The sequence below is a fragment of the Bos indicus x Bos taurus genome, chromosome 15 (assembly GCF_003369695.1).
Source record: "Bos indicus x Bos taurus breed Angus x Brahman F1 hybrid chromosome 15, Bos_hybrid_MaternalHap_v2.0, whole genome shotgun sequence".
Classification (NCBI taxonomy): domain Eukaryota; kingdom Metazoa; phylum Chordata; class Mammalia; order Artiodactyla; family Bovidae; genus Bos; species Bos indicus x Bos taurus.
In genome coordinates, this window is record NC_040090.1 from 33,872,192 (window position 1) to 33,944,280 (window position 72,089).

The 72,089-nt window shown below is 39.6% G+C and overlaps 4 protein-coding genes and 1 pseudogene across 4 annotated transcripts; 3 read left to right on the forward strand and 2 right to left on the reverse strand.

Moving 5' to 3' along the window:
* Positions 1 to 16,988: 16,988 nt before the first annotated feature.
* Positions 16,989 to 17,954, reverse strand: LOC113904909 (olfactory receptor 52R1-like). Its single transcript, XM_027561977.1, has one exon. It carries the CDS (start codon positions 17,943 to 17,945, stop codon positions 16,989 to 16,991), a length of 957 nt encoding a protein of 318 aa, XP_027417778.1. The 5' UTR covers positions 17,946 to 17,954.
* Positions 17,955 to 20,395: 2,441 nt separating this feature from the next.
* Positions 20,396 to 20,701, forward strand: LOC113904755 (annotated as a pseudogene).
* Positions 20,702 to 46,290: 25,589 nt separating this feature from the next.
* On the forward strand, positions 46,291 to 47,271 carry LOC113904756 (olfactory receptor 51F2-like). Its single transcript, XM_027561848.1, is given in 1 exon segment — positions 46,291 to 47,271. A coding segment is annotated over 1 exon segment (951 nt). The 5' UTR covers positions 46,291 to 46,320.
* Positions 47,272 to 57,800: 10,529 nt separating this feature from the next.
* Positions 57,801 to 58,751, forward strand: LOC113904910 (olfactory receptor 51A7-like). Its single transcript, XM_027561978.1, has one exon. It carries the CDS (start codon positions 57,801 to 57,803, stop codon positions 58,749 to 58,751), a length of 951 nt encoding a protein of 316 aa, XP_027417779.1.
* Positions 58,752 to 64,955: 6,204 nt separating this feature from the next.
* Positions 64,956 to 65,924, reverse strand: LOC113905181 (olfactory receptor 51S1-like). The gene has a single exon (XM_027562157.1). It carries the CDS (start codon positions 65,922 to 65,924, stop codon positions 64,956 to 64,958), a length of 969 nt encoding a protein of 322 aa, XP_027417958.1.
* Between the last annotated feature and the right edge of the window lie 6,165 nt (positions 65,925 to 72,089).

Genomic DNA, 72,089 nt, shown 5'->3' on the forward strand with positions numbered 1-72,089 from the left:
TGCGGGCAGGAATCCCTCGGAAGAAATGGAGTGGCCATCATGGTCAACAAAAGAGTCAGAAATGCAGTACTTGGATGCAATCTCAAAAACGACAGAATGGTCTCTGTTCGTTTCCAAGGCAAACCAGTCAATATCACAATAATCCAAGTCTATGCCCCAACCAGTAACGCTGAAGAAGCTGAAGTTGAATGGTTCTATGAAGACCTACAAGACCTTTTAGAACACCCAAAAAAGATGTCCTTTTCACTATAGGGGACTGGAATGCAAAAGTAGGAAGTCAAGAAACACCTGGAATAACAGGCAAATTTGGCCTTGGAATACAGAATGAAGCAGGACAAAGACTAATAGAGTTTTGCCAAGAAAATGCACTGGTCATAACAAACACCCTCTTCCATCAACACAAGAGAAGACTCTATACATGGACACCACCAGATGGTCAACACACCGAAATCAGACTGATTATGTTCTTTGCAGCCAAAGATGGAGAAGCTCTATACAGTCAGCAAAAACAAGACCAGGAGCTGACTGTGGCTCAGACCATGAACTCCTTATTGCCAAATTCAGACTTAAATTGAAGAAAGTAGGGAAAACCACTGGACCTTTCAAGTATGACCTAAATCAAATCCCTTATGATTATACAGTGGAAGTGAGAAATAGATTTAAGGGCCTAGATCTGATAGATAGAGTGACTGATGAGCTATGGAATGAAGTTCATGACATTGTACAGGAGACAGGGATCAAGACCATCCCCATGGAAAAGAAATGCAAAAAAGCAAAATGGCTGTCTGGGGAGGCCTTACAAATAGCTGTGAAAAGAAGAGAAGCCAAAAGCAAAGGAGAAAAGGAAAGATAAAAACATCTGAATGCAGATTTCCAAAGAATAGCAAGAAGAGATAAGAAAGCGTTCCTCAGCAGTCAATGCAAAGAAATAGAGGAAAACAACAGAATAGGAAAGACTAGAGATCTCTTCAAGAAAATCAGAGATACCAAAGGAACATTTCATGCAAAGACGGGCTCGATAAAGGAAAGAAATGGTATGGACCTAACAGAAGCAGAAGATATTAAGAAGAGATGGCAAGAATACACAGAAGAACGGTATAAAAAAATCTTCACGACCCAGATAATCATGATGGTGTGATCACTGACCTAGAGCCAGACATCCTGGAATGTGAAGTCAAGTGGGCCTTAGAAAGGATCACTACGAACAAAGCTAGTGGAGGGGATGGAATTCCAGTTGAGCTATTCCAAATCCTAAAAGATGATGCTGTGGAAGTGCTACACTCAATATGCCAGCAAATTTGGAAAACTCAGCAGTGGCCACAGGACTGGAAAAGGCCATTTTTCATTCCAATCCCAAAGAAAGGCAATGCCAAAGAATGCTCAAAGTACCATACAATTGCACTCATCTCACACGCTAGTAATGCTCAAAATTCTCCAAGCCAGGCTTCAGCAATATGTGAACCGTGAACTTCCTGATGTTCAAGCTGGTTTTTGAAAAGGCAGAGGAACCAGAGATCAAATTGCCAACATCCGCTGGATCATGGAAAAAGCAAGAGAGTTCCAGAAAAACATCTATTTCTGCTTTATTGACTATGCCAAAGCCTTTGACTGTGTGGATCACAATAAACTGTGGAAAATTCTGAAAGAGGTGGGAATACCAGACTACCTGATCTGCCTCTTGAGAAATTTGTATGCAGATCAGGAAGCAACAGTTAGAACTGGACATGGAATAACAGACTGGTTCCAAATAGGAATAGGAGTACATCAAGGCTGTGTATTGTCACCCTGCTTATTTAACTTATATGCAGAGTACATCATGAGAAACGCTAGACTGGAAGAAACACAAGCTGGAATCAAGATTGCCGGGAGAATTGTCAATAACCTCAGATATGCAGATGATACCACCTTTATGGCAGAAAGTGAAGAGGAACTCAAAAGCCTCTTGATGAAAATGAAAGCGGAGAGTGAAAAAGTTGGCTAAAAGCTCAACATTTAGAAGACGAAGATCATGGCATCCAGTCCCATCACTTCATGGGAAATAGATGGGGAAACAGTGGAAACAGTGTCAGACTTTATTTTTCTGGGCTCCAAAATCACTACAGATGGTGACTGCAGCCATGAAATTAAAAGACGCTTGCTCCTTGGAAGGAAAGTTATGACCAACCTAGACAGCATATTGAAAAGCAGAGACATGACTTTGCCAACAAAGGTTAGTCTAGTCAAGGCTATGGTTTTTCCTGTGGTCATGTATGGATGTGAGAGTTGGACTGTGAAGAATGCTGAGCGCTGAAGAATTGATGCTTTTGAACTGTGGTGTTGGAGAAGACTCTTGAGAGTCCCTTGGACTGCAAGGAGATCCAACCAGTCCATTCTGAAGGAGATCAGCCCTGGGATTTCTTTGGCGGGAATGATGCTAAAGCTGAAACTCCAGTATTTTGGCCACCTCATGTGAAGAGTTGACTCATTGGAAAAGACTCTGATTCTGGTAGGGATTGGGGGCAGGAGGAGAAGGGGCCGACAGAGGATGAGATGGCTGGATGGCAATACTGACTCAATGGACATGAGTCTGAGTGAACTTGGGTAGTTGGTGATGGACAGGGAGGCCTGGCGTGCTGCGATTCATGGGGTTGCAAAGAGTTGGACGCAACTGAGCGACTGATCTGATCTGATCTGATCTGCCCCCATTAATGGCACCCCACTGCAGTACTGTTGCCTAGAAAATCCCATCGATGGAGGAGCCTGGTAGGCTGCAGTCTATGGGGTCTCGAAGGGTTGGACAGGACTGAGTGACTTCACTTTCACTTTTCACTTTCATGCATTGGAGAAGGAAATGGCAACCCACTCCAGTGTTCTTGCCTGGAGAATCCCAGGGACAGAGGAGCCTGGTGGGCTGCTGTCTCTGGGGTCGCACAGAGTTGGGCATGACTAAAGTGACTTAGCAGCAGCATCAGCAGCCCCTATTAAGTAAACAAGGAATTCATTGTGTGCATGTTGCTAAGTCTCTTTGCAACCCCATGGACTGCTAGGCTCCTCTGTTCATGGATTTCCCAGGCAAGAATACTGGAGTTGGGGGTCATTCCTTCTCTAGGGGATCTTCCCGACCTACAGATTGAACCCATGTCTCCTGCTTGGCAGGCGGATTCTTTACCACTGTGCCATCTGGGAAGCCCAAGGATTCAATACTGTGAGCAATTGTTGACTGACTGGATGATTGAATAGAGACAGGAGACCAGACCACAGCTATGTGCTTTTAACTGTGTCTCTGTATTTGCTCTGGTCTTACCTAATGCATGAGTTGGCCATCAAGCTGCAAGGCAGAGATTTATTTCTTGCTGTGATTTAAAAATACTTTTCTATTAGTGCATCTGTGGAAGTAAAGGGCTTTTCTGAATTCCTGTGAAACAGTTATTGGGTCAGAAGTCTGATAAAGAACAATGCCTGCTAGTGTGAATGAGGGAAATGTGATGTTGAATGTATATAACGGAGAAGAAATATTATGCATCTGTGGGCCTTTCTGAAAAGTTTCTGATCAGGATTTTAGATTCATGAATGCATGTATATTTCTGAAGCCTTCTCTCTTGCTTTATATTACATTAGGATGAATTTGCAAAAAAGACTAATTCTCTAATTTTCCTATCTGGGAAATAATGTTTTTCTGAGTGTCTGCTAGTATATTCTTTTTTTTCTGCTAGTATGTTCTTAAAATAAGTATCTCTGAAAAAATGCTAATATCAAATTTTAACTATTTTTGAAATCCTTGGATCCAGAATTGAGTTATACATGCTAGATTATCATAGATTTTATCAGTATACAATTTTACTTTTTAAATGGAAACAACTTTCCTTTGAAAGTAAAGTGTATTTTTTTTTAAGGCAAATACACACTGGATATATTCATATTGATCAGTATAAATAATATTTATTAAGTATCTACTGTGGACCAGACAGATTTGTAGCTACACTCAATGTAGAGAAACATTTAAGAAGGTTATATGTATAGCATAACAATCAACTTATCATATTTAAATGTTTAAAGAATCTAACTGGGTATTTAAATAGATGGGTACACACGTATTAAAATTAAAGTGTATCTCTATATTTAAGAAGGAATCAATCGTATTATAGTAATTAAATGTATAATAGTAACTGCATTAGAGTAATTATGGTAGCTAAAGCAAAGGAAGAAGTAGAATCCCTGAGACATACAGCAACAGGATGACATGAGTATTAGGGGCACAGGCCACATGCCTTGGGCAGGGCTTCTCCAATGAGTAGCTAAAGAATAGCCTGGACTATCATAACATATGGTGTTTTAATGACATATATATCAAATTCAATCACAGAGAAGATCATAGATATGGTCTGGCATCAGCATACATCAGTTTCAGCATAGCCACATGCTTACAGTAGGTCTAAGGGATGATTTGGTTGAGGACAATCAGGAGAACATGGAGCAAAGGGGGTTCACTCCTACAATGCTTTTGTTATTACAGCTGTTCTCAGCTTGACTGCCAATTACTGGAATACGATGAAATGGTGGGGTAGGAAGCATATGGAGACATTCAGTACCAGATGGCATATGGCCAACACTGACTGACAGAGTATGGATAAAGCAGACTTGGTGGAGCAGAAGCAGTTACAGTAGTTGATTTTATGGACAGCATCTCAGATCAAGTGAGAGTAAGAGGGTCTCCACCATGAAAGCTAGTAGGGTCAAGAAGAAATACATGTTTCAAAAATACGATGAACAAATTGAGAAATAAAAACCATATGATTATCTCAATAGATGCAGAGAAAGCCTTTGACAAAATTCAACATCCATTTATGATAAAAACTATCCAGAAAGCAGGAATAGAAGGAACATACCTCAACATAATAAAAGCTATATATGACAAACCCACAGCAAACATTATCCTCAATGGTAAAAATTGAAAGCATTTCCTCTAAAGTCAGGAACAAGACAAGGGTGCCCACTTTCACCATTACTATTCAACATAGTTTTGGAAGTTTTAGCCACAGCAATCAGAACAGAAAAAGAAATAAAAGGAATCCAAATTGGAAAAGAAGAAGTAAAACTCTCACTATTTACAGATGATATGATCCTCTACATAGAAAACCCTAAAGAGTCCACCAGAAAATTACTAGAAATAATCAATGACTATAGTAAAGTTGCAGGATATAAAATCAACACACAGAAATCCCTTGCATTCCTATACACTAATAATGAGAAAACAGAAAGAGAAATTAAGGAAACAATTCCATTCACCATTGCAACGGAAAGAATAAAATACTTAGGAATATATCTACCTAAAGAAACTAAAGACCTATATATAGAAAACTATAAAACACTGGTGAAAGAAATCAAAGAGGACACTAATAGATGGAGAAATATACCATGTTCATGGATTGGAAGAATCAATATAGTGAAAATGAGTATACTCCCCAAAGCAATTTATAGATTCAACGCAATCCCTATCAAGCTACCAACAGTATTCTTCACAGAGCTAGAACAAATAATTTCACAATTTGTATGGAAATACAAAAAACCTCGAATAGCCAAAGCGATCTTGAGAAAGAAGAATGGAACTGGAGGAATCAACCTACCTGACTTCAGGCTCTACTACAAAGCCACAGTTATCAAGACAGTATGGTACTGGCACAAAGACAGAAATATAGATCAATGGAATAAAATAGAAAGCCCAGAGATAAATCCACGCACATATGGACACCTTATCTTTGACAAAGGAGGCAAGAATATACAATGGATTAAAGATGATCTCTTTAACAAGTGGTGCTGGGAAATCTGGTCAACCACTTGTAAAAGAATGAAACTGGACCACTTTCTAACACCATACACAAAAATAAACTCAAAATGGATTAAAGATCTAAACGTAAGACCAGAAACTATAAAACTCCTAGAGGAGAACATAGGCAAAACACTCTCCGACATACATCACAGCAGGATCCTCTATGACCCACCTCCCAGAATATTGGAAATAAAATCAAAAATAAACAAATGGGACCTAATTAACCTTAAAAGCTTCTGCACATCAAAGGAAACTATTAGCAAGGTGAAAAGACAGCCTTCAGAATGGGAGAAAATAATAGCAAATGAAGCAACTGACAAACAACTAATCTCAAAAATATACAAGCAACTCCTACAGCTCAACTCCAGAAAAATAAATGACCCAATCAAAAAATGGGCCAAAGAACTAAATAGACATTTCTCCAAAGAAGACATACAGATGGCTAACAAACACATGAAAAGATGCTCAACATCACTCATTATCAGAGAAATGCAAATCAAAACCACTGTGAGGTACCATTTCACACCAGTCAGAATGGCTGCGATCCAAAAGTCTACAAATAATAAATGCTGGAGAGGGTGTGGAGAAAAGGGAACCCTCTTACACTGTTGGTGGGAATGCAAACTAGTACAGCCACTATGGAGAACAGTGTGGAGATTCCTTAAAAAACTGGAAATAGAACTGCCTTATGATCCAGCAACCCCACTGCTGGGCATACACACTGAGGAAACCAGAAGGGAAAGAGACATGTGTACCCCAATGTTCATCGCAGCACTGTTTATAATAGCCAGGACATGGAAGCAACCTAGATGTCCATCAGCAGATGAATGGATAAGAAAGCCATGGTACATATACACAATGGAGTATTACTCAGCCATTGAAAAGAATACATTTGAATCAGTTCTAATGAGGTGGATGAAACTGGAGCCTATTATACAGAGTGAAGTAAGCCAGAAGGAAAAACATAAATACAGTATACTAACGCATATATATGGAATTTAGAAAGATGGTAACAATAACCTGGTGTACGAGACAGCAAAAGAGACACTGATGTATAGAACAGTCTTATGGACTCTGTGGGAGAGGGAAAGGGTGGGAAGATTTGAGAGAATGACATTGAAACATGTAAAATATCATGTAAGAAACGAGTTGCCAGTCCAGGTTCGATACACGATACTGGATGCTTGGGGCTGGTGCACTGGGACGACCCAGAGGGATGGTATGGGGAGGGAGGAGGGAGGAGGGTTCAGGATGGGGAACACATGTATACCTGTGGGGGATTCATTTTGATATTTGGCAAAACTAATACAATTATGTAAAGTTTAAAAATAAAATAAAATTTAAAAAAAAGATATTAAAAAAAAGAAGAAGAAATACATGTTTCATAGAAGTAGTCAGTGCAGGACACATCAGAGAGGGGGCTGATTTTCACAACAGCCGTTGTGTAGCATATACAGGACAGGAAACAGATCCAGATTGGGGAGCCTCCCACCTTGAAAAGACACAAGGAGTTGGTCGAGGGCTGGTCGACAATGGTGGCATCAGAGGATGACTACTGTTGGATGAGGAGCCTACCTTCCAAAGAGACTAATTGAGTCACAAGCACATTCTTTTTGAGAAGTCTTGGAATTATGAGAGCTGAGTAGTAGAAAATGGTCTGAACTGGAAATCGCTTATCATATGTTAATAAATACACATATTTTTCCTAAATTAAACCTTAAAATGAACTATATTTTCTCCTGATGGTATGTTTATAAATCACAAGCCCAAATTTATGGAATGAAGAATAAACATTTTAAACTTTGTTTCCAAATGGAAATGAGTCACAGTAAACGTTACATCAACCCTGTCCTTTTTTTCCACATAAAAGTCAATTTTGTCTAAAGAAACAAATTATTTTTTCATTATTCCTATGGGTGTATTTTTGTTGTTCTGTCGCTATGTCATGCTCAACTCTTTGAAATCCCATGGACTGAAGCATGCCAGACTTCCCTTGTCCTTCACTGTCTTCCAGAGTTTGCTCAAGCTCATGTCCATTGAATCGATGATGCCATCCAACCATCTCTGTCATCCCTGTCTCCTCCCACTCTCAATCTTTCCAGCATCAGGGTCTTTTTCAATGAGTCAGCTCTTCACATGGGTGTATCTAACCACTCTTTTATACACATTAGATTAAAATAAATTAGAAAAATCATGAAAATGGGAAAGAGAGAGAAAGAGAAATGCCTAACTCAACCATCATCTTACCATTCTATCCTTGTGCTCTGTGTAATTCTTTATAGCCTGCTGAGGATGTTTTCATGCTTTTGCCTTCATCTGGGGCCAGCGTTACCTGTTAGGGCTTCCGTTTTTCCCTCAAATCCCAGTTTGTCTAGGAGCCCCAAATTCCCACCCTGAATTTGCTTAGGATCTTTGGTTAAACACAGAGATCTCTTGGAGGATCTCTGTCCTGCAAGCTAAAAACCTGAAGTCCTAGATAAGATCGAGCCTGTATTTGACTCTGCAGCCTTGTTTCAGCCTTGTTTGCTGCTGCTCCTATATCTTTCATTCCAAAGGTTTTTCACCTTTAAAAATGCTGATTCCTCGACTTTGACTTTCCTTCCCATTTGTAGCCCTTTGATGTATTAAAACTACCCAATTAAAGCCACAGATTAATCATCACTTCCTTTGTGATATCTCTTCTGATGCTTTTCCTGCTCTCAAGTCTCCCTACCAATGGGAGAATTCATAAATACACAAACTCCCTTGTGTATTTATATTTCCATAAATACAAACTTGTTTCTTTGGAAGTAGGCAGGTCTAATGGCAACCCACTCCGGTATTCTTGCCTGGAGAATTATGAACAGGGGAGCCTGGCGGGCTACAGTCTATGGAGTCACAAACAGTTGGACATGACTAAGTGACTAAGCAACAACAAATTAGTGATTGTTGTTTTATTCAGAGAGCTGAGAAGAAGGTCATTGAAGAACTGGTCCCTGAAAGAGTAGAGATGTACCAAATCATACCCTAGGACCAGATCTGAGCTGAACTGGTTTTCGGGTCTCCTGACTCTGTGTAGTGGTTCTCCCATTCTTTTGCTACTTTTAGGGAAATCTTGGGCCTAATTTCTGGGAACCTGGGGGAAAAGGATGAAGCCTCAGGGCTAGCATCTTCCATAATTTCTGCTTAAAGTATCATTATTAACAGTGAATCAATAAACCAATAATTCAGTTCAGATTCATATGCTTTTGTGCTTTATGAATGTGAGAGATCACAGAAAACCCATACAATGGACTGCTTGTTTTCTTTCAATTCCAAATGAGATATTTTTAGGATATACTATTAATCATTCACTTATCTGTTTCTTTAAGCACTTACTCTATTCCAGGCTGCTAAGTGTTGGGCATGCACCAATGAGAATGGTCTGGTGGCTGCCCTCAAAAATTCTCAGTCAAAAGACCACAAAAAGCATGGCTGTTGAGGATTATTAGTAAGACAGAAGACACATGGAAGAGTAATTATTGAAAAATCACTGAATGAATGAGTGTATAAATGACTCCCTTTCCTATGTGGATTAAAGAATACCAGCTTCAAAAATAATTGAATCATTTTGTTGATAATTCAAATCATCACTCCCATTGGCCCAGAGACAATATCACTACACTGTAGACTTCACTATTCCTTTTCCAGAGCAACATTTACTCTTCTCTCAATTCATCTCCTCTTCCTGGCTCCATGCTCACACACCTTCCTGCTATAATGGATCTGACAAGTATCACTGCTCTGTTTCCAGAAATAAGAGAAACAGCAGCCTGAAGATGCTGAAGATCTGGATAACAGCATTCACTGAGACCTTTCTATTCCATTCCAGGAGACAATTAAAACAGGAGACCTTCTGGGGAAGTATCCTGCCCCTGTTTTATTGTTCAGTCACTGAGTTGTGTCTGACTCTGTGACCCCGTGGACTGCAGCACAGCAGGCTTCCCTGTCCTTCACCATCTCCTGGAGATTACTCAAACTCATGTCCATTGAAACAGTGATGCCATCAAACCATCTCATCCTCTGTTGTCTGCTTCTCCTCTTGCCTTCAATCTTTCCCAGCATCAGGGTCTTTTCTAATGAGTGAGTTCTTTGCATCAGGTGGCCAAAGTATTGGAGCTTCAGTTTCAGCATCAGTCCTTCCAATGAATACTCAGGGTTGATTTCTTTTAGGATTGTCTGGTTTGATCTCTTTGCAGTCCAAGGAACTCTCGGGAGTCTTCTCCAACACCCCATTGGCCTTGAACATCTTTTAAAATATGAAGTTTACAAAAAAGAAATTGGCACACATTCCTTTTCAAAACTCTTCCAAAGGAGCCATGTTGCATGACTCCAGGGGCATCATTAATACAAATTATCATGTGAATGTCTCCTCAGAGTTGTAAACATGTAGTGGATTTCTTAGAAAGGATCAATTCCTACCTAGTAGATCTGCCTTTTGTTTATTTTCATCCACTCCCTTTCTGCCTCTGCTGTACATTCTGACTCAGAAATATACCCAAGGATCTTACTTAGATTGTTCCGTTTCTGTTTTCTCATCTACAAAATGTAACTGGATAGACACTTGTAGATACGCACGTGCAGTGATACAAATGTCTGTAATAAATACTGGAGCTGGCATCTGGAGGGCTTCCAGAAATGAGAGATCCTAAATCTTTTCCCTGAGGGGCCACACCTAAGATAGACCCATGGAGAACTGAAACCCAGAGACTGAGACTCTACGTTGATCTTGGATGAGGTTGGGGTGGAGGCTGTGGTCTGTGAAGTCAGGCTCAAACCTCCTTGGGCCTTTCTCTCCCTCCTTCTCTGGCCCTGGGAGTCCAAGGCTCAGAAGACAGACTAGGATTAGTCAGTGACTTCAGGGTTAGCTGACTGAGAGTCAACATTAAAATGCACAATCAGATCACTAAGGTGTTTAGGAGTAAGTAAGTGTGATGACAGCAGTTTTACCAGTTGCTGTTAGAATACACACATGCATGCTAAGTCACTTCAGTTGTGTTCGACTCTTTGTGACCCTATGGACTGTAGCCCACCAGGATCCTCTGTCCATGTGCCCTCCTCCAGTAGGCCTTCCCTACCCAGGGATTGAACCCACATCTCTTAAGTCTCCTGCTTTAGCAGGCAGATTCTTGACCACCAGCGCCACCTGGGAAGCTGTGAGAGCACAGTAAGTGTTAGTCACTCCTCTGTCTATGGGGATTCTCCAGGCAAGAATCCTGGAGTGGGTTGCCATTCTCTTGTCCAGGAGATCTTCTTGACCCAGGGATTGAGCCCAGGTCTCCTGTATTGCAGGCAGATTCTTTACCATCTGAGCCACCAGGGAAGCCTGTGAGAACACAGAGGAGTAGTTTTTAGGATGAGCTATGAACTATTGATCTCTATAACCGCAACACCAAGTGCAGCTCTGACATATAAGTGAGAAAGAAATGCTTGTTGAATATGAAATGCCATCATACCGATAACCCTGTGTCTGGCTCCACATAGAGTAGACAACACTGATGAAGATTCAGCTTTCGAAATTACTCTAGAATGGAATTCTGAGAGCTTGGCTTGGCTCTTAGCAATGTTTAAAAACCTGGAGAAGCTGACTTTCCGGGGCTGCATTTGTTAAGCTCTGTCTGGTCTCTCTCGGTCACTTGTGTCATGTTAGAGATGTGTGTTACTTGAGAGAAGAGAGGGGCAGTGATGACTCTGCCTGTCTTACAAAGGGGAAATTGAATTCCTCAATCACAGTACTCATTTGATACTTTTTACAAATTGGCTACAGAGAAGCTTGAATTTAGTTACAAATTTGAACCCATTGGCTCTTGTATGATGAAAGCAATCATCTATTTTCATCAATTCGGAACAGCTAAGGATACTTCTAATCAGGATGGACTTAGGAGATCACGCAGTGGTAGAGAATCTGCCAGCCAATGCAGGAGACACAGGAGTTGTGGGTTCAATCCCTGGATTGGAAACATCCCCTTGAGGATGAAATGGCAATTTACTCCAGTATTCTTGCCTTGAGAATCCCATGGACAGAGAAGCCTGGCAGACTACAGTCCACGGGGTCACAAAGAGTCAGACACAACTGAGTGCAGGAGAAAACTGCATAGCTCAAGTACTAACTTTTTATACTGGAGCTGGAATTGTAGGTATTCAGGATGTTTATTTTGAGTCTCTCCTACTATTTAAATGCTCTGATGGACAGTTTCTCTTGTTCGCCACTCTATTCCCATCCTCTTACAGAATGTTTGGTGCAGACAATTGTTCAATAAATCATTTCTTGAACAGAAATTTTAAAATGTTTCAAATATTTTACATTTGTTAATTAAAAAGAAGAGAATGAGGGAAATTGTTATTTATATAATGAACTTATCTCATTTGACCAACAGAAATCTTTAAAAATTCCATGGGGATAAATGAAAGGGGCCTTTAGGACTGAGATCCAGTTTTGGAAGGAAGAGGGGATAACATACGTGGAAATGCCATCTTGTGGTTCATAGTGAAATTGTTAGGACAAAGGTATCACACAGGCAAAAATTCATTCATTCACTCAGTGAGGTTTTTTTTTTTTTAATTTTAATTAATTTTATTTTATTTTCAAACTCCACATAATTGTATTAGCTTTGCCAAACATCAAAATGAATCCACCACAGGTATACATGTGTTCCCCATCCTGAACCCTCCTCCCTCCTCCCTCCCCATACCATCCCTCTGGGTCGTCCCAGTGCACTAGCCCCAAGCATCCAGTATCGTGTATCGAACCTGGACTGGCATCTTGTTTCATACATGATATTTTACCTGTTTCAATGCCATTCTCCCAATTCTTCCCACCCTCTCCCTCTCCCACAAAGTCCATAAGACTGTTTTATACGTCAGTGTCTCTTTTGCTGTCTCGTATACAGGGTTATCGTTACCATCTTTCTAAATTCCATATATATGCGTTAGTATACTGTATTGGTGTTTTTCCTTCTGGCTTACTTCACTCTGTATAATAGGCTCCAGTTTCATCCACCTCATTAGAACTGATTCAAATGTATTCTTTTTAATGGCTGAGTAATACTCCATTGTGTATATGTACCACAGCTTTCTTATCCATTCATCTGATGATGGACATCTAGGTTGCTTCCATGACCTGGCTATTATAAACAGTGCTGCGATGAACATTGGGGTACACGTGTCTCTTTCCCTTCTGGTTTCCTCAGTGTGTATGCCCAGCAGTGGGATTGCTGGATCATAAGGCAGTTCTATTTCCAGTTTTTTAAGGAATCTCCACACTGTTCTCCATAGTGGCTGTACTAGTTTGCATTCCCACCAACAGTGTAAGAGGGTTCCCTTTTCTCCACACCCTCTCCAGCATTTATTATTTGTAGACTTTTGGATCGCAGCCATTCTGACTGGTGTGAAATGGTACCTCATAGTGGTTTTGTTTTGCATTTCTCTGATAATGAGTGATGTTGAGCATCTTTTCATGTGTTTGTTAGCCATCTGTATGTCTTCTTTGGAGAAATGTCTATTTAGTTCTTTGGCCCATTTTTTGATTGGGTCATTTATTTTTCTGGAGTTGAGCTGTAGGAGTTGCTTGTATATTTTTGAGATTAGTTGTTTGTCGGTTGCTTCATTTGCTATTATTTTCTCCCATTCTGAAGGCTGTCTTTTCACCTTGCTAATGTGTGTGTGTGTGTGTGAGTGTGTGAGCTAGTTTTGGGTAGAATAGTCAGCAATTATTTTATGCTTTCATGAATTTATATTCAAGTCAGAGGAATAAATAACAAATAAGTATTTTAAATAATTACACTTTGGGCTAAGTTACATAGAAAACAAAATGTGTTGAAAGAAAATAATAAGGGGAAGAATCTAGTTAAGATACACAGGTTAAAAAATAATTCACTGATCAGGTGGTATTAGTTGAACTACAGAGTGATGAGAAGTAGAAAGTTCTAGAAGCAAACCATGTGGAAAATTGGTATGATTAAAAGCAAAGCCTTAAGAGCAGTAAGAAGTGGATATGTGTGGAAGTAAAAGACTAGAATGGTAGAAGGTGAAGCAAGAGAGAAAGATGTAGAAAAAAATTATACTCCTGAGAAAGAATAGGAAATGAATCATTCATTAATGCAACAGTATGAATGAATCTGAAAAGCTTTATACTGAGTGGGACACCAAAGTAAAGTTTTAGTGAGAGGAAAAAAATAACTAAACTCAAGTTTTAGTGAGAGAAAGAACTCAGATCAGGATTTACCTGCTTGGGAAGAGGGGAGTGTTTAACTAAAAGACACAGCAAAAATCTTTATGAAGTGATGGGGATTTTCTATATCCTAATTGGGCAGGTCGCCACACAGACATTTACATGTGTCAGAACTCATTAAACTATGTATTAAGATATTCCCATTTTACTGTCTCAAGTTATATAGCCAAAAATTGATTTTTAAAAGAAAAAGGAAGAGACTCAACTATTAACTGATTTCCTGATAGAGGGATCAAAATTCTAGGCAACTCTAAAATTTGGGAATTTTTACAATGGTCCTTCAGAACACCCAGGCTACCCTGGTGGCTCAGACGGTAAAGCATCTGCCTGCAATGCGGGCGACCGCGGTTCGATTCCTGGGTGGAGAAGATTACCTGGAGAAGGAAATGGCAATCTACTTCAGCACTCTTGCCTGGAAAATCCCACGGACGAAGGAGCCTGATAGGTTACAGTCCATGGGGTTGCAAAGAGTCGGACACGACTGAACGACTTCGCTTTTACTTTCAGAATACCTATTTATTTCTGGAGGCACTTTTAGGCTCCAATAGCTGTTTTCTTCTCGGAAACGCAAACATACTCCTGATTTCTCTTTAAACGCCTTCATCTGATGTTGATTTTTTTTTTTTTTTAAACATTGGCTTTAAAAACATGAGCGCCTGAATTTTAGAATCTTCTTCACCACTGATTGTGACAAGAAAGAGATGAGTAAGAATACAAATATAAATGTGATACATCCTTATATTACCTTGACTGTGGTGATGGTATCATGGATGTATGCATATGCCCAAATTCATCAAAATGTAAGCATTAAATATGTGATTAATTAAATGAAATTAATCAAATAAAATTAAATTTTATTAAAATGAAAATTCGAAAAGGGAAGTGTTCATTCCAATCCCTAAGAAAGGCAATGCCAAAGGATGTTCAAACTACCTCACAATTGCACTCATAGTACTACTGCTGCTGCTGCTGCTAAGTCGCTTCAGTCATGTCCGACTCTTAGCGACCCCATGGACTGCAGCCTTCCAGGCTCCTCCGTCCATGGGATTTTCCAGGCAAGAGTACTGAAGTGGGTTGCCATTGCCTTCTCCAGCACTCATCTTACATGCTCGCAAAGTAATGCTCAAAATTCTCCGAGCCAGGCTTCAACAGTATGTGAACTGTGAATTTCCAGATGTTCAAGCTGGATTTAGAAAAGGCAGAGAAATCAGAGATCAAGTTGCCAACATCTGTTGGATCATTGAAAAAGCAAGAGAGTTCCAGAAAAACATCTACTTCTGCTTCATCAACTACACCAAAGCATTTGACTGTGACTGTGTGGATCACAACAAACTGTGGAAAATTCTTAGAGAGATGGGAATATCAGACCACCTGACCTGCCTTCTAAGAAATCTGTATGCAGGTCAAGAAGCAACAATTAGAACTGGACATGGAACAACAGACTGGTTCCAAATTGGGTAAGGAGTACATCAAGGCTGTATACTGTCACCCTGCTTATTTAACTTATATGTAGAGTGAAAGAAAGTGAAAGTGAAGTCGTTTGTCCTGTCCGACTCCTTGCGACCCCATGGACTGTAGCCTACCAGGCTCCTCCCTCCATGGGATTCTCCAGGCAACAGTACTGGAGTGGGTTGCCATTTCCTTCTCCAGGGGACCTTCTCAACCCAGGGATTGAACCCGGGTCTCCTGAATTCCAGGCAGACACTTTAACCTCTGAGCCTATATGCAGAGTACATCAAGCAAAATGCTAGGCTAGATGAAGCACAAGCTGGAATCAAGATTGCTGGGAGAACTATCAATAACTTCAGATATGCAGATGCCACCACCCTTATGGCAGAAAGCAAAGAAGAACTAAAGAGCCTCTTGATGAAAGTGAAAGAGGAGAGTGAAAAAGTTGGCTTAAAACTCAACATTCAGAAAACTAAGATCATAACATCCAGTCCCATCACTTCATGGGAAATAGATGGGGAAACAATGGAAACAGTGAGAGACTTTATTTTGGGGGGGCTCCAAAATCACTGCAGATGTTGACTGCAGCCATGAGATTAAAAGATTCTTACTCCTTGGAAGAAAAGCTATGACCAACCTAGACAGCATATTAAAAAGCAGAGACATTACTTTACCAACAAACGTCCATCTAGTCAAAGCTATGGTTTTTCCAGTAGGCAGGTATGGATGTGAGAGTTGGACTCTAAAGAAAGCTGAGTGCTGAAGAATTGATGCTTTTGAACTGTGGTGTTGGAGAAGACTCTTGAGAGTCCCTTGGACAGCAAGGAGATCCAACCAGTCCATCCTAAAGGAAATCAGTCCTGAATCTTCACTAAAAGGACTGGTGTTGAGGCTGAAGGTCCAATTCTTTGGCCACCTGATGTGAAAAACTGACTCATTGGAAAAGACCCTGATGCTAGGAAAGATTGAAGGCAGGAGAAAGGCAGACAGAGGATGAGATGGTTTGATGACATCACTGACTAGATGGACATGAGTTTGAGTAAGCTCTGGGAATTGGTGATAGACAGGAAAGCCTGGTGTGCTGCAGTCCGTGGGGTCACAAAGAGTTGGACACTGAGTGAGTGAACTGAACTGAAATATGTGCAACTATTTTTCTGTTACATATACTTCAATACAGACTTCCTGGTGGTTCAGATGGTAAAGAGTCTGCTTACAGTATAGGAGACCTGGGTTCAATCTCTGGATCAGGAAGATCCCCTGGAAAAGGAAATGGCAACCCACTCTAGTATTCTTGACTGGAGAATTCCATGGACAGAGGAGCCTGGCAGGCTATAGCCCATGGAGTTGCAAAGATGTGGACACGACTGAATGAGTTTAACTTCACTATAACTCAGTAAATTTGAAAAAAAAAATTGTGACATCCTGGCAAACGTTATGCATTTATATCATCAATGCCTGTTAAGGGACCTTGGGGTGGTAAAAACCCTATGCTTTGAGTTGGGAGTCTTTTCTAGAACATCCTTGAATAACCCTGTCCCTGATCTGTTTGGTTCTAATTCCATAGATGATGGGGTTGAACATGGGAGGTACCAGGAGATAGAGAATAGCAAACATGACATGTACTACTCGGGGCACATGATGTCCAAAGCGATGGGTGAGAAAAGTAAAGAGGGCTGGGATATAAAGAGCCAAGATGACACAGATATGGGAGGCACATGTGCCAAAAGCCTTGAGCCGGGCTTCACCTGAGGGTAACCCCAGAACAGTTCTCAAAATTATTACATAGGATACACTGATGACGATAATGTCAAAGCCAACTACAGAGAAGGCCACAAAAAGTCCATATGCACGATTTACTCTAGTGTCAGCACACACCAACTTCAGCACAGCCATGTGCTCACAGTATGACTGGGGGATTATCCGACTGGGGCAGAAGGGCATCCTGGACACCAAGAAGCAGAAAGGACTCACCCACAGCAGCCCTCTCATCATCACACCTCCCCCCAGTTTACCTACAACAGATGGGGTCAGGATACTAGAGTGATGCAGTGGGGAGCAGATAGCCACGTAACGGTCCACGGCCATAGCCATGAGCAATCCGGACTCCACCGAAGAAAAGGCATGGATGAAGAACAACTGGATGAGGCAGGCATGATATTCAATCTCATGATCGTGAAACCAGAATATGGCCAGCATTTTAGGTTGTGTGGAAGTGGAGAGGACCAGGTCAGTGGTAGCCAGCATGGCCAGAAAGAGGTACATGGGCTCATGCAAGGTGGGATCGGTTCGGATTACATGAAGGAGAGTGATATTGCCGACTAGAGCCACAACATACATGGCACAGAATGGAAAGGCAACCCAAAACTGGGAATTCTCCAATCCTGGGATCCCAAGCAGGATGAAGGACACAGGATGAGAAGAGCTATTCCGTGAAGTCAACATCACAGGATGGTTAATGTTTCTCCACTGGAAAGGTGATCTAGTCTCTGCAGGTGATAGCATTAAAGTAAATTATTATTATTATTTATAATCCTTTGGATGGAAGAATTGGGCTTAATGGTAAGCTACAATGAATTCAGCTATTTTAATAAATAAAATTTTGCAATATAATACATTGCTAACCTTCATTTTAATTCATATTTATGTCCTTGAAAATAGGGTCAGAACATGCTTGTTCCAAGTACAATATTTTATAAATTTTGAAAGTAGAATCTGCTGAAGGAAAACTACCTTGGAAAATAATGTCATAGTAATTCTTTCCCTCTGTTCGATTTATAACCAACAACCAATTCACTTAACCTTTCTCATAGATCCCTCCATCACACTTGGGAAGCCCTGCCTCAGGGAAGCAGTTGATTCACTACACCACACCAATGAACCCATTCCTGGGGACCCAGGCTCTGTGGATGTGGGGAGTAGTGATCTGCCCTTGCTCTTCCTACTGGAAAAGGGCTCCTGCTTCTTCAAGGGGGACAAGTATGCAGGCGATGACTATGCGGAGGACCCCACCATCTCCCTGCTGTTAGGTTTTAGACTCCCAAAGCTAAGGACCCCAGCATCTCCTTAGGCCCCAGGAGGGAGGTTGGCCTGTACTTCCCCTCTGACCTCTCCCAGGACAGGGCTGGTCTCTGGGAGATGGAGCAAGCACACTAGCCAAGGGCACCAGGCTGGTTAGAGGCTGTGCCCTGTCTTTCTCTAGACTTCATACACACTTGGACTGACCAGTGTTGTGGGTATTCAGAGTCAGTGTATTTGTATTTTACATGAGAATCTCCTTTTCTTCTTCTGCAGAAATATTCAGATATACACTCAGGCAGACATCCAGATGATACAGGCAGAGTTCTATTAAAAACAAACAAACAAACAACAAAAAAAAACAGGCTCCATGCTGTAGCCTCCTACATCAGAATTCAAAGAATAGCAACAATACAACACTTGGGCCAATTTTCGGGGTAGGAAGTCAGTTTGGAAAACTCTTTGGCTTAAAGCCCCTAAGCAGTTTATTTAGTGACACTGAGTTAGTTTTGACTCTAAAACAATTACTATGAGGATTTGACTCAAAGGTATCTGATTGACCAATTATGTACGGTTTGTGTAAGGAATTTAGTGTATCGCTCTTCCTAGTTGTAGGATCATCAAACTTTTTCTGTAAAAGGTCAGATCATCAATATTGTAGGCTTTGTGGGCCATACCATTTCTGTTACAACTAATCAGCTTAGCTGAGTAGCATGAAAGCAGTCATAGTTGATATATAACCTGTGAGTGTGGCTGTGCTCCAACAAAACTTTATGCACAAAACCATGATGCAAAGTGGAGCTGGTGCAGGCTGTAGTTTTCCAATTCCTGTCCTAAGTGTTAAATTTCATGAAGTCATCCCTGAGTCGTGCTCTATTCCTAGAACCTGTGCTTTGTGAAGAAAAGGACTTTAATCAATGCTGACTGAAGAAACTAACAAATAAAGGTCAGTATTCAGTAGCAATGGAGTCATTAACCAATCAACCATTTCTTAAAATGTCCTGACAGAACACCCCTCTTGAACACCACGGGCATAAGACAGTTATGTCCATTTCTCACACTGTGCTTGCTCTGCTGGCCAGGGGAGGACTTTGTGAACATCATTCTCTACTAATATTTGCTAGCATTATATGGGGGTAATCTTACTGTTTCATCCCACATGTGAACACTACCTAACTCAGAGTAAGTGACACAAAAACTCACCTGGTTCTTACCCACCACACTCACACTATTTACTCTCAGTTGACCTATCCTTTGTTTGAAAGAATTAGCTCTTACCTCCTTCATAACAGAAGTATATAGACAAGAAGAGTATCTTTTCAAACTCCCTTTAACGAATCAACTCTGGGTATGGACAAATGTTTCATTCCAGATCCAGTAGTTAAAAAAAAAAAAAGAAAGAAAGAAAGAAAAGATTTCTGGAAGATCTAAAATAATTATGATCTTCTCTAGATTTTTAATATTATTAAAGAAGTGGGGCTCAGACCTTATCTTTCTCTAAACTTGAAAACGTTACCATCCTTCATAGATAATAGCTATTGTTGTTTAGTTGCTAAGTCATGTACAACTTTTTTGGGACCCCATAGAATGTAACCTGCCAGGCTCCTCTGTCCATGGGATTTTCCAGGCAAGAATACTGGAATGGGTTACTATTTCCTTCTCCAGGAGATCTTACTGATTCAGGTATCAAACTTATCTCTTGCACTGGCAGGTGGAGTCTTTACCACTGAGCCACCTGGAAAGCCTGATAATTGTTATAGATTCGCTCAAAACAAACACTCCTATCTATGATAGGGTGACAATAGAGAGACTTAGAAGGATGTTCTGCTTGTGAGCAGAAACCTCTTGGTCACATGAGGAGACAGAACAACTTAAATATGGGTGATGTTGAGAAGAACAAGATTTTTCTTCGGAAGTGTGCCCAGTGCCATACTGAGAAGGGAGGCAAGCATAAGACTAGGCCAAATCTCCATGATCTGCTTGGGTGAAAGACAATTCAGCCTGTTGCGTTATCTTACACAGATGCCAACAAGAACAAAGGCATCACCTGGGGAGAGATGCTGATGGAGTACTTGGTGAATTCCAAGAAATACATCCCTGGAACAAAAATGATCTCTGCTGGCATTATGAAGGGAGAAAGGGAAAACAGGATAGCTCATCTGAAAAAAGATACTAATGAGTAAATCAGACAGGCTTGTGGCTGAATGAATATGATCAGATTTTCAAATTTTGATAGTAATTCTGGTTCAGCAAGTATTATCACTGTTTCCCCCTTCTAAAGAGATGATTGAACTTGATTAAAGAATGCTAAGCTTTTCAGGGAAATGATGAATGCTATCTCAAACCCTATGGGAGATTGACTTTGACTTTATGTTCAGATTTCTATAATTGGCTATATTAATATAAATATTGAGAAGATCCCTTCACTGTCTCATAGAACAGAGTAAGCTTCACCTGATTTCAAGTTCTGCTCATTAGCCTGTCAAGGCAAGGGCTGAAGATACACTGACAATGTTCACTTTATCTTTTTGTTTTTTTAAATTGTGCCAATTTAAGGGCTTCCCAGGTGGCTCAGTTGGAGAAGACAATGGCACCCCACTCCAGTACTTTTGCCTGGAAAATCCCATGGACAGAGGAGCCTGGTAGGCTGCAGTCCATGGGGTCATGAAGAGTCGGACACAACTGAGCAACTTCACTTTCATGTATTGGAGAAGGAAATGGCAACCACTCCAGTGTTCTTGCCTGGAGAATCCCAGGGATGCTGGTGCCTGGTGGGCTGCCACCTATGGGGTTGCGCAGAGTCAGACATGACTGAAGTGACTTAGCAGCAGCAGCAGCAAGTGGCTCAGTGGTAAAAAATCCTCTGCCAATGCAGGAGATGCAGGAGACATGGGGTTCAATCCGTGGGTTGGGAAAATACTCTGGAATAGGAAATGGCAACCCACTCCAGTATTTTGCCTGAGAAATCCCATAGATAGAGGAGACAGGTGGGCTGCAGTCCATGGGGTCTCAAAGAGTCCAACATGCCTAAGCAGCAGAGTGCACACACATGCCAATTTAATTAAAATTTTCTATGTAAAATTTTCCTTTTACTTAGCGAAAGACATTTTAGTGTGGTTTATATTTAGCATCAAATAAAGAGCATTTAACACTACTGACATTTTATAGATGATCTTTAAGATCAGAAGCTTTTAAATTCACTGAGACAAAATATGTTACAAACTTTGCTTGTGAATTCTTTATAAGGTCTAATCTGACTGTTATAACTCGGGATTATCTTTCAAACAAGGACGCTGTTCAGTAACACAACTGTTGAACCACTGTATACATGTGATTGATAAAGGTGCTTTTGACTATTCATTAGAAGGGTTCAACTAGAAGTGATATATAATTACCCAAAATCTGTAAATTATCTACTCATAGCTTAGGTTTAAGAACAAAATCACAGATCACTAAAAAAGAAAGAAAATTTAGAAATACATACACATTATCTGGGCACTTAGGTTTTGTTTTATCCCCATCTTCCTGGCCTGACCTTCCCAAACAGGCATATATTCTCTTTGAGCTAGAGGCTCCCTCCTTCCCTTCTGTTTACCGCTTGTGTGTCACCCTCCACTTGTATGGACATAGTCACTGACACTGAAGGTCACCTGGAGAAGAATGCTCGAGCCATCGCACTCTCGCACTGGTCACTGGCGAAGATGCTGACTAAAAATGCAGTTTTTCAAAGTGAGTATTAATTGCTTTGATTAATTGTAGAAGGCATTGCTATTTTTTGTAGATATAACGCTATACGCTTTTGCACTTTATTATTTTTCTCACACACAGTTTGCATCTCTATTTACAATAAGAAAAATAGAGCTCAGGGTAGTTACATGATTTATCAAAGACTACACAATAATTCCGTGCCAAATGCATATCTCACAACCAATGATCTTGGTGGTTCACACCACTGCCTCTGTAGGTAGTGATTGATTGGAGAAACTACTCTGGTAGGGTACAGCAGAGATTGTTGGCCTGTCATGAAAAAGTCAGATACAAAGGGAACCTGTGAAATTGTATGTGCTGTGCAGTGCTTAGTCACTAAGTCGTGTCTGACTCTTTGCAACCCCATGGACTGTAGCCTGCCAGGCTCCTTTGTCCTTAGAGATTCTCCAGGCAAGAATACTGGAGTGGGTTGCCATGCCCTCCTCCAGGGGATCTTCCCAACCCAAGGATCAAACCCAGGTCTTCTGCATTGCAGGCAGATTCTTTACCATCTGAGCCACCAGGTGAAATTGTATACAGTTGTCTACAATTCTGAATTACAGAAAGATCTGTATTTGAAACCAGAAATCCTGCTATATCATTGGATTGGTTGCCTTTAGAACAGGTTTCTGATCAATTGTCTGGCATCTCTGGGTATAAGCTGCATTCTCTAGGATGGCATCTTTACTGACTTCTGCCCATGATCCTTAACAGATAACTCACCTGTTGCACAACTCATTTAGGGATGGTGACTCTCTTCTCAGCCAAGGTTCAGCTACTCATATACTGTAGCCACTTTGAAAAGCCAGTTTTTATCCTCTGATTCATCTATTTCCCAGACTCTCCAATGACCTTTTCACAGATCAAATTTCCCTCATAAGCGATGCCTCTCAGCTTCCTCATGTGATTCTATTGGCTCTGACTTCTCACTGTCAGATTTTGTTTCTTGGGTGAACACTGTAGGAACAGAACCGACCTGTGACCCAAGTCTGAGGTGACAAATGGGAGCCCTTGAGAGGCACTTCTCTTTCCTCTCTGCACTTTCTGCTCCATTCCTAATGAACCTGATACTTTCACTATCATTAACTTGGAAAAGTATCAGTTGAATCCATGTTGTTCAAACCTGAATGGATAGACTAAAATGAGTTGAGAACTTGCTAAGGAATAGCTTCAGAAAAATTTACACTCTGCTTTCCTACATTGGGGTATTTAAACTAAGACCGACCAAGGACAATAAAGCTGGAGCGGTATGGGGTTCAGATCCAATCTCCTTCCTGGAGGGACTGTGTTCGGAGGAAGTCTTCCTACTTTTCTAGAGTGTCCCTGGAGGACGCAGAACAAGCAGCAAGTCTTCTTCCCATATCAGGCTGGAGATAAGCAGTCATGGTCTGTGGATCTGGAGCCCCCAGTGAGTTCAGCCATTCTGCACAGTGCACACCGTGCCTCTAGCTCCTTTTAGCCTCTGTGAGTCCTGCTGCTCCCAGGGATGGACAGAGATGAATGGGGCTCTGGGCACTGAGATCCACTTTGGTACTCATCAACTCCAATGTGACCAGAGTAGCTCTAAATGGCTTCTGGAAATCAGCTTTTAACAGAGACCACCTGCTAGAGCCTATTTAAAAACCTATGAAAGTGTAGCCTTTTCCTTCCCCTAGACACTAATTCTCTGAACCCATCCTGGGTCCCACTGCCTCTTACCCACACTGGCTTCCTCTGAGACTGGAGACTAAAGCTGAAAGCATTAACCCCTAATTCTCCTTTCTCCCATGTACACACAAATCCAAAGACATGGGATTTGAATGCACATAAAAGAATGTGTGTTGAGATTACATGAGTGTAAATTTATCTGTATTACTGTAATTTATTATTAGCCAGATTATGTATGGGCTTCCCAGATGGCATAGTGGTATAGAAACTGCCTGGCATTGCAGAAGACACAAGAGACATAGGTTCAATCCCTGGGTTGAGTAGATCCCCTGGAGTAGGAAATGGCAACCCACTCTAGTATTTTTCCCTGTAAAATTCCATGTATGGAGGAGACTGGAGGGCCACAGTCTATAGGGTCACAAAGAGTCAGACATGACTGAGGACGTGTGCAGGCAGAGTATATATATATTTAGACCTGAAGGGATATTTTGTGCAATGTGAAAGTATGCTTATTCATTTTGTATGTTGATGTGTATATCTGAGAGATAGAAATAAATACACATGTAAAGGAGTGGAGTTGCTTACTAATTTATGTGTGTATAATCTTGTATGCAGCTATGAATAATCATTTGGAGAAGTATCCATGTTTAGTGTGATAGTAGGGCTTTGTGAAGTCAAGGTAACTGACACCTGTGGATAAAAAATGTCCCCTGTCATATCAGTAAGCAAAAAATGCAGCCTGACATTAAGCCATGATGCCATCAGCCAGTGCAGTCCCCTATTCTCTCCACGTGCCGTGAGGGGAATTCAAGAGAGAGAAAAACCAAATATTGGTCCTAGATAGTTAAGATACATTGTCAAAGTAATCAATTTAATGATTCCAGACTCTTGGAAAGGCACCAAAATCATTAACTTGAGATGTCTCAGTTTTGTATGCTAGCAATAATCTTGTGATGCTCAAGTACATGTTTGTTTTTCCTTCAGCAAAAGTCCTATATATCCCGTCTCCTCTCATCTCTTTGGAACAGTTTTTCAGAGCTGAGAGGCAATATCCAAGCTACAGTACTCATTAGTACCTTCCATGACCCTGTGGAGCTCCTGGGCATAAAAAACTTTCTGTGACCAGAAAGGTTTGGGAACTACAGACCCAAGCTGCCCACCCTGGCCAGGCCTGATAGTAACCACCTGCATGAGTCATCTCACAACAGGAGGTCCTGGTAAAGAACTCAGAACTAACAATCTACCACCAAGCAAAAGAACTTGAGAAAAGTCAAAAGAAGAGATGAGACACCAGACTATATGTCATAGCATCCTCCCAGAATCCTTTTCCCTGGAATCCATCTCGGCTGAGCAGTGAATGCTTTACGAGGAAGGGGCATGGTGGTGCTCTGTCCCTGAGTCAGAATGATTTGCCAGGGACAAGCCAGAAACTAACTCTATTACCATAAAACCTGAGTGTGCAAGCCATGTGACAGAGCAGTTCTTCTGGGTTCACCATGCTGCTGCTCTCCACCCAGGCACCAGTTCCCAGTGAAGTCTTTTGCTTTGTCAGCACATTTGTCTCCTTAGATAATTCATTTCTTTTTTTTTTTTTTTCCTCTTCCACTAATATTTATTTATTTTTTTAAATTTTATTTTATTTTTAAACTTTACATAATTGTATTAGTCTTGCCAAATATCAAAATGAATCCACCACAGGTATACATGTGTTCCCCATCCTGAACCCTCCTCCCTCCTCCCTCCCCATACCATCCCTCTGGGTCGTCCCAGTGCACTACCCCCAAGCATCCAGTATCGTGCAAGGAACTCGTTTCTTACATGATATTTTACATGTTTCAATGTCATTCTCCCAAATCTTCCCACCCTCTCCCTCTCCCACAGAGTCCATAAGACTGTTCTATACATCAGTGTCTCTTTTGCTGTCTCGTGCACAGGGTTATTGTTACCATCTTTCTAAATTCCATGTATATGCGTTAGTATACTGTATTGGTGTTTTTCCTTCTGGCTTACTTCACTCTGTATAATAGGCTCCAGTTTCATCCACCTCATTAGAATTGATTCAAATGTATTCTTTTTAATGGCTGAGTAATACTCCATTGTGTATTTGTACCAGTGTTAGACAAGAGCCCACTCTTGGGCCCTGGAAAGGGTTCCTCCTTCTTGCACCATCACATCTTGGTTACAGGAAATAGGCTTCATTCAGCCTCCTTGACCTTGTCTGAGTTCTAGTGAATAGGTATACATACATACATATATATGTAACAATATGTTTGAGCTGTTTTACAGATACTGAAACTCCTACCAGGTTGGAGAAATTAATGGTATGCTGCTCACAAACACAGAGACCCCAGACCTGTTGGAACCTGAAGCATGGTGATTCTGACTCCCACTTACCACATCACCAACCAATCAGAAGAATGTCCACAAGCTGATCATGACCTCTTTGAACCATCACTATAATCATTACTCACTAACCTCTCCAAATTTGGACACACAGTTTTTGAGGACATTACCCCACTGTGACCCCATTTGCCTGGCAGAGCAATAAAGGTATTCTTTTCTATTTCACCCCAAACTCTGTCTCAAAATTAATTTGATATTTGGGTACAGAGGCTGGATTTGGCTTCATCAGTAAGAACTTGAACTCAGATAGCAAGGTTCTAACATTTAGTACCTCAGAATGTGACCTCATTTGGAAATAAGAGCATTGTAAATGTCATTAGTTAAGATGAGGTCATGCTGAAGTAAAGTGGGTTCCTAATCCAATATGATTAGTGTTCTTATTAAAAAAAAAAAAAGAAAATTTGTACACTGAGACATACACACAAAGAGAATGTCATATAGACATGAAAAAAAGATCAAGATAATACGTTTACACACCAAGGTTTCCAGCAAACCAACAGATGCTAGAAGAGAGGCAAGGGACAGTTTCTTCTACACAGCCAACAGAGGGAATCAGTCCTCTGATACCTTAATCAGGGACTTCTAAGCTCTGGAACTTCTAACATGACCAATTTCTGGGTTCAAGCAACTCAGTTTGTGGTACTTTGCAATGGTAACCCTAGAAAACTAACACAAAAATAAATGCATTTTTATCCATTATTCTAAGTCATCATCTATGAATACTTCATTTAACACAAGCCAGTGGTTTTTTAAATAGAATTCTAAGGAAATTTTTTTCCTGAGTTAAGACCCTACAGAACATATTTGCTTAGTGTTCCACATATCCTAGGAGTGATCTTGTATTTATATAAAAATAGATCAATACATTGTGAAGGAAAATCATGAGGTCAGTAATAGCCCCAAACATAATTAAAAACATAATTGACTTTAATCAGAGAAATCAATGAACTTCAGTGATATAAAAATATCTTTATGTGGATAGAACAACTGGATGGATATCTGTATGAAAACTAAAACGAACCTTAATTCTTACCACAGTGTAAAACATCTTTATTTGCAATATAATATAAACCTAAATTTGAAAGCTGAAACTATAAAGATTCTAAAAAAAAATTATATAGGATAACATTGTCATGAACTTGAGGAAAGGAAAAAATTTCTCAGCACACAAGTGGATTAAAAAAAATTGAACTTCATGAAAATAAAAACAAATTTACTTACTGAAAAAGATATAAGTGAAAAGGAAGTCCACAGATGAATAAAATATTCACAGTGCATATATCTGAGAAACAAAATGCCGCAATCAATAGAGAAAAAAAATCTCATTAAAATTTTATGCTAAAGGAATGTAAATGAACCTCTAACAGCATGAATGAATATGTGCTCAAATTATTATTCATTAGGAAGATGAAAATACAAACCAGAAAGAATTGCCAGTACAAAGTCATCAGAATAACTAAAATGAAATACACTGACATCACTAAGTGTTGGCAAAACTGTGGGGCACTTTGGGGCACTCAGGTCCTGAGCACATCCCATCAGGAAGTGTTTTTAACTATTTCTAACAATGTTTTGCATCTTTTTGACCAAGCAGTTCCACTTCAAGTTGTATTCCCCACATAACTAGTTTATATTTACATCAAAAATGTCAGAGTATCAGAACATTGTAAATCAACCATACTTAAATTTAGAAAATGTTAAGAGTATGTTTAGAGTAGTTGTATACAGAACAGCTAAAATGTGGAAACCTAAATATCTGTCAGTTGAAGACTAAACAAATTTTGCAACATAATAAAAATTTTGTAACATACTCGGCAATGAAGAAAAAAAAAAAAAGAACCAAAAAAGCATTTGAAAAATAATGCAGTGGAATTTCAAACTGTCAAGATAAAGAATGGAGCCTAATGCTTTAAAATAAATGGAAAAAAATCACCTACAAAGAAAAGTCAACAAGTTTAATTTTAGTCTACCCAGGCTTAGTAATGAATGGGTGAAATTAGTTTAGTAGTTTCTATATGCCAGGTTGCACTCTAGAGGTTTATAAACTATGTGGTCATGAATTCTCTATAAGACTGAATGAAATAGGTATCAACATCCTCATTGTATAGGTAAAGAAGCTAAGACACAGACAGGTTAACATTTTACAGTGCAGACATACAGAACCAAATTTTTATCTCTATTTTTAGTTACTATATTAGGCTAAACCTTAAATGTTCAAAGAAAATTATTTAAAGCCTAATGATTCTGTATAGTCAATCTATCAATGAAGTGCAAGAGGAAAAAAGAAAGAGATTTTAAACAGGCGAGAACACACAGAAAAGTTATCATTTATGCATCACATCTATATTTTTCTGAATAAAACTGGATTATGTACTTCAGCAAAATGAGACATATATCCAATAGAGATCAACAGCTGATAACCAAGTAGAAATTACTCAAGGGCGCCACGGAGAGTAATCTCAGGGAAGCAGCACTCCAACATGCCTTTAAAAATGCAGAATGTATTAAAGTCTTGCACAAAATAATACGGCCTCAGAACAGAAGTGTTGTCAGAAATTCTTGACTCAGGCCCCACTCCAGATCTATTGAATCAGAATTTCCATTTTAACAAGATCTTGAAGATGTTTGTATGATAATGAAATCTTAAAATTTAGTACCATTATGAATAATTAACAGAAAGTCACTAAGTGAGATGATACTGAAAGCTTGTCTTTATCCTGCAAGTGGGAAAAATGGAAGATAATTTGAATTCCAGAAAAAACAGAAAGCTATCCAATAAATCTATGGCCTGATGCAAATTAAATAGAAATGTGACATAATTATGGTCAGTTGAATCAGAGTCAAAGAAAAGAATTGACTTTATTTTGTTGAACGAGTGCCTTCTTTTATAGCAATAGGTGTTTAGTTAGAGAGTAACATGTCACTCTTTTTATTTTTTAGACATACCATGTATTCCAGTTTCTTGTTGAATAGCATTATTTAATATTTCAATCAAAGTTGATTTGCTTAAAAGTTCCAACAACTGAAACATAAATATATCATATTTTATATATTTACCAGACTGTATGTAAACTTGGACTGAAGCAAAGAAGAAAGGGTAACAATATTCCAACTGAGGTACATAGGAAAAACCAAGCATACTACTGAGCAATAATAGGAAATGAATCACTCGTACACACAACAGTATGGATGAATCTGAAGAGTTTTATATTGAGCAAGACACAAGATGCAAGTTTTAGTGAGAGAGAAAAATGTCAAGAAAGAAATCAGATCAGAATTTGTGTGTTTAGAATGGATGGGAGAGTTTGACTGCAAAGAGGCAACAAAACTGAAACTGGTTACTATTCAGCAGGGCTCTAAAGAGCTCCAGTACTACTGATTTTTACATCTCAGTGTAGAAAAGAATTCAGCAAGAGTCAAAGTGATAGATGAGAAGTGATTTACTAGAATATGACATTTATGAAGTTTACAGCTGGGTGGGCAAGAAACGCCTTACCCTGAAACTTTCAGTTCAGTTTAGTTCAGTCGCTCAGTCATGGACAACTCTTTGTGACTCCATGGACTGCAGCAGTCCAGGCTTTCCTGTCCATCACAAACTCCCAGAGCTTGCTCAAACTCATGTCCATTGAGTAGTGCCATCCAACCATCTCATCCTCTGTCATCCCTTTCTTCTGCCTTCAACTTTTCCCAGCATCAAGATCTTTTCCAATGAATCAGTTCTTCACATCAGGTGGCCAAAGTATTGGAGCTTCAGCTTCAGCATCACTCCTTCCAATGAATATTCAGGACTGATTTCTTTTAGGATTGACAGGTTGCATCTTCTTGCAGTCCAAGGGACTCTCAAGAGTCTTCTCCAAAACCACAGTTCAGAAGCACCAATTCTTCAGCGCTCATATTCTTTATATTCCAACTGTCACATCCATACATGACTACTTGAAAAACCATAGCTTTGACTAGACGGACACAGCTTTGACATTACTTTGCTGGCAAAGTAATGTCTCTGCTTTTTAATATGCTGTCTAGGTTGGTCATAGCTTTTCATCCAAAGAGCAAGCGTCTTTTAATTTCATGACTGCAGTCTCCATCTGCAGTGATTTTGGAGTCCAAGAAAATAAAGTCTGTCACTGTTTCAATTGTTTCCCCTTCTATTGGCCATGATGTGATGGGATCAGATGCCATGATCTTAGCTTTTTGAATGTTGACTTTTAAGTCAACTTGTTCACTTTGCTCTTTCTCTTTTATCAAGAGGCTCTTTAGTTCTTCTTCGCTTTCTGCCATGAGTGGCAGGGTCACAATATACAGCCTTGAAGTACTCCTTTCCCGATTTGGAACCAATCTGTTTTTCCATGTCTGGTACTAACTGTTGCTTCTTGACCTGCATACAGATTTCTCAGGAGGCAGGTAAGGTGGTCTGGTATTCCCATATCTTTGAGAATTTTCCACATTTTGTTGTAATCCACATGGTCAAAGGCTTTAGTGTAGTCAATAAAGCAGAAGTAGATGTTTTTCTGGAACTTTCTTGTTTTTTCAAAGATCCAACAGATGTTAGCACTTTGGTCTTTGGTTCCTCTGCCTTTTCCAAATCCAGCTTGAACATGTGGAAGTTCACAGTTCAGAAACTTAGCTTGGAGATTTTGAGCATTACTTTGCTAGCTGTGAGATGAGTGCAATTGTGCGGTAGTTTGAACACTCTTCAGCATTGCCTTTCTTAGGCATTGGAATGAAAACTGACCTTTTCCAGGCCTGTGGCCATTGCTGAGTATCTGAATTTGCTGGCATATTGAGTGCAGCACTTTCACAGCATCATCTTTTAGGACTTGATATAGCTCAACTGGAATTCCATCACCTCCACCAGCTTTGTTTGTAGTGATGCTTCCTAGGCCCACTTGACTTTGCATTCCAGGATGTCTGGCTCTAGGTGAGTGATCACACCATCATGATTATCTGGGTCATGAAGATCTTTTTTGTATAGTTCTTCCTTGTATTCTTGCCACCTCTTCTCAATATCTTCTGCTCCTGTTGGGTCCATACCATTTCTGTCCTTTATTGTGCCCATCTTTGCATGAAATGTTCCCTTGGTATCTCTAATTTTCTTGAAGAGATCTCTAGTCTTTCCCATTTTACTGTTTTCCTCTATTTCTTTGCATTGATCACTGAGAAAGGCTTTCTTATCTCTCCTTGCTATTCTTTGGAACTCTGGATTCACATGGGTATATCTTTCCTTTTATCCTTTGCCTTTTGCTTCACTTCTTTTCTCAGCTATTTGTAAGACCTCCTCAGGCAACCATTTTGCCTTTTTGCATTTCTTTTTCTTAGGGATGGTCTTGATCACTGCTTCCTGTACAATGTCACAAACCTCCATCCATAGATTTTCAGGCACTCTGTCTAACAGATCTTATCCCTTGAATTTGTCAATTCCACTATATAATTGTAAGGGATTTGATTTAGGTCATACCTGAATGGTCTAGTGGTTTTCCCTACTTTCTTCAACTTAAGTCTGAATTTGGTAATAAGAAATTCATGATCTGAGCCACAATCAGCTCCTGGTCTTGTTTTGGCTGACTTGATAGAACCTCTCTATCTTTGGCTGCAAAGAGTATAATCAATCTGATTTTGATAGTGACCATCTGGTGATGTCCATGTGTAGAGTCTTCTCTTGTGTTGTTGGAAGAGGATGTTTGGTATAACCAGTGCATTCTCTTGGTAAAACTCAAAAATCCATAACCCTGAAACTTACTGGCCTATAGTTTTATAATCAAAGAACAAGTGAGGAGGGGAGAACATCTTTGCCTTTCTTGAGTTGACGCCATGCTTCCATCATCAGTTCCTTCTCCAGGTTGAGCAGAGGAGTTTTCTTATACCTACGTGGTCAAGTTAGGTCCACAAATTATTGCTTTTTATGTGTGCAGAAAGCATGTCCTAACTTCCTGAGCTGACTGGGCAGGATGTGGGCCTCATGTCACTGCTGCTTTACTGTTTTTGGGACAAGTCTCATTCTTCTGTCACATGGTTTTGTTGCTAAATAAGCCTGCATGATTTTGTGGCTAAGTAAACCTGATTTCTTGAGTAATCATTAACTTACAGGGATCTCCCATATTTTTTCTACTTACAATCCCTTAGTGGGATTAACTATTTAATGACCTACTTTATCCCTTCACTCTGTCCCTATTGTAACTCTTTATGAAGTGATGGAAAATTTCTATATCTTAATTGCATGGGTAATAACACAGACATTTACATGTGTCAGAAATCATTAAACTATGTATTAAATATTTGCATGTTATTGCCCCACTTATGCAGCCATAAAGCTAATTTTAAAATGAAATATAGACACACATTCATTAACTGATTTACTGATAATGGAATCATGATTCCTTACAGCTCTAAAATTTGGGAATTTTGACAAAGGTCCTTCAGAATACCCATTTATTTCTGGAGGTACTTTTAGGCTCCAATAGCTGCTTCTTCTGAGAAAGCAAACATACTCCTGATTTCTCTTAAAGCACCTTCATCTGACATTGGTTTTAGTAAATTAAGAGCCTGGAATTTAGAACTTCTTCATCACTGACTTTGACAAGAGAGTAGTGAGTGTGGACAAAAATACAAATGCGGTAAATGTGATAAATGTATTCATTACTTTGATTGTGGTGATGGCATCACTGATATATGTCTATGTCCAAATCCCTTATGTAAAAATGTATGCCTTAAATATGTGCAACTATTTGTATATTACATGTGGCTCAATAAAGTTAAAAATAAGAACACAATAAAGGACATGTAGTTTTCTAAGCTAGTTTAAAATTTTAATTTAAAAGGGAATTGAATATTAACAAATAATTAAATTTCTAGGTACTTTCTTGCTACTATGAACCCTACATCATAGCTATGTTCAAAGAGATTCTTCTTCCTTCTTCTTTCCCAGAACTTCTTCATTTGAAATCCATTGTCATTAGGGAATCAGCAAATTTTGGTAAGAGAGACCAGCGTTTAGTCTACCTAATTCTTATTGTTAGGAGTCTCAGTAAGTTGTGATTTCTGGCAACAATGTTATACGTAGACTTTCAAATTTTCTGGATTTTATTCCAAAGTTCCTCATGTTCTCAGATTGTACATTGCATTTATGTAGGCTTTGGCACTAAATGAACTTCTGTACACTTTTGTTGTTATTTCAGTTACTTTTTTCCTCATACTGAAATTAAACTTCCTCAATCATTGATAATTTTAAAAAATAGCTAAAGATGCCAAAAAAAAAAAAAAAATCAAAATACCACAAATCTCACTGTTATTCTTAAATGTTATATCATTTGCATGTATTTCCTGAATCCTTTCCTATACATATATATTACCTTTAAGAATTGGCATCAGCCGTATGAGTAGGTTTGATGTTAGGACTTTGACATTATTGTCATCAGTGTATCCTATGGGATGATTTGGAGAGCTGTGCTGCAATTACCCTCCAGTGAAGCCGGGCTCAAGGCTTTTGGCACATGTGCCTTCTGTATCTGTGTCATCTTGGCTTTTTACACCTCTGCTCTTTACTTTCCTTACCCACCACTTTGGACATCATGTGCCCTGAGTAGTACATGTTATGTTTGCTATTCTCTATCTCCTGGTACCTCCCATGCTCAACCCCATCATCTGTAGAGTTAGAACCAAACAGATCAGGGACAGGGTTATTCAAGGATGTTGTAGAAAATACTCCCAACTCAAAGCATAGGGTTTTAACCATCCCAAGGTCCCCACTGGTAAGGCATTGATGATATAAATGCATATATTTTCCCAGGATGTCACAAATTGTCACAAAGTCATGGCTGTGAACAGTTGGCTCAGAGGACTGACATCCTCATGAAGAGGGACAATTTTCAGGATACCCTGGATAAGAACTCTCAGAAAGAAGTGATTGATAATGGCCACAAGGTTGGCCTATGTTCATCATCTGAAGAAACAGTAAAAAAAAAATGTTCAGTTATCAAATTAGTGAACATCTAAAAAGAATATCATCTTCACAGACCCCGAGGTGAAAATTCCTTTTACATGGCTGGTAGAAGTATAAATTGGTATACCTTGTCAGAAAGGAGTTTAAAATTTCCCTGCAAACTGTTTAAAAGTCCTGTATTGTCCTCAACTTTGGAATTTACTTATAGAATTTTAGAAAACGTTGTACAAAGATATGTAGGTGGCTCAGATGGTAAAGAATCTGCCTTCAATGCAGGAGATCTGAGTTCTATTCCTGAGTCAGAAAGATCCCCTGAAGAAGGGAATGGCTACACACTTGAGCATTCTTGCCTGTAAAATTCCATGGTCAAAGAGTCTAGTGAGCTATAGTCCATGGCATCGGAAAGAGTCGGATACAACTGAGCAATTAACAGTTTCACAAACCATTTTTTCCTTCTGTAGAAATATTTAGATATATGGACAGACAGATGTCCAATGAGACAGGCAGAGGTCTATAAATAATGGGCTCTATCTTGTAGCCCCCTGCTTTTGAATTAAAACAACACAACACTTGGGCCACTTTTCAGGGGAGGAAGAGAGGCTTAAAGCCCCATAGCAGTGTACTTACAGATACCGAGTTAGTTTTGACCCTATGACAATTACCATGAGAAGCTGGGCTGGAAGATAGCTGACTGACCAATCGTGCATTTGTAATGCATTTAGGGTGTGACTCTTCTTACTTGGAGGATCAGTAAATTTTTTTCTGAAAAAAATCATAAACATTTTAGGCTTTGTCGGCCATATAATCTCTGTTGCAACTTCAGCTTAGTCATTATGGCATAAAAGCAGACATAGTCAATATATAAATATGTGCATATGGCTGTATTCCAATAAAAGTTTATTTATAAAAATAGGCTGCAAGATGGATTTGGTGCTAGATTTTCCTAGCACCTGGCATGGCACAGAAAAGGTATTCAATAAACAAATACAGGTCATTATTCAGTAACTATGGAATCACTGAGCAATTAACCATACCTTAAAACGTTCTAACAGAAACGTTCACTTTATCACCAGACTCACGAGACACTTACATCCTCTTCTCATGCTAGTGGTTGCCCTGCTGGCTATGGAAGGATTGTGTGTACCTCACACTGCTGGTATTCTGCAGGTTCATACACCTTGATCCCTCTGGTGACCACCACCTAAGAGTCAATGACACAAAAACTCATCTGGTTCTTATCTACCCAACACCTTTTCAGTATTTAATCTCACTTGACCTGAGTCTTTGCTTGAAAACATTGATTTTTACCTGCTTTATAGCAGAAACATATAGGCAATAATAACATCTTTTCAACTTTCCTTTAATAACCTACGGACAAATGTGTCAGCCAGCCTGAAATGTTCTTCAAAAGGGTATCTGCAAGATCTGAAATAAACCAAGCCTCTTTCTGATTTTCTCTAGATTGGTAACATTGTGAGAGAATTGGGGCCTACCTTATAGGTTTTACTCTATAATCTGGAAACTTTACCATCCCACCTAGGTAATAACTATAGGTTGCTCAAAACATATACTCCTATCTGGCTTATAGTGACATTCAGAAATACACACTCACTATCAAAGGAACATTTCATGCAAAGATGGGCTCGATAAAGGACAGTAATGGTATGGAACTAACAGAAGCAGAAGATATTAGGCAGAGATGGCAAGAATACACAGAAGAACTGTACAAAAAAGATCTTCACAACCCAGATAATCACGATGGTGTGATCACTGACCTAGAGCCAGACATCCTGGAATGTGAACTCAAGTGGGCCTTAGAAAGCATCACTATGAGCAAAGCCAGTGGAGGTGATGGAATTCCAGTTGAGCTATTCCAAATCCTGAAAGATAATGCTGTGAAAGTGCTGCACTCAATATGCCAGCAAATTTGGAAAACTCAGCAGTGGCCACAGGACTGGAAAAGGTCAGTTTTCATTCCAATCCCAAAGAAAGGCAATGCCAAAGAATGCTCAAACTACCCCACAATTGAACTCATCTCACACGCTAGTAAAGTAATGCTCGAAATTCTCCAAGCCAGGCTTCAGCAATGTGTGAACTGTGAACTTCCTGCTGTTCAAGCTGGTTTTAGAAAAGGCAGAGGAACCAGAGATCAGATTGCCAACATCTGCTGGATCATGGAAAAAGCAAGAGAGTTCCAGAAAAACATCTATTTCTGCTTTATTGACTATGCCAAAGCCTTTGACTGTGTGGATCACAATAAACTGTGGAAAATTCTGAAAGAGATGGGAATACCAGACCACCTGACCTGCCTCTTGAGAAATTTGTATGCAGATCAGGAATCAACAGTTAGAACTGGACATGGAACAACAGACTGGTTCCAAATAGGAAAAGGAGTTCGTCAAGGCTGTATATTGTCACCCTTTTTATTTAACTTCTATGCAGAGTACATCATGAGAAATGCTGGACTGGAAGAAACACAAGCTGGAATCAAGATGGCCGGGAGAAATATCAATAACCTCAGATATGCAGATGACACCACCCTTATGGCAGAAAGTGAAGAGGAACTCAAAAGCCTCTTGATGAAAGTGAAAGTGGAGAGTGAAAAATTTGGCTTAAAGCTCAACATTCAGAAAACGAAGATCATGGCATCCGGTCCCATCACTTCATGGGAAATAGATGGGGAAACAATGGAAACAGTGTCAGACTTTATTTTTCTGGGTCGCAAAATCACTACAGATGGTGACTGCAGCCATGAAATTAAAAGACGCTTGCTCCTTGGAAGGAAAGTTATGACCAACCTAGATAGCATATTCAAAAGCAGAGACATTACTTTGCCAACAAAGGCCCATCTACTCAAGGCTCTGGTTTTTCCTGTGGTCATGTATGGATGTGAGAGTTGGACTCTGAAGAAAGCTGAGCGCTGAAGAATTGATGCTTTTGAACTGTGGTGTTGGAGAAGACTCTTGAGAGTCCCTTGGACTGCAAGGAGATCCAACCAGTCCATTCTGAAGGAATCAGCCCTGGGTGTTCTTTGGAAGGAATGATGCTAAAGCTGAAAATCCAGTACTTTGGCCACCTCATGTGAAGAGTTGACTCATTGGAAAAGATTCTGATGCTGGGAGGGATTGGGGGCAGGAGGAGAAGGGGATGACAGAGGATGAGATGCTTGGATGGCATCAGTGACTCGATGGAGGTGAGTTTGAGTGATCTCCGGGAGATGGTGATGGATAGGGAGGCCTGGCGTGTTGTGATTCATGGGGTCGCAAAGAGTGGGACATAACTGAGCAACTGAACTGAACTGAACTGCTAAGACCATACAGACTTCCCTGGTGGCTCAGACGGTAAAGCCTCTGCCATATATGCTGCTGCTGCTGCTGCTAAGTTGCTTCAGTCGTGTCCAACTCTGTGCGACCCCATAGACGGCAGCCCACCAGGCTCCCCCTTCCTTGGGATTTTCCAGGCAAGAACACTGGAGTGGGTTGCCATTTCCTTCTCCAGTGCATGAAAGTGAAAAGTGAAAGTGAAGTCGTTCAGTCATGTCCGACTCTTAGCGACCCCATGGACTGCATGCAGCCAATCAGGCTCCTGTATCCATGGGATTTTCCAGGCAAGAGTACTGGAGTGGGGTGCCACTGCCTTCTCCACTGCCATATATAAATTTATATAAACATTCAGGAAAATATTATGGTGTAGGTGATTATATTAATATCTGGGAATGAAGAAAGGAGATAATGATAAGGGCATTTCTTGTCTGCACCCTGCACAGCACTAAACAAAATTGAAAATTAATGGAGGAAAAAAAAGACTGTTTAAATTTATGGAACATTTTGTAAAGATAGTGAAATAACTAAAAGGGAGATGGCAAACATATTATTTAGATTTTCTTCAGTCTGAAACATACTATTAAGTATTTCCCAGGTGAGCCTCCTGGGAAATTCTAGTCTTCCACCTAGGATTATGCTGCTCATCTAATTTTACTCACTCCAAGCCACAAGGGTCTCTTGGCAGTAGGGCTGAGTCACATGCTGGGCTCCTCAGAAGGCTGGGTCTGAGAGCTGTACTGTACAACTGGCTGAGCAGTAGAGGAAAAGGCAGCTACCCCTCTGTTGGGAGCCAGGTAAGATGCTAGGACCAGAATGTGCAGACCAAGAAGAGGGACTGTTGAAAGCTCATCAGAAGGGCAAAGGACAGAGCAGAGGGAGGGATGGGGAAAGGGGAGGCAAAAGACTGCACACCTGAAAAGGGAGAGTAGAGTGATCACAGTGACAGCCCCAAAGCTAGAGCTTGTGAAAGTTAAGTGACACGTTTGCAAGCACATATATGTCTACAGGAAAAGCATTAAATTCAGTTCTATCAAGAAATTGAGTGAATTGTACTTCTCTGCAGCCCCAATTTGATATTTATCATATATTTTATTGTTATTTCACACAGCTTTTAATTTTGATTTCTGTCTCCCTATTTGTTAGAAAGTTAAGTTTTTTGAATTCTTTCACTTGGCATCAGTTCCACCTTTTTTTACAGGATCCTCACAGTCTGAGCTTCTAAGAAACCTTTTATGTTTAGAAAGAAGTACTTCAAATACATCTTGGCATTTGATCATTATAGAAACAACTGGATATTGGCAGACCAGGGATTTTATTTTTTAATTGAAATATAGTTAATTCACAATGTTTGTATCAGTTTCTAGTGTACAGCAAATGATTCAGTTATACTCATATGTATAAGTATTATTTTCAGATTCTTTTCCATTGTAAGAAATTGAGTATAGTTCTCTGTGCTATACAGTAGGTCATTGTTGGTTAGTTATATTATATATAGTAGTGTGTATATGAGATAAATTAGGAGTTTGGAATCGTGGATATTTAAGTCCAAGGTTTATGGGTAAGGAATCTTAGATGGGAATGGGTTACCAAGGTCTACCTCTCACCAATGTCAATGTAGGAGCAAGGACTCGTACCTTCATCTTTATTATTGTAGTGGGCCAGAATAATACATCCCAACATCCATGATCAAAACCTCTGGACACAAAAATTTGTTAAGTGTTATTGTTCCTGTTCCAAACTCTCTTACCATGTATCTAACCACAGACCGTCATCAAATAAATAACACATACACAATCTACTTTAAATCAGATACAGCAGTATTCTCTGGCTTTGGCATTATAATGTGTATATTTGCTGTACAACTTATTTTACTTACACGTATCTTTCGTAACCAGTTGTATTTAAGTTTGACATAGTGTGTTCTGTATTGGTATTTTACTTAACTGTTTTCATTTCATCTTATTTAAGAAGGCACTCCCTAAAAAATATGCATTTTCCCTTATTTATTCTAATAGTAATTATTATAGCTTTTTTTGGCCTTGAAATTTTTAACCCAAGTGCAGAGATGTGTGAAATAGGGATCCTTTCATATTATTATAAATTGTTAACCAACTGCCCAAGTATTATTTACCATATCAAATTTTTCCTGGTAACATGCCATTGTCATTATATTCTTTATCTTCATTTAAACCTTTTTTGGAAATACTCTTCTGTTCTGGGGGTATATATTTTTAAACCTTTGACCAGTACATTTTTTTAATGATAATAACTTTCAATTACATTTTGACATATCAAAGGATATCCCATCTTTGTTGCTTTAATATTATACCAAATATATTTGCACATTTGTAGTACCTAATACATTTTATAATGCATCTGTCACTATCCATTAAAAACTTTTGTGTTATTGACTGATAACACTTAGAATTTATGGGAGTGTTAATGGGAAAATTCACATCTTTTCACTGTTGAATATTCATTCTTACTTTTAGGAAAGGAATAAAGGACTTAATGTTCTTTAGTAAATTTTTACAGACCTCCCTTATCTCTGCCAAACACAAACTTCTGTCATATGAATGCATTTTATAGCTTTGTAGCTATTATAAATAAATCATTACTTTTATACAATTTCCTCAGCAGTTAATTTCTTTTTAAAAAAATTTTTTATTGGAGTACAGTTGGTTTACAATGTTGTGTTATTTTCAGGTGTACAGCAAAGTGAATCAGTTATACATATACATATATCCACACTTTTTAAATTTCTTTTCTCATATAAGCCGTTATAGAACGTTGAGTGGAGTTCCCCGAGCTGTACAACAGGTTCTTAATAGTTATCTATTTCACACATGATAGTTGGTCAGTCTCGATCTTCCAGTTTATCCCTTCCCCACCCCACCTTTAGCCTCTGGTAACAAGTTTGTTTTCTACATCTGTGACTTTACTCTCAGTGGTTAATTTCTGTGGCAGAAAAAGCTATTAATTTGTGATATTGATCGTCTATACCATCACTTTGGCAGATCCTGTTTTTAAGAGTTTTCAGTCTATTCTTTTAAATGATTAATTAAAACTTAAATAAAGACATTTTTGTTTTGTCTCAAAGATAACACTATCTCCTTTTATTTACTTGTTTTTTCATTTATGAAGACTGTTGCATTAAATGTTGAATAGTAGTTGTGTTAATAAATATCGTTGGGGCTCAGGGCAGCCCATCCCAAATGGCATGTTGATTATTTTGAATTTAAAGTTACTTTAGAAACAACCTTTTGCAAGAAGGACACTCTGACTGTCTTCTCTCTTTCTTAAAATAGGAAATAAATCTCCCACGTGAAACCTTCCCTGTACTGTAGGGTAAAGAAAGGACCTTATCATCAGAGACAGTGAATTCAGAGCCCAGAGGGCTGTACAGACAGACCTCGCTACTTCTTTACTAATTTACCACCCCAAACCAAAACTCTGTTTAGATGTGTCACTAATTAAGCACCCAAGCCTAAGTTTCTTTGTCTGGTCATTTCCTCACAAATATGCTGTTTCTTTGTCTTAAGAGTATAAAGCTGCCAGCTTTGGCCACTTCTTATGTTCCATTTCTATGAGACCTCCACACTCCACATGTAGAAATCAAATTTAATATGTGTGTGGGGGTGTGTGTGTGTGAGCTTCACCTGATAATCTGCCTGGTGTCAATTTAATTACTAGATTAGCCAAAAACTAAGTATGGGTAGGGGGGAAATTTTCCCCTCCCTAACAATATCTTTATCTTGTCACTAACTTTGGAGAAGGCATTGGCACCCCACTCCAGTACTCTTGCCTGGAAAATCCCATGGATGGAGGAGCCTGGTAGGCTGCAGTCCATGGGGTCTCTAAGAGTTGAACACGACTGAGTGACTTCCGTTTCACTTTTCACTTTCATGCATTGGAGAAGGAAATGGCAACCCACTCTAGTGTTCCTGCCTGGAGACGGAGCCTAGTGTGCTGCCATCTATGGGGTCACACAGAGTTGGACACGACTGAAGCGACTTAGTAGCAGCAGCAGCAGTCACTAACTTTAACAGATCTGCTTTTCACAGGTCACTGGTAAATACATTTGCTCCAAATTTCGGAAAGATACCTTTCATTTGGAACACTATTTGCATTTTATATATTAAGAATTTTATCATTTTGAGTTTATTTTTGTGTATGGTGTTAGAAAGTGGTCTAGTTTCATTCTTTTACAAGTGGTTGACCAGATTTCCCAGCACCACTTGTTAAAGAGATTGTCTTTAATCCATTGTATATTCTTGCCTCCTTTGTCAAAGATAAGGTGTCCATATGTGCGTGGATTTATCTCTGGGCTTTCTATTTTATTCCATTGATCTATATTTCTGTCTTTGTGCCAGTACCATACTGTCTTGATAACTGTGGCTTTGTAGTAGAGCCTGAAGTCAGGTAGGTTGATTCCTCCAGTTCCATTCTTCTTTCTCAAGATCGCTTTGGCTATTCGAGGTTTTTTGTATTTCCATACAAATTGTGAAATTATTTGTTCTAGCTCTGTGAAGAATACTGTTGGTAGCTTGATAGGGATTGCATTGAATCTATAAATTGCTTTGGGGAGTATACTCATTTTCACTATATTGATTCTTCCAATCCATGAACATGGTATATTTCTCCATCTATTAGTGTCCTCTTTAATTTCTTTCACCAGTGTTTTATAGTTTACTATATATAGGTCTTTAGTTTCTAAACGTAAGACCAGAAACTATAAAACTCCTAGAGGAGAACATAGGCAAAACACTCTCTGACATACATCACAGCAGGATCCTCTATGACCCACCTCCCAGAATATTGGAAATAAAATCAAAAATAAACAAATGGGACCTAATTAACCTTAAAAGCTTCTGCACATCAAAGGAAACTATAAGCAAGGTGAAAAGACAGCCTTCAGAATGGGAGAAAATAATAGCAAATGAAGCAACGGACAAACAACTAATCTCAAAAATATACAAGCAACTCCTACAGCTCAACTCCAGAAAAATAAACGACCCAATCAAAAAATGGGCCAAAGAACTAAATAGACATTTCTCCAAAGAACACATACAGATGGCTAACAAACACATGAAAAGATGCTCAACATCACTCATTATCAGAGAAATGCAAATCAAAACCACTATGAGGTACCATTTCACACCAGTCAGAATGGCTGCGATCCAAAAGTCTACAAATAATAAATGCTGGAGAGGGTGTGGAGAAAAGGGAACCCTCTTACATTGTTGGTGGGAATGCAAACTAGTACAGCCACTATGGAGAACAGTGTGGAGATTCCTTAAAAAACTGGAAATAGAACTGCCTTATGATCCAGCAATCCCACTGCTGGGCATACACACTGAGAAAACCAGAAGGGAAAGAGACACGTGTACCCCAATGTTCATTGCAGCACTGTTTATAATAGCCAGGACATGGAAGCAACCTAGATGTCCATCAGCAGATGAATGGATAAGAAAGCAGTGGTACATATACACAATGGAGTATTACTCAGCCATTAAAAAGAATACATTTGAATCAGTTCTAATGAGGTGGATGAAACTGGAGCCTATTATACAGAGTGAAGTAAGCCAGAAGGAAAAACATAAATACAGTATACTAACGCATATATATGAAATTTAGAAAGGTGGTAACAATAACCCGGTGTACGAGACAGCAAAAGAGACACTGATGTATAGAACAGTCTTATGGACTCTGTAGGAGAGGGAGAGGGTGGGAAGATTTGGGAGAATGACATTGAAACATGTAAAATATCATGTAAGAAACGAGTTGCCAGTCCAGGTTCGATGCATGATACTGGATACTTGGGGCTAGTGCACTGGGACGATCCAGAGAGATGGTATGGGGAGGGAGGAGGGAGGAGGGTTCAGGATGGGGAACACATGTATACCTGTGGCGGATTCATTTTGATATTTGGCAAAACTAATACAATTATGTAAAGTTTAAAAATAAAATAAAATTAAAAAAAAACAAACAAAAAAAAGAATTTTATCATAGATTGCCACTGAATTTTCTGATTTCTTCCTCATCTTTTGAAAAAATCATCATTTGCTTCCCTTGCTCTGTTGGTATAGTCATTGCATGGATAGCATGGGCCCATTTGGTGATTGTTTTTCTATAAATGTTATGTACTTTGTATCTGTTGCCAAATATAGTATTATACTTATGCATACTATTCTATTATAAAGTTTTACTTCTCTGTTCTTATCATTTCTCATCCAGTTAGTCATGCTTTTTCTAAAATTTTCTTGAAAAAATTCACATATTTTCTTTTTAAATAATCTACTTTGGTTTTATTGTTAATGCATGAATTTGTGCTCATTTTTTGACTTTTATTTAAATATTTTCCTAACATCTTAAGCTGAAAACAAAAAATGTTTTATATCGTCGCTTTCTGTGTTGAATAAAAGAAAGTTTCATTAAAACAATGAGGTTGTGACCAATATGAGCTGTGCTTAGTTGCTCAGTTGTGTCCGACTCTTTGCGACCCCATGGACTGTAGCCCTCCAGGCTCCTCTGTCCATGGGGATTATTCAGGCAAGAATACTGGAGTGGGTTGCCATTCCCTCCTCCAGGGAATCTTCCTAACCCAGGGACCAAACCCAGGTCTCTCCTTGCAAGTGGATTCTTTACAATTTGAGCCACCAGGGAAGCCCATCATTGTTTTCTAATAAATGTATATTTTTCAGGTTAATATACTGCACTCCAGTGCGTTGCCTCACAGGTTCTGATATGTGTTTTTCTAATTTTTATTCAGCTTAAAGTATTATTTTTTTATTTATATTTTTCTATCATAGAAAAGATTTTTAATAAATGAATGTTGCTATTGATGCAGAATCCTTTGGTGGGGGTTCAGGGGGAAGTTACTGAGTGGCATATAGTTATGCCATATAATATATATATAGAAAGGAAATTTCCAGAAAGAAGGGGTCATCAGAATAATATGTAAGTGGTAGATAAATGAGATGGTCACCAAAATGATTCAACTGAATTTGGTTGTTCTACTATACTTTGGCATTGTTTTCCATACTGGGTATATCCTCAACATCTAATTCTCTGGGCCCTTTGCACACAAAACTATTCATGATGAGATTCTTTTCTTGAGAAGCCTAAGCAGCATCATACCCACACAACTGACATGGAATTAACATTTTAGGTGTCTGAAAGTAAACATCTAAAAAATATTTGTCATGGACATTTGTCGGACTATGTTAGAGACCACTTCTCTATGTGCCTCAGCCTCACTGAATGAGGTCATACATGCACTGGGGTCATACTTGAAAGTTCCAACTTCAGCTCTTCTATGTCTAACTCCATAATTTGGGGCAAATTAACTTAACCACTTTAAACATCACTTTCCCCATTTATATATTAGAGATAACATTTTTTGGTACTTGATTGGATAGTTATGATTATTAGATCAGATTATGGATATGAAGGTAATAACATCTGTCACATGGTTTGTATTTAAGAAATGCTAGCCTTTGTGGTTCAGTAATTGTTTAGTCGCTAAGTCATGCCCAACTCTTTGGTGACCCCATGAACTGTAGTCCACCAGGTTCCTCTGTCCATGGGATTTCCCAGGCAAGAATCCTGGAGTCAGTTGCCATTTCCTTCTCCAGGAGATCTTCCTGACCCAGGGATAGAACCCCTGTCTCTTGCATTGCAGGAGGATTCTTTACCACTGAGCTACCAAGGAAGCCATTTTAGCAGTAGCTTGGCAAATTTATCAAAATGAGGTGTTACTGGACTGTGTTAAAATAATGGCAAGTTTTGTCTTTTTTTCTTCCTTCCTTCCTTTTATACTTTCCTTCTTTCCTCCACCTTTGCTAAATATGTGGTTTCTCTCAACAATTGTTATCTTTATCTTTAAAGATCAACCTGGGGATTATTTAATTAAGTCTTCATTTCCGCATATGCCATATATACATTTATACATACTACCTACCTTCTAGAGTTAGTGTATGGGCAAAATCATATAGTGCTTACTAGTATTTGTCAACAACACAGGGAAATTTCAATGAATGAGAGATATGCTAATTTTTCTTAGTGTGATTCTTTGGCCCATCATCACATATATAAACATGTGAGTCTTGGAGATGCCTTAGACATGTGTGTGTTAGTCAGTTGTGTCCAACTCTTGTGACCCCACTAACTATAGCCTTCCAGTCTCCTCTGCCCATGGAAATCTCCAGGCAAGAGTACTAGAGTAGGTTGCCATTCCCTTCTCCAGGGGATTTTCTCTACCCAGGGATTGAAGCCAGGTCTCCTGCACTGCGGTCAGATTCTTTACATACTTCTGGATATATCCCAGGAAAACCTAATAATATCCACATTTCAAATATGAACTGATTTTTTGGTTCTTTATTCTAGGATCAATAAATTATTAAAAATATCCTGGAAACCAGATTTATCAGCATATTGTTTAGGTATTCTACTGGGGACTTTTATAGTTAAGAAAAATTGAACTGTGTTATTGTTGCCACCAGAGACAATTATAGACTTAAGAAAATTTGATGTAAAATAATTCAGGGAATCTTCAATTCTCAAAAATGAGAAGTACTGAGAGGCAGGGAAAGAAACTTGTGGCTCTATAAAACTCATAAAATACTAAAATTCCTAGATCAGCAATAGTAATTTAGTGAATCTCAGAGTGTCTAATGATAAGCTATATTTTTATCATATGTTATGTTTAATTATTCAAATATCCCTGTCTTCTCAGCCCCTCATTATGTGGGTCCTCAACAATACCAGTGCTCAGCCTCTGACCTTCCTCTTGACGGGTATTCCAGGCCTGAGAGCAGCCCAGATCTGGGTCTCCATCCCTGTTTGCCTCCTGTATGCCGGCGCCCTCTCTGGGAACAGTATGATCCTGTTTGTGGTCCTCCGTGAACAGAGCCTTCATGAGCCCATGTATTATTTCCTCTCTATGCTTTCAGCCACAGACCTGAGCTTATCCCTGTGCACACTTTCCACTACCCTTGGTGTCTTCTGGTTTGAAGCCTGAGAGATCAACTTAAATGCCTGTGTTGCTCAGATGTTCTTTCTCCATGGATTTACTTGCATGGAGTCTGGGGTTTTGCTGGCCATGGCCTTTGACCGTTTTGTGGCCATCTGTGATCCACTGAGATACACCACCATCCTCACCAATGCCAGGATCGCCCAGATTGGGATGAGCATGTTGACAAGAAATGTTGCTGTGATGTTGCCAGTTGTGCTTTTTGTCAAGAGGCTGTCCTTCTGCAGTTCTATGGTCCTCTCACATTCTTACTGCTACCATGTTGATCTCATTCAACTCTCATGCACAGACAACAGAATCAACAGCATCCTTGGTCTGTTTGCACTCTTCTCCACGACAGGGTTTGACTGTCCTTGTATCTTGCTCTCCTATGTCCTGATCATCCGATCTGTCCTCAGCATCGCCTCCATAGAGGGCAGGCAGAAAGCCTTCAACACCTGCATTTCCCACATCAGTGCTGTTGCCATCTTCTCCATCCCTCTCATCAGCCTGTCTCTTGTCCATCGCTATGGCCATTCAGCACCTCCCTTTGTCCACACCATCATGGCCAATATCTTCCTGCTTATTCCTCCTGTACTCAACCCTATCATCTACAGTGTGAAGACTAAGCAGATTCAAAAGGCTGTTATCAAGGTCTTAATTCAGAAGCGACTCCAAATCTAATCTTTAGCTGTCTCAGAGTTAAGTGTTTTGAATGAATGCTTTGGTAGAAAGGTGTAACTGTCCACCAAATGCCTAGATATGCCTCCAACAGTACAAACTATTCAACTTATAGGTTGTATGATATTTGCTTAGCTTTCTTATTCAGTAAGTTCATATTAATAACACCAAAATTATTTTTGTTTTTAAGATAAAGTGAAATAATATATGTAAGCAAATATTTATATTTGAAAGTAGTATGATGCCTGAATAAAATATTCACCAGACTCTGCAACAATAAAAGCTCAGATTTATGTAGGAAACTTTATTAATAAGCCAGTTCTTTTCTGAATGATATACAAAAAACACTTCTAATAATTGAACTTTTTTTCTTAAAACTCTCAATTCTCTGCATGCTTCCAAAACAGATATATATAGAGAGTGGATCCTAAAATATACATCAGTGTAACCTAACATTGGATCTTATGTAGGTAAATTTATTTTTTTCCTTTATTATGTTATAGGGGCATACCCAGTGTGAATGTAAAATTTCATATCAAGTGCTCTGGATCAGTTTTGCTGCTGTTAGCTGAACATTAAACACTTGTAATAACATTTTTAACATCCCAGGAATGAGGATTGTACTGTTTCCCCATGATCAGCCTTGAGAAAAGAGAGCTCATACTTTTGGCTCATGCTTTATTTCTAACTCTGCCATTATGACTCCATCTATGGGCCCACTGGACCAGCAGCAGTGGAGCTAAGGCCCAGTGATATTTCTATGTAGGTTCTCTCCACTTGGTTATTGAATTCCTCCACTGAGGTGTGTACTGTTTGGTGGGTAGTAGCATGAGATTTGGTGGGTGGTAGCATGAGGTAAGGGGCTTCCCTTATGGCTCAGACGGTAAAGAATCTGTCTGCAATGCTGGAGACCCAGGTTTGATCCTCAGGTCAGGAAGATATCCTGGAGAAGAGAATGTCAACCCACCCCAGTATTATTCCCTGGAGAATACTATGGGCAGAGGAGCCTGGCGGGCTACAGTCCATGGGGTCACAAAGAGTCAGACATGACTGAGTGATTAACTCTTTAACTTTCAGCATGAGATAAAAGATTTTCACTCTTTATGACCTCTTCAATATGTACTTCACATACATCTTCTACAGACTTCCTTTTTTCTCTTCTTTCAAAGAGAAGAGAGATGATCTTATTCTATCCCATGACCAACTAGCCACACCTTTCAGAAAAGTACAGAAGTCCATATATATCCACGTAAGTCAGATAACCTCTCTTTCTACACAATGTTGACAACCAAGAGAACTGCATATTGTGAGAATTTTTCTTCATCATTTTCTTTTATGACCACCATGTGTGGGACTGTTTTGCTGTTGTATTATATTTTGTGGCTCAGACCATAAAGAGTCTGATTGCAATGCAGGAGGCCCAAGTTCTATCCTTGGGTCTGGAAGATCCCCTGGAGAAGGAAATGGCAACCCACTCTAGTATTCTTACTTGGAAAATCTTAGGAACAGAGGAGCCTGGCAGGCTACAGTCCATAGGGTCACAAAGAGTCAGGCATGACCGAGCGGCTATACTTTTCTTTTAGCACCAAATTGTCCACCAATCCACCCATAAAACCAGTGATAGATTCCATAGGATTCTAGGACAACCATTCATTCACATAATTTGTTTGTGCTTTGTATAAATAAATTATGTGAATGGGACCTTGCACTTTGTCTTTCCCACCATGATGGTTTAAACATCCCAGATAGAGTAATAACATGAGATTTCACCAGCTACTAAATGTAATCTTGCCAGGTATATACTCAGGCATCTGTATATACAGCTGTGTATCTCTACACAGGTAGAACTGAAAATCATCAAGTTCGCTATGAGATAAACTTGGTCCAGAATTCCATAAATCATCTTGCTTCAATAATCTCATACTTTAACCAAACAAGAACATGATGGTATATTTGGTTTCCCATATCAGTGAGATATTATATCCTATATCAATAGTCCTCAAAGAATCTGGGTATTTGTCTTTCCCCAGTGAACAAGAACTTTTGTAAATGGACATATGTCTACTTGGGGAAAGACCTGGGTATTTTTTGCTGTTGTAGTTGCGTACTTCTAATGGCATGGCAGGTTATTTCATCTAGGGAACCAAGACTCACATCCAGTTGATGACCACCCGGTATGTGAAGTGACTTAAGTCTTTCAGATAATCTGAGGAGTCACAGCTTCCTGTTAGAGTGGTTGACGCCAGTCTGATGGTCAGAAATTCTCTGTTTTAAGTGTATTTCAAGTAATGCCTAGTCACTGTCTACTTAGCTTGTCTTCAATGCCATCCTCTAATGCAATCGATCATTATGGGTGCTGCCACCCTGATTGTCATTCAAGACTTGCTACTCTCTACTGCAGTTATTTAGCTTACTTCTGATTGTTAAGTACTGCCATGTGGTCTCAAAATCTCCCTATTCTCATTGTTAGTGGGGAGTTGCTCCACAGAAGCAGCTTTCACTACCAAGTCCAGGCTACAGAGCACAGCAACTACTGAACTATTCAAAGACACCAGATACTCTCTTGCAGACACATTCTTTATTGCCTCAGTGAGGGAATATCCTTTCTTTCCTCCCAGAGAAAATAATCATGTGATAAATTATCTGGTCCTACATGATAAATCCATTCTAATATTTTCACCTCCTTTAGATATCTATATATTTTGCCAAGCAGATATGGCATCTCTACCAAATTTTCTATAGATAAATCATCATGTTAAAGTTTCAAACAACCATCTCAGCAGTGCATTATGATAGTGTGCAGGCTTCTTTGATGTAATGGTGAACTCCAATCATGTATGAGTGTCCTCATGTCAATAAATTATTCTCTATGTCAACTTATGTCACCAGTCACTTCCTCTGCTGTCTCAAATCTAACACTTTCAAGATCCAGGTTTACAAGTGTTTCAGCTAGTACGTTTAGGTAGATTCTGTAGTGACGTCAGTGGTTAAGCCATTTTCTCCCAAAACTTCAATAACATTACCCTGTTCATGCTTTGCTGAGATATGATTGCTTATTGGCTTGGGTACAGTGAGAAATGATGGGGGCAGACCTTGCATGGGAGAAGCACCATGTTGTAAGGCACTGTACTCAGGCTTGGTTTTGTGAGGTGTCCAGACATGATAAAATAATTATCCTCTGTAAAATGAGAATAGAATTCTTTCTTCTGGTGTGAAATCTTAAAAGATTTTGAGATTTTGGGGCTTATTCATGCAAAGGTCCACATTCTGGGAGTGAAGATCATATTACTTCCTCAGTTTTTAATTCCCTGTATTTTTCAGTGTTCTGACTTAATGAAAGACAATGTATCAAAAGTGAACATTCAGGCTGCCTTGAAATTCTGTTACTCTTTCAGTTACATCATCTGCTGGATATTTTTAGAACTTATGATCTTTGGGTGCAGGAGATTAAGGAGATAAGATAAAGGAAGCTTAAAGGTTCCTATAGCAGCCCTCTGACTTCCACACGTCTTGAATTGTCAGTGGCTGTCCTAATTGAATAATTTTCCTACCTAAGGTTTTCAGTGAAGATACCAACAGTCAGTTCATTCCATAATCTTGATAGCAAATGTTTTTTGATAAAAATGGGAGACTACAGTCACCATGTAACTTAACATTGCACCTTCCACCTGAATCTCATCCAATCAACCACGAGTGAGAGTCTTAGTAATGGTGATACTGTTGCATTTCGGAAATCATTGTCAGTCCATTGACCACCGGCAATAGATTCTTGGTTATAAACTGACCATGTTATTGATAATGTGATGTCAGCAAACATACATGAGAAACAACTGAAGTCAAAGAGAAGGGTAATAAATTTATTTTAAATTGAATGCTGTGTTGTTAAGGGTCCAACAGGAGACAGAGACCACATAATGATTTGAAAAGGGAAAATTTAATATAAAGAATTCTGCTATTAAAAAGTATACTAGTGGGGAAATTGGCTAGTAAAAGTTAAAAGAGAAATATAAAGAACTTATGAGAGAAGATATAAAGAGTAATCACTACTTCTAGAATTGAGGTGGGGCATCCAAGGAAGAACCTTCCTCTCTTTTATTTAAGCCTGTGAGTTTACTAAAGTGACTTATTTGGGAGCCTTGCCAAAAATCTGCCCTCTGGGAAGGTCAAGGAAGGGCTTCTATAGGAAGTTGCCAAGCCTCTTGAAAAATAAAATATTTCCTGCCAGAACAGCAAACAAAGGATTTCACAGTCAGCAGTGAGAACTCAGAAAGGAAACAAAGAATACTTGCCATCTAGCAGCTACCACACTGCAGCCACTCACAGCCACTCACAGGGGTGAGCCCTAAGGGAATTCAGGATGAGAAAACCCAAGACATGGTCCCAGATACTTGAGATGTACATACCCGGACTCTTGTATCTTCCTGTATATAGAAAACTATTAAATTCTGTAACTTGAGATAACTAGTCTGTTTTTAACAGTAATCTTTTGATCTGACTACCTGCCTTTGTTGCAAAATTCCTATATATCCTAGGTACCCCTCCACAACTCCTCAGAGCAGTTTTCTATTACTTGAGATGCTGTCTCATGGGTTTGAAGTCCTCAGTATGTCTGCTGAAAAAATCCCCACAACTCTCAAACTTTTAGATTGTTATATATTTTTTTTTAGTTGACACTCCGAACTCTAGATGCCAGAGAAGCCTATAACTGTTAGGTGCCACTTGAACTAGAATATGGGGAGGCTGCCTAAGGCTCAGCCTGAGGTAGTTCCAGGCTGGCTTTCTGGGAGGAGGTTTCGATGTCAAGGTTGTTAGACAGCTCACCCTGTACAGCCACATAGCCAAGGCTAAGGAGAAGATGTAGGGAAGCTGTTTCAGCTGGGGTGCTGGTCCATTCTGGCTGGGCCCCTGGTTATACCCTTGCTGTTCCACTGGAGAGCTGGAGAACAAGCTCAGTGTGTGAATGCTGGAGGGAGCTATGCACTGCTGGAGCTGAGCACTGAAGAAACCGCACGGTGCCAGGCAATGGGGAAATGACATGTTCTGTGAGTCTGGCCTGCAAGCAACACAGAAAGCAGGGAGAGAAAACCCCTCTTGCTCTGGTGTTCTCCTACCACCCTCTAGTGACAAGTCTTAACATTGTGCCAAGTGACAGAAGAGAAATAGTCACAGAATCCAACACCGTCATCATGGAGCAGGCAAAAAGAAATCTGGAGCTGAGAGATGATGAATCAGTAATAAGCCAGATACCATTATGGGTGACTATTGCAAATCCTGCAGATCCATCTCTGAAGCCTTATCAAATAAGCCTTATGATACTCTATCCAGGAAAATAAAGTGGGGAAGATTTCTCCATTGGATCCTATTTGGTCAAAACTGACCCTATTTGTTGTTGATTGTCCCGTACTTCTGGGTTGCAGATTCGTGAACACTTAGTTATTGTTGTGGTTTAGTTGCTAAGTTGTGTTAAACTCTTTTGTGACCCCATGGGCTATAGCCTTCCAGGCTCCTCTGTCCATGGGATTTCCCAGGCAAGAATACTGGAGTGGGTTGCCATTTCCTTCTCCAGGGGATCTTCTGGACCCAGGGATCAAACCTGCATCTCCTGCATTAGCAGGCAGAGTCTTTACTGCTGAGCCACCAGGGAAGCCCTCATGAACACCTAGTTCAGTTCAGCTCAGTCACTCAGTCATGTATGACTCTTTGTGACCTTATGGACTGCAGCATGAACACCTAATAGTACTTGTGAAAGTCTCACTCCTCAGTGTCAGCCCTGGGGCAAGAAGCAAGAGGTGCATGGTGCAGGCCTAAGCTGTCTAATATCTTGTTTTCTCTGTGTGAAATAAATGAATGATGGGGCTGCTTACTGCACCAGTGACTAGACAATGGGGCTGAATGATTTGAATGGTACACTGTAAAAAACCGACTTCTAAGGCAAACTCAGATCGTGATATTCTAGCCTGGAGAGTTCGTAGGTTGAAAGATGTGGTTGTCTCAGAGTAAGGTTTGGGCCATCCTGCCTGTTGTACTGTAAAGTTACCCTTAATCATTTTTTTTTTTTTTGTGTGCAAGTTGTATTTCCCCTTTAAATCCCCATAAGTCAATTGTTGTTTTGTTGCTCAGTCCTGTATGAGCCCTCCAGGCTCCTCTTTCCATAGGATTTTCCAGGCAAAAATAATGGAGTGGGTTGCCATTTCCTCCTCTAGTGGATTTTCCTGACCCAGGGATCAAACCCTTGTCTCCTGTATTGGCAGGAAGATTATTTATCGCTAAGTCACCAGGGAAGCCCTATAAGTCAGTTAGGGTCATATAGTTATAAACTCTGTTCCTTTATATTTTAAACCTCAGAGAAGAAAAATGATCCAGAAAAAGGTTTTCATAGGCAACATGCTTTAAAAAGAATGAAAGTAGCTCCAGGGCAATGGGGAAAGTGCAATGAGTACATGATGTAGACAGAAGTGGTCTCAGAAAGACCACTCAGAGCAATCCCTTTTATCAAAAATATTTGTTGTTAAATTCATGGCCTTTTCCGTTAAAATAATAATATTAACAATAAGAAAAAAAGGAACAAGGGGAAAATAAATGAAAGTGGCAGAGATTAGGCAGCAATTTGAATTGGAAGAAGAAAATAATATTTTATTTTATATTTTACCTGACTTTACCTAAATTTACTTAGATAAATGTACCTTTTACTTAAATATAGACCCTATAGGTCCAGAGTTCTCCTGCCTTCCTTCCTGAAAAAACAAACAAGTAAACAAAACACATTTTTTTCCTTTTTTTTTGGTTCCAGCTGCTTTTCCTCCTGATCCCATTTTGTTATCTGGACACCAATGGATTTTCAACTCAAAACAATGCAGATACCTGACAAAAAGTGATGGAAGAAGTAACATAGTTGAACTTGAGCTGTATAATTGCATTATGATCCTAGAGTGATATGTATATCAAGGTTAGACATTTATATTACTTTATTTAGTACTTTAACTGGAGTAAGCATTTTTGGAGGGGAGTGGAAAACCAAGATTACTAGTCTATAGGCATCTTTTCTTCAGTTTCCTTCCTGACCTGATTTGATGACTGTAGCCCCATCCCCAGCACATTCCCTCTTCTACTAACCTGGAGACAGGGTCATCATTGTTGGCTCATCAAAACCGATTCATTTATCTCTTCTTACTTTTTCAAGAGTAAGATGTTTTACTAGATCTTATTTTCTACTCTCTGCCTGAAAAATCATGTCATCCCATAAAATATTATCAAAATTACACCTTTTATTTACTTTCAATCTTCAAAGTTGAGGGCTTGATAAAAATTGATTTTCTCTTCTAAATTTGAGGGTCCAAGATACCAGGACTACTTGTGACCCTTGGCTTTCTGCTCTGTGAGATTAAATGCCTTTGGTTGCCAGTAAATGTAAAGACAATGAAAAAAGGGGGAATCTGTGATAAATTTGAGAGTTCATAAGCTACTTAAATGCATTAGCATTAAAACTAAACATTGTGATGACCAAATAGAGTTTTGTGGACAGAACTCTACATAAGGTCTGTAATAGTCTCACATTGAGTCTGCTAAGGTACATACTTTATCTTGGAGCTACAGCTGGATATGGGCTGCCTTACCAACATCTGAGACTGGCATTCCCAAAGCCTGCACCTGATGTGGGAACAGGGTCACAGATTTAACAGGAGTTAAATCTGACTGTGAGACAGAAACTTGCTCTCTGCATTTTCTTAGGAGAGGTCATTATTGACAGACAGTGATCAAGCGAGTGAAGTCAGTATTCCCAGGGGCATAGTATCTGTTCATTCTCATGAGGATGTGCCTGTGCTTCCTAGAGATGTATATGAGAGCATAAAAAAGGATGCAATTCCCAGCAGGCGCTGGAGCAAAGAAGCTGCCGAACCTGAATAATCTGAAACCTTGCCACCCTTGTTCTGGGATAAGGTAACCAGGAGCCTGGTAGGTGTCCTGAAGACTCAAACTAAACTTCCTTAAGATGATTTTATGTTTTCCAAGGAAAACTCTGCAATTTATAGGTATCAACCCAATACCTTTCAGAGGGCTAGAGATAAACATGTTTCATAGGTTCTCCAGCCAAGGGATCAAGCTATGTTTGGGACAGTGTTGATGGCTGAAAAGATTAGGGTCTATAAGTGGGACAGGGTACATTTTTGTATTTGCATTATGAAGAGTTGAAAAAATGATATTATCAACAGTAGCTCATTTATTTAGTTACCTGAATTAGGTTGGAAGCTTGTCAATAAAAACCTCAGACATGGAACTTTGGAAATGACCCATTTTGAAGGGACTCATTGAGTAAGAATGGACAAGGGGTTATCTTTTTTTCTCTGGCTCTGAATTTCATTCACCCACAAAGACAGACTGTCAGCGGCACCACTGGGGCTTCTCTGGTATAGAGTTGTTAAAAGGAGAGTCACCCAAGGTTTTGGTGATGTTGATGCCAGGGGTGTGAGCAGGGCCAAGTCTAAATAGCAGAGATAAGAACCTGAGTTTCAAGTCACCAATCTAAGGGCATTCACAGAAAAGCCAATAACAATGGGAAAAGAACTTGGAAGAGGGAGAAAAGAGCAGTATCTGTGGCTTTTACGAGCAGGACCAGTAGCAATTGCATGAGAGGATGTGAGGCTTTAGGCAACAACAAATAACGACTGTGGTATGTGCTGCATGCCAAGGGAACACTAACCACACCAGAAAGGCTGAGATACAGTGCACACTCAGGACTGTGGTAGATTGATTTTATATTTTCATACACATGTTCCATGAACAGTACTATAAGATTTAGGTCTCCTTTAACTCCTGTTACTATAACATCTGTGGTTTGTTTGAGTACATGACCATTGACCACATCCATGATGTTATAGCTTTTCCAGATTGCAATATATTCCAATTTAGTTTTCAATTCAGTTCAGTCACTCAGTCATGTCTGACTCTTTGCGACCCCATGAACCACAGCATGCCAGGCCTCCCTGTCCCTCACCAACACCTGGAGTTCATCCAAACTCATGTCCATTGAGTCAGTGACGCCATCGAACCACCTCTGTTGTCCTCCCCTTTTCCTCCTGCCCTCAATCTTTCCCAGCATCAGAGTCTTTTCAAATGAGTCAACTTTTTGCATGAGGTGGCCAAAGTATTGGAGTTTCAGCTTCAACATCAGTCCCTCCAATGAACACCCAGGACTGATCTCCTTTAGGATGGACTGGTTGAATATCCTTGCAGTCCAAGGGACTCTCAAGAGTCTTCTCCAATATCACAATTCAAAAGCATCAATTCTTCAGTGCTCAGCTTTTTTTTATAGTCCAACTCTCACATCCATACATGACTACTGGAAAAATCATAGTCTTGACCAGACAGACCTTTGTTGGCAAAGTAATGTCTCTGCTTTTGAATGTGCTATCTAGGTTGGTCATAACTTTCCTTCCAAGGAGTAAGCGTCTTTCAATTTCATGGCTGCAGTCACCATCTGCAGTGATTTTAGAGCCCCCCAAAATAAAGTCTGACACTGTTTCCATTGTTTCCCCATCTATTTTCCATGAAGTGATGGGACTGGATGCCATGATCTTAGTTTTCTGAATGTTGAGCTTGAAGCCAGTTTTTTCACTACCCCTTTTCACTTTCATCAAGAGGCTCTTTAGTTCTTCTTCACTTTCTGCCATAAGGGTGGTGTCATCTGCATATCTGTGGTTATTGATATTTCTCCCAGCAATCTTGATTCCAGCTTGTGCTTCTTCCAGCCCAGCGTTTCTCATGATGTACTCTGCATAGAAGTTAAATAAGCAGGGTGACAATATCCAGCCTTGATGTACTCCTTTTCCTATTTGGAACCAGTCTGTTCAATGTCCAGTTCTAACTGTTGCTTCCTGACCTGCATACAGATTTCTCAAGAGGAAGGTCAGGTGGTCTGGTATTCCCATCTCTTTCACAATTTTCCACAATTTAGTTTACTTGATTCATAAGCCTCCAAACATGGTGGCTTAAAAAGAAGAAAAAAGAAAAGTTATTAAAGCACTCTACTAGTTCTATAGACAGGCTTCCTAGATGGCGCTAGTGGTAAAGAACCCACCTGCCAATGAAAGAGACAGAAGACCCTCTGGTTCAGTCCTTGGATTGGGAAGATCCTCTGGAGAAGGGCATGGTAACCCACTCCAGTATTCTTGCCTGGAGAATTCCATGGACAGAGGACCCTGGCATGCTACTGTCCATAGGGTTGCCAAGAGTCGGACATGACTGAAGAGACCTAGTGTGCACAGACACACTTCTATAGAGTTGTTTATAAGTATATAAGGAATAAAGATAAACTTGAAGGGTATAAAGGTCTTAGATAAAAATGAATCTATTTAAATTTACTCCTTATTTTTCTTTATATAGAAAAAGTTATATAACATTATTTCTTGATACCTAAATGTGAACTGTGTTTAATTTAACTGACAACTAAAGTGAGTTGTGTTCAGTAAACATAACTGAGAATAATAATTTGATTATTTATCTACCAGGAGCAGTATGTAAGAGACCTATTTATGATGCTTCCTCTCAATGCCTCAGAAGCTGCAGTCTCCACATTCCTGTTGATTGGGATCCCAGGGCTTGAGGGTGTGCACATTTGGATCTCCATCCCTGTCTGCCTCATGTACCTCATGGCTATCCTGGGAAACTGCACCATTCTATTTGTCATCAGGACAGAGCCTTCTCTGCATGAGCCCATGTACCATTTCCTCTCCATGCTGGCATTATCGGACCTGGGCCTGTCCTTCTCTTCTCTTCCCACCATGCTGAGGATCTTTTTGTTCAATGCCATGGGGATTTCTGTTGATGCCTGCATTGCTCAAGAATTTTTCATCCATGGATTCACAGACATGGAGTCCTCGGTACTCCTGATCATGTCTTTTGATCGCTTTGTAGCAATTTGCAACCCCCTGAGATACCGCTCCATCCTTACTAGCTCCAGAGTTTTGCACATTGGGTTAGCATTTGCTTTTAAAAGCATTCTCCTAGTTCTTCCCCTCCCTTTCACTTTAAAGAGACTCAGATACTGTAATAAACGCCTGTTATCCCACTCCTACTGCCTCCACCAGGACGTCATGAAGCTGGCGTGCTCTGACAATAGAGTTAACTTCTACTACGGTCTGTTTGTTGCGCTCTGTATGATGTCAGACAGTATGTTAATTGTTGTCTCCTATGTGTTTATTCTGAAGACTGTATTGGGTATTGCATCTCACAGGGAATGGCTTAAAGCTCTTAACACCTGTGTGTCCCACATCTGCGCTGTGCTCATCTTCTATGTGCCCATCATCACCTTGGCTCTCATGCATCGCTTTCCCAAGCATACACCCCCTGTGGCTATGATTCTGATGGCTGATGCATTCTTGCTGGTACCACCCTTGATGAATCCCATCTTGTATTGTGTAAAAACTCAGCAGATTAGAGTGAAGGTTCTGGAAAAATTGGAAAAACTGGGTCTGAAGTCTAAATGATGAGGCAAAGGTGGAAGTTCCATTTTCTCTACATCAAATTGTCTCAGGAGTAGGACAATGTTTCTTTCAAATAGGAGCTGCTTCCATTTACTTTAGAGTCCTTAATTAGTTAATTAATTAAGTAATCAATTAATATCTATCATGGATATCACACACCACAGCTTCTGATATTAAGGAAGAAGAGGCTTACAATTTATAAAGTAGGTAGTGATCCTGTTGTTGTTGTTGGGGGAGACTGAGGCCATCTATCCTCAGGTAAAAGAGTAAAGAAGACATCTAACCTCAGAGAAGCTTGTAAGTAGGAGTTCAACTATAATTGGGAGAATTCTGCAAGGTTCTAGACCATTTAGCATCTTTATATTTGCCTCTTGGCATTTGATTCCTCCTTGTGATTTACATTAAATCCTTTCCAATGTGATTAGGTTTGTCTAAGTAAGTTTTCTTCCTTGCTAACCAAAGGGTGGTGCACTGATATGCCTCAGCAGCATCTGGGAAATAATAAGAATCATAGGATCTCATCCTTCTTCAAGCCTACTAAGTCAGAATCTGTCTTTTAACAAGATTCTAGGTGGTTGGTGTGTACATTAATGACTGAAAAATACAAAATACTTTCCTGGGATAATGTGAAAAGGAAACCTAGAGAGTGTGTCTTTTGCCAAAGCCAATTTGGAGGGAAAGTATAGGAGGAAATCCTTGGGGCACAAAAGATGGAGACCTATATACATCATCAACATTCATACGTCTCTCTCATTGATGCCTTGTGAATTTACACAAGGAAAGAGTTATGAATGATTCAAATTTAAAAGTCTCTTCAAGATGACATACTTCATCCATTGTATATGCTTGGCAGGTGTATCTCAATTTGAACTAAAAGAATCGTCTAAATGGAAGGGTGTGGGTAAAATGGCTAGCATAAGAAGTGTAATAAACATTAGAGAACAAATTATGGTTCCAGAAGTTATTAATATCTCTATCCCCATATGTGCTGTTGAGAGGACAAAGAACATTTAAGTTCTTCCTGAAACTTATCATTCAGGTTGGTGTGGAATGATTTTCAGAGAGAGAACGGTGCTATGAACAGGAATAGTGAGCCCTGAAAACCAAAGATGTTACAGGATTGATGTGGGTGTGGCCAGTGGTGAGGAGAGAGTGAGAGCCAGGGGACAGCAGTTGAGGCCCTGCTGTGAAATGAAGAGCTCTTTGCTCCCATCTCTTCTCTCTCTCTCTAAGTTGCTTCAGTCGTGTCCGACTGTGCGACTCCATAGACGGCAGCCCACCAGGCTCTGCCATCCCTGGGATTCTCCAGGCAAGAACACTGGAGTGGGTTGCCATTTCCTTCTCCAATGCGTGAAAGTGAAAAGTGAAAGTGAAGTTGCTCAGTTGTGTCCAACTCTTAGCCACCCCATGGACTGCAGCCTACCAGGCTCCTCCATCCATGGGATTTTTCAGGCAAGAGTACTGGAGTGGGGTGCCATTGCCTTCTCCGTCCCATCTCTTTTTTTTCTTTTTCTTTTTAATTTAATAATTTTAAAACATGTGTTCCCCATCCTGAACCCTCCTCCCTCCTCCCTCCCCATACCATCCCTCTGGGTCGTCCCAGTGCACCAGCCCCAAGCATCCAGCATCGTGCTTGAACCTGGACTGGCATCTCGTTTCATACATGACATTTCACATGTTTCAATGCCATTCTCCCAAATCTTCCCACCCTCTCCCTCTCCCACAGAGTCCAAAGCCTGTTCTATCCATCTCTTAGTAAAGTAATAAAAACATGGAGGCAGTCAGTGATTCTGCATTTAGCTCATCTACCACCAAGTTACAAAAGGCCATTCAAATGCTTTCAGTAGTTTCGTGTATACAATGAGGTGGTAGGAACTTAAAGAAACTTCCAACTGTAAAGTTCTTTATTCAGATTAAATATTCATACGAAGTTTAAATATAGTTATTTTAATTTCCATGATTAATTCCACAAAACTATCATTTATTGAATATTTTATATGTTCAGACACTATGATAAAGAGACTGGACTGCATGAAATCCTTATTGCACCTATTTTACAAACATGGAACAGCTAGTGCCAAATCACTCAGGAATAATGGACTGAGGACTCAGCCAGGCCAATGTGACTCCACATTCTTTATATCCAACATTCTACTCTCGGTAAAGAAATGGGAAGATGGAGGTTGGTGTTCCAGGGAGGAGGAAAGAATGGGCTTTGGGGGAAAAAAAAAAAAGTTTCTCAGAGACCTCATCATTGTTCTTCAAGACCAAGCTATTTCTCCATTCAATAATTTTAAAAGAGTATTTTGTAGCAAGGGTTTTGAATTAAGGCAAATCTGAAAATAAATTCTGTTTAGTAACTAATTTTATAGACCTGGGGCATTCTTAAAATCTCACCCTCAGTATTCTCATTCATGAAATTGAGAGCTGCTGCTGCTGCTGCTGCTAGGTCGTATCAGTCGTGTCTGACTCTGTGCGACCCCAGAGATGGCAGCCCACCAGGCTCCTCTGTCCCTGGGACTTTCCAGGCAAGAATACTGGAGTGGGTTGCCATTTCCTTCTCCAATGTATGAAAGTGAAACGTGAAAGTGAAGTCGCTCAGTTGTGCCCAACTCTTTGTGACCCCATGGACTGTAGCCTACCAGGCTCCTCCGTCCACGGGATTTTCCAGGCGAGAGTACTGGAGTGGGGTGCCATTGCCTTCCCCATGAAATTGAGAGACTGACATCTAATTAGTTTACTAAGAGAATATATAGTATATCTTAAAGAATAGTTTGATAAAATATGAGGCTATAAACTGTTTCTGTATTCCTAAAATATGTTCTAATATATCACTGTGTATTCTTATCTTGTTACTAAATGGATTTGATCTGAAAATTTGATTTTTTCACTTTTCATTTAAAATGTGTTCTTCTGTAATCACAAGTAACAAGGATGTTTCAACTGCTCAACATATTAAAGTAGAGAATTATTATTGTGTTAGTGAATGCTGAAAATGCATTTAATAGGATTCATTGCTACTACTGCTGCTGCTAAGTCGATTCAGTCGCGTCCAACTTTGTGCGACCCCATAAACGGCAGCGCACCAGGCTCCCCCGTCCCTGGGATTCTCCAGGCAAGAACACTGGAGTGGGTTGCCATTTCCTCCTCCAATGCATGAAAGTGAAAAGTGAAAGTGAAGTCGCTCAGTTGTGTCTGACTCTTAGCAACCCCATGGACTGCAGCCTACCAGGCTCCTCCATTCATGGCAGGAGGAGCATTTTCATTTCCTCCATCCATTTTCTAGGAAAGAGTACTGGAGTGGGATGCCATTGCCTTCTCCGATAGGATTCATTAAGTAAGCTTATTAAAAATTTTTTAAAAATGCAACATAAATGAACTATTTAAGTGTTATAAAGTTTATTCAAAGATCTAGCAGTCAACCATCTAGCAGTGCCAGTAAGTGAAACACTAATGCCATTTAAATAAAATGAGAAACAACATTTTTTGTTCACTCTTAAACTTTCATAACAGGTTGGAGATTCCAATGAATTTAATAAAATAAGAAAATAAAATAATTTATATGAATATTAGGGGAACATTACCTATCATCTATTTTTACTTATGAATGCTATTAATAAATACAAATAAAATACAAAAATTTTTAAATGGTCCTAAAATTTTGTGATAATTTGGTAAAGTACATACTAATGCAAGATAAAAAAATGTTTTTCTAAATCTAGCAATATATATGTGGAGATAGAAATGGCCGGTTATCTCAGTTGATTAGAGTTTGGTGCTATTAACACCGAGGTCCTGGGTTCAATCCCCGTGCAGGCCACAGAAAGTTTTCCCCCTTACTACCCAAGGTGATGACATATTAAGGGCTTCCTAGGTGGTGCTAGTGGTAAAGAACCTGCCTGCCAATGGAGGAGACTCGAGAGACATGGGTTTGATTCCTGGGTGGGGAAGATCCCCTGGAGAAGGAAATGACAACCCACTCCAGTATTCCTGCCTGGGGAAACCCATGGAGAGAGAAGCCTGGCAGGCTATAGTCCTTGAGTATGACTGAGCACACACACACACACACACACAGAGAAATGGGGTAATGTTTTATTTATAATAGCAACACAATCATACATTTTAAAAACTACATAGAAATAGACTTAAATAAAGTGAATAATTTTATTGAAAAGTGTAGAAATGTTCTTAATAAATGAAATACATAAATTGTTGGATGTGGAAATTAATCATGAATGCTGATTTGTTTATATTTAATCTACTAAAAATGTAGTTCTTGTTAGAATTTCAGAGTTTTTAATTGCTTTTGAAAGAGGATCACTTTACACCACATATTAACCAAATCACACTATGAGGCTGGTCTAATAGATCAGTGATATGTGAACATATATGACACATATATATATATATTGTTGTTCAGTTGCTCAGGTTTGTCCGACTCTGTGACCCCATGGACTGCAGCACACCAGGCCTCCCTGTCCATCACCAACTCCTAGAGTTTGCTCAAACTCATGTCCATTGAGTTGATAATGCCATCCAACCATCTCATCCTCTGTCATCCCTTTCTCAGTATCAGAGTCTTTTTCAAAGAGTCAGCTCTTTGCATCAGGTGGCCAAAGTACTGGAGCTTCAGCATCAGTCCTTCCAAGGAATATTCAGGGTTGATTTCCTTTAAAATTGACTGGTTTGACCTCCTTTGCTGTCTGAGGGACTCTCAAGAGTCTTCTCTAGCACCACGGTTTGAAAGCATTCATTTTTTAGTGCTCAGCCTTCTTTATGGTCCAACTCTCACATCCATACATGATACTGGAAAAACAATAGCTTTGACTATATAGACCCTTGTCGGCAAAGTGGTGTCTCTGCTTTGTAATATGCTGTTTAGGTTTGCCATAGCTTTTCTTCCAAAGAGCAAGCGTCTTATAATTTCATAGCTGCAGTCACATCTGCAGTGATTTTGGAGCCCAAGAAAAGAAAGTCTCTCACTGTTTCCATTGTTTCCCCATCTATTTGCCAAGAAGTGAAGGGACCAGATGCCAAGATCTTCATTTTTTTGAATGTTGAGTTTTAAGCCAGCTTTTTCACATATATATATCATACTCCATAAGAAGATTTCTAAAGCAAAGTCCATATCCATACACACACCTAAAATATGACATATATGCTGCTTAGTCAGTCATGTCTGAGTCTTTGCGACCCCATGGACTATAGTCTTCTAAGCTCCTCTATTCATGGGATTCTCTAGGCAAGAATCCTGGAGTGGGTTGCCATTCCCTTTACCAGGGAATATTCCCAATCCAGGGATCGAACCAGCTCACCTGCACTACAGGTAGATTCTTTACCATCTGACCCACCAGGGAATCCAAAAATATGACATACATAGTTTTTTATTTCAGTGAGAAAAAGAGAATGTATGTAATAGATGATGCTACTACGAGTACATAATTACCTTGTTAACATAAAATTGGACTTAGAAAGAAAAGTCATTATAACAGTTCTTTTAAAACAGGCTTAAGAGAATATGTGCAGAACAAGTTAAAGACACTTGTTTTAAAAGCAACACATGAAAAACAAATATTATAAAGATATATAAAAGTGGATTTGATCATGTAAAACTGTATTTACTTGAGATTTGGTTGCTTAAATAATGAAAAAGGCAAATATTATATTGGCAAAGGTATAAAAAGGATTTTATATGAAGGATTTCTTGCACATTTGTTTTTAAAACCATAAACAATCCAGTAGAAAAATGGATGAAGGCTATTTAAAGAGACTATTCATAGAGGAAGAAACAAAATAGCCTACAGATATGTGAAAGACACTGTTTCTATTAGGAAAATCTGATGTAAAGTAAAATTCATCACTAATAAAATTGATGAAAATTTGAGAATAATGGTAACGGAATTCTGGTGGACATGCAGAAAACGTACACTCCTAACAACCTGAATGGTTGTGACAAGACTTAGATTCTGACTGTTTCTGGGCCATGGATGTGATGTTAATAGGGGCTCACAATAGACCACTCCCCTTCTCTAGGGCTCATAAACTTTCATCAATATGCACATGAACACTTCAAGGGACAGAAATGTACATCCATGTACATGGACTTTTGTGTACCTGAATGACATTTTATGCATGATAAACTGAGTTCTCAGTCATGGAAACCTTTGTGTCAGGTAACCAACAAATATGGAGGACACATCCTTCTCACTAAGCACAACCCACCTTCCTGGGCTTCAATCTCTTGTGGATTCTCTCTCTAATCTCCTTCATCTTGACACTATAGAGAATAGGGTTTATCAATGGGGGAAGCAGGAAGTGGACATAGGAGAGAAGAGTACGGGCAGGCTGAGGGATTGGCATCCTGAGATGATCAATGAGAGCCAGGAGGACCATTGGCACATAGAAGAGAAGCACAGCAGAGAAGTGGGCAGCACAGGTTTGGCCAGCCTTCCAGCGATTCTCACTGGATCCCAAACCTTGCAACACCCTGCCAATTAGGCCATAGGAGAATAAAATAAGCAGAGGATCCAAGCCCATGGCAGACAGGACCACAAAGAGGCTATAGACTGCTCCCCCACCTCCAGGGCAGGCCAAACGGGCTATATCCGGGTGCAAGCAGTAAGAATGGGTCAGGACCTGTGGACGGCAGTAAGGCATGTGGGCCAGGAGGAATGGCAGGGGCAGGTGGAGACCCAGGCATCGGAAAGCAATGGCCACACAGATCTTGCTGATGACACCATTGGTGAGGAGTGTTGGGTAGTGGAGAGGGAAGCAAATGGCCAGTGCCCGATCCAAGGCCATGGCGAGTAAGACAGAGGACTCCATGACAGAAAAGACATGGACAAAGAACATCTGGAGGAGGCAGGCAGAGGCAGAGACAGCATGAGTATTTGCAAAGGCAAGACCCAGCAGGGTGGGCATCAGGGCTGTGGACAAGCCAACATCAGACACGCTGAGCAGGAAGAGGAAGAAGTACATTGGGCGGTGCAATGTGGGCTCCAGGGCAATGATCCAGAGGATAGCACCATTGCCCAGGGCAGACAGAAGGTAGACAGTGATGAGGGGTACTGCCCACCAGGAAGGTACAGCTGATAGGCCTGGCAGGCCCACCAACAGGAAGGTGGGGGCCATCGAAGTGCTGGCATTCAGAGTTGAGTGGGTGAGGAATGTTGACATACTTCAGGATCCCACTTTGAACTCTGGAAACTGAAAACGGATTAGAAAGATTTATTTAACCTTATGACACATTTGCATAAGGCTTTCTAAAACTGCCTGGCCCTCCCTCTCCTGCCCCAGGCACACATACACATACTCATTCTAGTATCTATGCCACAGTCATCCCTTGCCTTGGAGCGTTTTCTATAGCTGTCCACAAAGCTCTGATTCTCTCTTTAAATTATTTTCCCATTTTCCTCAACTCTGTTTTTCACTGTAGCTTTTTTCCTAATTTGCTCCCTCCTTTAACGGAAAACACCCATAAGGGGGGTCTATACTCCTATGAGCACGTTTTCTTTTTTTCTTTTTTAAATACATTCGGCTATGCAGGATCTTAGTTGCAGCGTGTGGGATCTAGTTCTCTGACCAGGGATTGAACCCCAGGCTCCCTGCATTGTGAGTATGGAGTGTTAGCCACTGGACACCAGGGAAGTCCCTAAACATGTATTCTACTCCTCCCAGGCCCAGGCAATCTGACTTCTGTGCTGCCTCAACACACATTTCAATTCACTTTAACTGCTCTCATTAGTCATCCATTACTCCTTTGTTACTAAATCTAGGGGCACTTAAATTTCCTAAACTGATGTATTTCTCAATGAGCTTTGGCTCTTATGAAACACTTCTTTTCTTTTTAATTCTACCTCTCAGAAATTATATTCTTAGTTCTCCATGCCCTTTCCCATCCAATTTATACACTGGTATTTTTGAGAATCTTTATTTGGCTATTTCCTTTTTCCTCAGGGACATTCCTCCGGACTTCAACTAAATTTTATAAATTGATGAATCATAAATATATCCCCAGATCATTCTATATTTACTCACCCAAATCTCTACTTAGATGTCATAAGCATTTTAAATTCAAATAATCCAAATCAGATCTTAACAAATGTATTCAGATACAAAATATTAAATTGTACTTGGTTTTTATACTACAAACAAAAATCAACTCACAAAGGTTTAGAGATTTAAACGTAAGACCTGGAACTACTAGATGAAAATATAAGGGGGAAGCTTCATGACATAGGAATTGGTGATAATTTCTTGAGTATGACACTGAAAGCACATGTGACAAAAGCAAAATTGAAAAGCGGCATTACGTTAACTGAAAAACTCCCGTGTAGTGAAGGAAACAATCAGTGGGGTAGAAAGGTAACCTATAAAATGGAAGAGGGTATTTTTAAACCATATATCTGATATATCTGATATCTAAAATACATAGTTTCTACAGCTCAACAGAAAAAAAGGAATAACTCCATTTTAAAAACGGGAAATGAGTCTCCCAAGATTACATACAAACGGTCAACAGGTACATGAAAAGATACTCAACATCAGTAATAATCAAGGAAATGTAAATAAAATCTTAATTATATAATAACCTCACACTTGTTAAGATGACTATAATTTTTTAAAAAAAGATAGGAGTTGGTAAGTATATGAAGAAATTGAAAACCCTGTACACTGTTACTGGGAATGTGAAATGGTGCAGTCACCAAGGAAAACAGTACAGTGTTCCTCAAAAAATTAGAAATGAAATTGCTAAATGATCCATAAATCTGTTTTGGGGTATACATTCAAAAATATTGAGATCAGAATCTCAAAGGATATCTGCATCCCCATGTTCCTTGGAGCACTATTCACAATAGTCAATATATTGGAAACAACCTAAATGTCAATCAGTGGATAAATGAATAAAGAAAATATGGTAAACACGCAAGGAAGGCTGTTTCCATTGTTGTTATTTAGTCACTGAGTTGTGTCTGACTTTTTGCGACCCCGTGGACTGTAGCCTGCCAGGTTCCTCTGTCCATGGGTTTTCCCAGGCAAGAATATTGGAGCAGTTAACCATTTCCTTCTCCAGGGGATTTTCTTGATGCAGGGATGGAACCCTGTGTCTCCTGCATAGCAGGCAGATTTTTTTTTTAACCACTGGGTCATTAGGGAAGCCCACAAGGAAGGCTATTCAGCCTTAAGAATGAAGGATGACTTGCTATATACAACAACATGGATGGACCTGGAGACAGTATGCTAAGTGAAATAAGCCTGTCACAGAAGGACAAATACTGCACGAGTCCACTTATACGAAGTATATAAGTAGTCAAACTCATAGAAACAAAGAGGAGAACGGTGGTTGCTGGGAGAGGGGCAAAATTCTGTTTAATGAATAAAAAGTTTCAGTTATGCAAGACGACAGGTTCTGGAAATCTTCTGTACAACATTGTGCATACAGTTACCAACTTAAAATTTCAAGAGGTTAGATGTCATGATTCATCTTAAAATAAAAAATTCCACAACAACAACAACAACAAAATCTAATATAACCATGGTATTTTATATGAGGTTAAAAGATTAGGGGAACAATGGAACAGAGTGTCCCTAAATGGAACAATATTTGCAGCTTACATTACTGAATGAAGTTTAGAATTTGAAATACATTTAAAAACTACAAATAAGAGAGATGAGTAATCTAACATCAAATTTGGCAAAATATGATTTTTTTCTTATAAAAATAAATACAAATACTGAACAAATGTACAATAAAATCAGTTCCAATGGTTACAAAAATAACACACATTTTCAAAATAATAAAACTTTTCTTACCCATCACATGGAATAAATCATAAAATCTGATAAAATTATATTCTGGAAAAGATTAAGGGCCTGGCTCTTAATCAAGGCTGCAAGACTATAAAACTGTGTAGCCCTTTTGGGAGCAATTTGGCAGAACTCACTAAAATAAGAACTTTATTTGGCAGTTCTAGTTTTTGATATACTAACCAGACAGAACGACTCTCATATGCATAAGGAGGCATAAAAAAGATTTTTGTTTGCAAAAGGAAAAAAAGCAGAGTTCTTTATAATTCTTCAATTAATTAGTTCCGATAACTAATTAATCAGGGAGATGGTCATGGTGAGTAATAATCTTAATAGTTAAGAAAGAAAATATATTGTTGAGTTAAAAAATGTATAGTGATTTCTATACAATGGCATCAGTTTAAAACCCTCTTAAAGTACTCTGTCTCCCTGATAGCTACATTTGTACTTAAATGCCTAGAAGCTGTGGAAGGATTTGCATTCAATTGATTTGATTAGAGTAGTAACAGCTGTGGAAAAGGGACTAATACTGGATGGAGGATAGGAATTCAAAGATGACTTTGGCCTTAAGCCTAATATTTTATTTTTTCAGATAGATTCTTTTATCAAATGAGTGTCAATTACTCGGCAAGCTCCATTGTTTCATATCAAGTATTTCTCCCTAATCCAATTCATTCACTCATCAACAATGTTGTGGTCTTTGCTGAGGCTTATATTTGCATTATCTCCATTGGTTTCCCTACTACCAATTCTTCTTTTTAATCCTTCCACCATACAAATCCCACAGTGTTATTTCCAATTTGCTGTCTGATAATGTGGCTGTGATGTCTTTCCTCAAATCCATCTGGTTTTCTCCTGCTTTAAAACAGAGTCCAAAACTGCTTTACTATCTGGCCCCAAACAACGTTTACTGTTTAATCCAATTCTATTTCTACTCATCCGTTTTAGCCTTCCAGCCCTACTGGGACTCCTCAGGTATGTCACTGACTTTCACACCTTTAAAAATACAATACATAAGTGCAATTTTCTTCTCTCTCTCTATCATCATGCCTCATATATATCATGAAGTTCCAACACAGATACTGTTCCTCTCTCCCCTGGAACCCTGGAGACCACCTTTTCTCCCAGGATCCGGGATAGGTTACTTACCCTCTCCTGTCACACTCTGGCACATTTCCTAATACAGTCTCTAACATGCTCAGTTCAGTTCAGTTGAGTTGCTCAGTCGTATCCGATTCTTTGTGACCCCATGAATTGCAGCATGCCAGGCCTCCCTGTCTATCACCAACTCCCGGACTTCACTCAAACTCATGTCCATCAGTCAGGTCAGTGATGCCATCCAGCCATCTCATCCTCTGTCGTCCACTTCTCCTCCTGCCCCCAATCTCTCCCACCATCAGAGTCTTTTCCAATGAGTCAACTCTTTGCATGAAGTGGCCAAAGTACTGGAGTTTCAGCTTCAGCATCAGTCCTTCCAAAGAACACACAGGACTGATCTCCTTTAGAATGGACTGGTTGGATCTCCTTGCAGTCCAGGGGACTCTTAAGAGTCTTCTACAACACCACAGTTCAAAAGCATCAATTCTTCGGTGCTCAGCTTTCTTCACAGTCCAACTCTCACATCCATACATGACTACTGGGAAAACCATAGCCTTGACTAGATGGACCTTTGTTGGTAAAGTAATGTCTCTGCTTTTGAATATACTATCTAGGTTGGTCATAACTTTCCTTCCAAGGAGTAAGCATCTTTTAATTTCAGAACTGCAATTACCATCTGCAGTGATTTTGGAGCCCCCACAAATAAAGTCTGACACTGTTTCCACTGTTTCCCCATCTATTTCCCATGAAGTGACTGGATCAGATGCCATGATCTTCGTTTTCTGAATGTTGAACTTTAAGCCGACTTTTTCACTCTCCTCTCTCATTTTTATCAAGAGGCTCTTTAGTTCCTCTTCACTTTCTGCCATAAGGGTGGTGTCATCTGCATATCTGTGGTTATTGATATTTCTCCTGGTAATCTTGATTCCAGCTTGTGCTTCTTCCAGCCCAGCATTTCTCATGATGTACTCTGCATAGAAGTTAAATAAGCAGGGTGACAATATACAGCCTTGACGTACTCCTTTTTCTATCTGGAACCAGTTTGTTGTTCCATGTCCAGTTCTAACTGTTGCTTCCTGACCTGCATATAGGTTTCTCAAGAGGCAGGTCAGGTGGTCTGGTATTCCCAACATTCTCAGTTATTAATATTTCTTTCTATGCTTTCCTTCTCAATGAACTCTTACTTCCTCAAGATAATCTGGTTATTTTATTCATTATAGCAATTCCAGTTTCTAACTTACTTGTGGGTGTTCAGTGTACTCAATCGTGTCCAACTCTGCGACCCCATGGACTGTAGCCTACCAGGCTCCTTTGTCCATGGAATTTTACAGGCAGGAATACTGGAGTAGGCTTCTGTCATTTCCTCCTCCAGGGGATCTTCACAACTAAGGGATCAAACCCACATCTCTAGTGTCTCCTGCATTGACAGGTGAATTCTTTACCACTGTGCCACCTACGGAGCCCTTCTATTAATAGTTTATATTAAGCTGCAAATAAATTTGATTCATAAGTCTTATACTACTATTTTGCACTTCTGCAATTCTGTTTCTCTAAATTTTCTTCTGGATTTGATCACTGTTTCTGAAATGCCCACTTGATTTTATTATTCCATAATTATCACCTTTCTCAAAATCTTCCTATCCACTCCTCATGCAGAACTAAGTTTCTCCAAAATGTTATTCTTTCCTGCAGTGGAGTGCTTTCTTCCCAACCTATTTCTAGTTCACACCTTCCCTTCCTGTTTCTTGGGTTCTCTGCCTCTCTATCCACTAGATGGAGCTTCCAAGTATCACAGCTTGCAATCAGGAGAATGAAGCTTCCTGATATATACCATACATTTTACGGAACATCCCTGTTCATTAAAACAGTTCAGGTAATGGGTAACACTTGATAGATGTAAGGTAGAAATATGCTTGGGACATGTTTCTGTTGTGGGGATATTTAAGTCACCATATTTTCAAATCCACTGAGGAATGAAAGTAAGTGAAAGTTGCTCAGTCGTGTTCGACTCTTTGCCACCCCATGGACTTTATATATAGTCCATGGAATTCTCCAGGCCAGAATACTGGAGTGGGAAGCTGTTCCCTTCTCCAGGGGATCTTTCCAACCCAGGGGTTGAACCCAGGTCTCCCATATTGCAGGCGAATTCTTTACCAGCTGAACTTTTCAGAATTGTGAAAGTCTTCTCATACATACCTAGCAAGTATACAAGAAGCACTTATATCATCTCCCATTTACACTATTCACACACAAAAGGACACTCACATCTGGTAATCAATGTGCATGCCCACACATAACACAGACATATACATATGCACTCATACATGTTTATTCATACTGATATACGGAAACACATACACTTTCATATACTCATGTAAAAAAAAGTTTATTCATGGACAGAGGTATTTTTGAGGCTGATGCATATTAAATTAGCAG

Bases quoted from the DNA above. Each gene is read 5' to 3' on its own strand.
- LOC113904909 (XM_027561977.1), bottom strand. From the start codon at position 17,945: ATGTTGACTTCACGGAATAGCTCTTCTCATCCTGTGTCCTTCATCCTG.
- LOC113905181 (XM_027562157.1), bottom strand. From the start codon at position 65,924: ATGTCAACATTCCTCACCCACTCAACTCTGAATGCCAGCACTTCGATG.
- LOC113904910 (XM_027561978.1), top strand. From the start codon at position 57,801: ATGCTTCCTCTCAATGCCTCAGAAGCTGCAGTCTCCACATTCCTGTTG.